This window comes from Papaver somniferum, chromosome 3 (genome assembly GCF_003573695.1).
Source record: "Papaver somniferum cultivar HN1 chromosome 3, ASM357369v1, whole genome shotgun sequence".
Lineage (NCBI taxonomy): Eukaryota > Viridiplantae > Streptophyta > Magnoliopsida > Ranunculales > Papaveraceae > Papaver > Papaver somniferum.
Window position 1 is genome coordinate 208292195 of NC_039360.1, and position 72089 is coordinate 208364283.

The 72089-nt window shown below is 35.8% G+C and overlaps 2 protein-coding genes and 2 long non-coding RNA genes across 13 annotated transcripts in view; 2 read left to right on the forward strand and 2 right to left on the reverse strand.

The window, feature by feature from the left end:
- The window catches only part of LOC113358530, a 2718-nt gene extending 2442 nt beyond the window's left edge, over window positions 1-276 (reverse strand). For 2 of the 3 annotated variants that reach the window (XR_003364650.1, XR_003364649.1), the window contains exon 1: window positions 140-276. This is a non-coding gene — a long non-coding RNA (uncharacterized LOC113358530). The remainder of the gene's footprint in view (window positions 1-139) is intronic. The other variant, XR_003364651.1, reaches the window with a different exon arrangement.
- A 12953-nt stretch (window positions 277-13229) lies between these two features.
- On the forward strand, window positions 13230-17987 carry LOC113358531. Of its 8 annotated transcripts, none has more exons than XR_003364655.1 (8): window positions 13230-13473; window positions 13614-13753; window positions 13975-14053; window positions 14704-14827; window positions 15191-15580; window positions 16103-16242; window positions 17112-17147; window positions 17520-17987. It is a non-coding gene; the product is annotated as an uncharacterized LOC113358531 (long non-coding RNA). The 8 variants fall into 8 exon arrangements; XR_003364654.1 differs by having other exon boundaries at window positions 13235-13473; window positions 15363-15580; XR_003364656.1 differs by having other exon boundaries at window positions 13235-13473; window positions 15387-15580.
- A 1657-nt stretch (window positions 17988-19644) lies between these two features.
- Window positions 19645-21918, forward strand: LOC113358534. The gene is made up of 4 exons (XM_026602125.1): window positions 19645-19991; window positions 20084-20184; window positions 20763-20860; window positions 21571-21918. The coding sequence occupies exons 1-4, from the start codon at window positions 19781-19783 to the stop codon at window positions 21722-21724; spliced, it is 564 nt and encodes a 187-aa protein (XP_026457910.1). The 5' UTR covers window positions 19645-19780; the 3' UTR covers window positions 21725-21918.
- Window positions 21919-22080: 162 nt separating this feature from the next.
- On the reverse strand, window positions 22081-26026 carry LOC113358533 (cyclin-dependent kinase inhibitor 4-like). Its single transcript, XM_026602124.1, has 3 exons — window positions 25395-26026; window positions 24023-24229; window positions 22081-22667 (listed from the first exon to the last, which is right to left on the reverse strand). Exons 1-3 carry the CDS (start codon window positions 25835-25837, stop codon window positions 22598-22600), a joined length of 720 nt encoding a protein of 239 aa, XP_026457909.1. The 5' UTR covers window positions 25838-26026; the 3' UTR covers window positions 22081-22597.
- Between the last annotated feature and the right edge of the window lie 46063 nt (window positions 26027-72089).

Genomic DNA, 72089 nt, shown 5'->3' on the forward strand with positions numbered 1-72089 from the left:
ACACAAAAGAAGTATATTAGCTACAAAACTGCAAAAGAGTTGTGAAAGTAGAACAGAAATTTATTACGGTTTACAATCTTAAAACCCATAATGGAAGCTTAATTGAATCAAGAAAAATAAGCATAAACAAAAATCCTACCTGCAACTTCCCGTGAAGACTGTTTCCGTGAGAAAAATAAGCTCAAAAAGAAAAGCGCTGCAGAGAGACGTAATAATGGTAATGGATATGAAGAATAAAGAGAAGAAGAGAATAGAATTAGGTCGCAATGTTTTTTCTTTTTTTCTTTGTTTCCGTGAAGAACTGTTTTTTAGTTTTCTTTTTTTTTCTTGTTTTTTAATAAAAAACCGGTATTCACCGTTACATTCGTATAATTTAAGGAAAAGTGGGATGGAGAATTTTGAACGGGGCGGTGCTCACCTAAGCGTGGATATTCTCACCGCGACGTGGGGATTTATATGATTTAGAGGTTTAAAGTGTTTTATTTAAATCGATTTAATTTATTTTAATTATTTGTAATCTTTTTGATAGTGTATTCTTAGTCTTAGGTATTTTTGATGCGCTATGCTTATAATTTACATTTAATGTTTTAAAAATGAAATTTTTTGAAGAACCCATGTTTGGTTTCTCTCTCTTTTAAAAACTCATTATTAAGTTAGTATATGTGTAGCCCAAAACACAAAATGTACCGTTGAAATTATTAGCTTTAGATTGAATTTAGGTTTTCATATTTTATGTGCGACTAAATTAACCTTTATAAATTATGATTTATTATGAAAATTTGTAAGGCAACTGGTTTCACTTATAATCCGTCAACCAAGTAGTCTTGTTGTTTTTTTTTTGGGCGTTTGTATATGAGGTAATATTTAATATGAGATTTTATAGGATCTAATGCGTTAAAAGAGGAAATTTAGGTTTATTTTCTTTAATCAATTAATTTGTTTCCATTTTTAGGCTAGTAACCGTGATTTCCTTAATTAGTTACTTTTTATTAATAAAAATATTTTTAACAAAATATGACTGTCAATTGCGTTTTTTGTAGCCACGTAGACTCCTTTATTTGTAGCTTAAAGACTAAAACGTTTCCACGTTTAACTCTCTCCCTCACTCTTTCAAACCTTATTCTCTATCTTTCTAATTAAGAACAAGACCTTCCATGGATAACTAAAACCAGACCTTATTCTCTATCTTTCTATTGTTTTTTATTTTAGTGTTTGCCTTAGAAAATAAATTAGTGAAAATTGCAGTTTTCAAGCAAAACTGAAATTTTCATGAATTTTGCATGAATCTATTTTGGTAAAAATCGCAAATTTCTTTTTTTTATCAAGTGAAAAATATAATTCTCATCATTTTCCCAGGTGAAAGACCAAACTTTCACTTTATTCTTATGTGAAAATCATAATTTTTTTTAATTAAGTGAAAAATATAATTGTCAATTTGTCATCTTACTTTTTCGTGTGAAATATCCAACTTTCACACCTAAATTAAATTGTAGGGTGATAATTAATTTTTTCCTAAATCGTGGGATGATAATTGATTTTATTTTTAACAGGATTTATTTTGGTTCGCTTAAAAAATACAGTTTTTTGGTTGTAATAAACCAAAGAGAGTTAAGTCACTTTTGGGAAGTTTGAGTAATTTTAGAGATTGATAGTTATTATCATAACGGTTTCAAATAAAAAAACCAGTTTTTGGTTTAACAAACAGCGCCTACTGTTTTCGATTTTGTAGGAGTCATTTTAGGAATTGAGATTTATCGGTATTAAAAATAATTATTGATTTAATTTGTTTAGTTGAGGAAAGGTTATTCTTGTAATCATGTTATGTTATAAACTAATTATGGGCTACACATATATGGAAACTTAATGATGGGTTTTCAATATATAAAAAAACAAAATTGGGCTAGAAATAATTTTCCTCGTTTTAAAATCTACCTTAACAAAGAATCAGAGTCAATAAACTTTTATCATATGAGTTATTATTGTTTAGAATTAATAGTTGAACCACATGAATATGAAAATTGGTAGAATCCTGAGTCCTGGTATCTCTCGATATTGTTACCATCTTTTCTTTATTGGTTAGATAAATTAGAATTTAGGTCTAAAATCAAATCTACACAAGTCTTGAAACGAACTTTATTTTACCACTTTTACAATGCATCATCTGATCCATCGAGTAACACTTACAAATTGAGACTACAGAGAGTTTACCACTGACGAAGCCGGTTATGAGGATGTTGTTCCTACGGACATTTTAGATGCTGAGGCTGGAGTTGCTCCAGAGACCAAAAGCGATGAAACTACATCGACGTAATCTTTGATCCTCCATCCAATGAGCACTTTCCATCATGAACTAGTTGGTGAATTTATCATCCTGAAGCGAGAGGCGTCACTAATGAAGGCGTACTCTTTGATTAGGAGTACAACTCGAATACTGTCGAAAGGTATAACTTCAATGTGAAGTAGTTTCGTCATAGAATTGATGTGTTGTAACCTATAGTATAAGCAATCTCCATTATGGATGTGATCAATAAGAGAAAGAAATTCATCAGTCCTTCGGGGGTTGTGATGTAGAGAGGTTCTGTTATTGATCCTTCTCAGGTCTGGGAGTTTACCTACATCTTACTTACGCCTCCCTCTTGGTGATAAATCTAGAGGTGTTGCTAAATGGAATAAGGTAGATGAAAAATTCATTGCAAGGCTTGCTGGTTGGAAAAAAAGTGCTTCTCAAAAGAGTTGGTAAGGTCACTCTGATTAACAGTGTTTTAGCTAGCTTACCTGTTTATTTCATGAGCTTGTTTGAAATTCCTAGTTCAGTTTGTAAAAAACTTGAGAAGATTATGAGGGACTTTTTATGGCATGAGAAGGACGGAAGGAAGAAAATGCATCATGTTAAGTGGACTGCTCTTACTAGGAAGAAGAATATGGAGGTTTGGGGATTAAAAATTTAAAGAAGATGAATCAAGCTCTTTTATGCAAATGATCTTGGAGATTTTCCACTGAGGAAGATGCTCTTTGGAGAAAAATTGTTGCTCAGAAATATGGGGTAGGGGAGGTAAGTTGGCAAGCTAAAACACCCAACTGTGCTTATGGTAGGTCTGCGTGGAAAACAATTATGAATTGCAATTTGTTTTTTGTCAAACATGTCAGATTTAAGGTTAATTCTGGTTCAACTGCAAGATTTTGGGATGACTGTTGGTTGTATGATATTCCTATTAAAGATTCTTATCCGAATTTTTTTCTGGTTTCAAGATCAAAAAAGTTGAAAATAGTTGAAGTTGGTGTGCCTAATGATTCTGGTGTTACTTGGAATTTAAATGCTCCTATAAGACTTTTTGGTGCAACTGTTGTTGAACACTCCATTCTTATTTCTAATTTCAGCACTTTTTCTTTCACTCCTGGTCTTGAAGATGAATTGGAATGGTCTTTATGTCCTAAAAAATGTATTCTGTCTAGTCTCTTTATGATTTTCTTATAGTGATTGACTCAAGTCAGGAAAGTAATTTTGCTAAAAGGTTTAGAGCAATTTTATGAAGAAGCTTAATTGGTTCATTTCAATGTTTAATCACATTCCAACTGTGTTACAATATTGGCACTTGAATCACTCCTCTTCAGCTATAACTTCAGTTTGGAACTTAATTCCTGCAACAATCCTTTGGTTCATATGGCACGAAAGGAATGCAAGAGTGTTTACCGATAAGATTTCTACTGAAATTGCAGTCACAAATAAGGAAATGTATTTCTTGTATTCTTGGTCTCTGGCTATCAAAGATTTTGAGCATCTTTCTTCTACAGGGGTGATGCATTCCTGGCATACTACTTTTTTTGAGAGATAGTTTCAGGCTTTAAGGAGTAAGTTTGGTGTTTTATTTGGTTGTTGTCCTTTGCTCTTTCTTTAGCATAAGCATGTTTGTGGGTTTTTGATTTTTCTTGTTTCTTGTTTCTCTTTTCCTTTTACTTTCTTTGTAATTGGTTTAATGTGGTATAAGTCTTTTATACCCTCTCTTTTTGATCATTAGATATTTTCTTTCCCGATCAAAAATAAAAATAAAAATGTCATCGACCAGGTTTCAATGACTCGCTATGTAAATTATGTTGATTGAAGTAGACTTGAATTGATATTTCTAACAAGGTGAAGTACCCAAGTGCAGCATAGAGGTGTTCATTCACTTGGCGAAAAATATACGTTGAAAGAGTTCGTGACATCCATAGATGAATGATGTTGCATCTGCTTCAGAAGCCTTGTCGTGGGTATGGTGAAGATCTAATAGGTCCTGAATTGATGTGTGTAGTCACCATGATATGTCATCTCTATGGAACAAAGGTGTTGCTGCTGATGAAGTGGCATTTGATCCATTCGCCTATGTAAGCTTATCTGCTGGCTCTTTGAAGATTCATGTCTGATATGAGTTTTCATCGTGATTCCTTCAGTGACTCTGTTAGATTAGTAGAAACAAAAGCCGCAAGATTGACTCCAAGTTGGAGTTGAATAAGAATGGTCTACAAAGCAAGAATATAGCACTTTAGATTTTTGGAAAATGTGGGGTTTTATCTGGTTTCAATTTTGTTGGATCTTGAATAGGCAGGTGATTAGCAATTGCCACTGAAAGGATTTTCTTTTTGTTTGATAGAGACTTCTCGAATTCATGACATTGAGGATTTGATTTTTTTTTTTGAAGCATAATTGAGAATTTGATGACTGAATGAGAATATGGTTGCTGAATGCAAATACAATTTATACGTTTGGAGGAATTGAAATTCCGTATTAGTGAAGAAAATCCTAGATTACTTCAAGTGTGAAATGCTTTAAGTGTGAAACGCTTTAAGCGTGAAATGCTTCGATCATCAAATGATTTTAGTGTCAAGTGGGATAGCTAGAGTCGTTGCAAGATATTGAAAAAGGCTGCCGATTATGATTGGGGTCAGTTGTATTAGCCGAATTGTATATTTGATTTGATATCGCATGCTTAGGTTGGCTAAACATCGAAGGTCTACGGGGCCTCCTTGAGGTAAATACCATAAAATATTCCTTTGACTTTAAATCAATTTATAGATATCTAGCAAGTGAGAACAAATATCGTTTACTTTCCTTTGTATGTGTTTCACTTCAGCTTTGATGGTATACATATTTCAACGTTGGTGTACCAAGACTTTATAACTATGTAAAGTAATATTTCCAACCATAGTAAGGTATGAAGACGATAACTGGCATCCAAAACAAAACAAGAGTGGGCGAGATAACATTCACTTTTGGAGATACTAGTGCATGATTGGGACAAACATAATGATATTTGGATGATTCCTGCAAAATCATAATATTGTTTTGTATAACATATAAAGCCCATATTTCAACTCCGACTAGCTTCTGTCTAGTTTTTGCCTGATTTTTTCGGCCGTTGCCTTCCTTTCCATCGTCTAAGGCTAGTTTTTTGTCGATTTTCTACCGGAAGGAGATGAATCTATTATGGTCTAACTAATTGATAGGAGAGATAAGCAGCTTATGTAGAACACACACACAAATATGATAAACCCTAGCAATAGAACCTCTATCTCATTCCTGAGAGAACAACCTCTTTTCTTATTTCTTTTCTTACCAACACAGGATTATAACCTACACTCTTATAGCAGCAATACAAAACCCTATTTGTGTAGACGCGATCCTCAAATCCTGACCTTCCAACACTAACTAATCATTAACTAAATAAAACGGCTAACTAAGCATTTATTAGATAATTAACTACTGGTTACTATGTAACCTAACCATGCAGATAAATACACCCAACATTAGACCCTGGGATAGCCCAATACATGACAATACCTTCCCCTAAAAAGATCCTTGATCTCATAAATAGAATTTAGGAAAGTTTTTTTTTTTTTTTGTTAGGTCAAAAAGGTTTATTGAAGCAAAGAAAAACGTAATTATAAGAATTACAAAATTGCCCTGATATTGGCTGCGTCTTCCCAGGTAGCATCTTCGGGGTTTGAGTTAACCCATTGTATCTAAAGTTGTGGGACTGACATATTGCTGAGCAGTGTAACTCTTTCACCCAATATGGCTGCTGGTTCAACCTTAAATTGTCTTTGTTGATCAACCAGGGGTAGAAGAGCAGATGTAATGATTGTTGCTCCTATCTTATTTTTGAGTTGTGATACATGGAAGACAGGGGGTATCTTTGAGTCTTCTGGAAGTTGTAGTCGATAAGCCATTGCACCAACCTTCTCAATTACTGTAAAGGGTCCATAATTCTTGGCTGATAGCTTGAGATTTCTTCTCAAGGATACAATAGTTTTCCTATATGCTTGCAGCTTCAGGTAGACCTCATTCCCTGCCTGAAATGATCGATTCTCCCTCTTCTTGTCTGCAACGAACTTCATTCCGTATTGAGCCTTGTGGAGAGCATTTGATCAATTTCTTTGATATAAGCCTCAACATCAGCCACAGAGGTAGTAACAGAGAGTAGATAAGCTAGATTTGGAGGTTGGTATCCATAGAGGGCCTTGAAGGGATTCATGTTCAAACTAGAGTGGTAATTAGAGTTATACCACCACTCAACCAAGGGAAGCCACTTACTCCAAGCTTTAGGTTTGTGCCCTGTCATGCACCTCAAGTAATTCTCCAAACAGGCATTCACCCTCTCAGTTTGCCCATCGATTTGTGGATGATAAGCTGTGCTGAGGTTCAAACTAGTACCAATGGATGTGAATAGGTCTTACCAGAAGTTATTAGTAAAAATCTTGTCTCTGTCTGAGATGATAGAGACTGGTAGCCCATGTAGCTTGAATACATTGTTGAGGAAGTGTTGAGCTACTGTCGAGGTAGTGAAGGGGTCGCTAAGGGATATAAAGTGTGCATACCTCGTAAGCCTGTCCACCACCACCATGACAACATCCTTCCCTCCATATTTTGGTAGCCCGTCCACAAAATCCATGGTTATATGTTGCCAAGCATGTTCAGGCATTGGCAATGGCTGAAGTAACCCAGCTGGATATGTATGGTCACCCTTATTCCCTTGAAAAATATTACAAGATGTTACATACTCTATGATATCACTTTTCATTCCAGACTAATAAAAATAAGCTTTAACCCTCGTGTAACTCCCTTGAATACCTGAATGTCCACCAGTGGCTGAGGCATGTAGAGAAGTAAGGATGTAATTTCTTACCCAATGACCAGCTCCTACATAAATCCTGTCCTTATGTCTAAGAATTCCATTTTTGTAGGTGAATAACAACATCAGTAGAGATCAACAGTTTAGATATGATTGAATTGGCAGTTTCATCATCCTCATAACTCTTAATAATTTTTGTGGCCCAAGTAGGTTGATAAGTGCTGATAGAACTGCAAGTGGAAGTAGGTAATATAGGTAAGGCATCGGCATCCTTATTCTCCATCCCTATTTTATATTTGATCTCATAATCATATCCCAACAGCTTCATGAGCCATCTTTGCTGTAACAATATAGACATTCTTTGTACCATAAAGTACTTTGTGCTCTGTTTGTCCGTGTGAATGATAAAATGGTTTCCATGAGGTAACTTCTCCATTTGGTGACTGCCATCACTATTGATAGCAATTCCTTCTCATAAGTGGAAAGTCCCATGATTTGGGACCTAATGGCTTGCTATAAAAAGCTATTGGCCTTCCCTCCTGCATCAAGACTGCTCCAACTCCTATTGCACAAGCACTTTTCTCTAAGATATAAATGTCTTTGAGAAATATGGCAAGGCCAGAACTGGAGTGTTGCACATGATCTGTTTGAGCTTTGTGAAAGTTGATGCAGCTTCTTCTGACCAAGTGTAGGCATTTTTCTTCAAAAGATCAGTCAGTGGCTTACATATGTCCCCATACCCCTTGATAAACTTCCTGTAGTACCCTATTATACCCAAGAAACCCCTCAATTCCTTGATGCAAGTATGAATAGGCCATGACACCATGCTTGATATATTTGAAGGGTCGACTTCAACTCCCTCAACCGATATGATATGCCCCAAATATTCCAGTTCCTCTTATACAACACAACATTTGGATTGTTTAGCATAGAATTTGTCTTGTCTAGTGAGACTCAAAACTATTCTCAGGTGTTTGATGTGCTCAGCATAGGAAGGGCTATATATCAGAATATTATCAAAAAATACGAACAAAAATTTTCTCAAGTAAGGCATGAACACTTCATTAATTAGAGCTTGGAAGGTTGCTGGTGTATTGGTTAGCCCAAAGGGAATGACCTTGAACTCATAGTGCCCTTCATGGGTTCTGAAGGTTGTTTTATGTATGCCAGCTACATGCATTAGAATCTGATGGTAGCCTGACCTAAGATCCAGATTAGGGAACACCACTGACCCATTAAGTTCATCTTACAGTTCATCTGTTACTGGTATTGGGAACTTGTCCTTGATGGTGATATCATTTAACTGCCTGTAGTCTACACAAAACCTCCAAGAATTGTCCTTCTTCTTCACAAGGAGGATGAGAGCTGCAAATGGACTGTGGCTAGCTTGAACGATTCCAAATTATAACATTTCCTTGACCAAAGATTCAATGGATGGTTTTTGAACATAAGAGAATCTATAAGGTCTTTGATTGGTAGGTATTGAATTTGGTTTAAGAGGAATTTTGTGGTCTAGTGTTCTGGTGGGTGGTAGGGATTTTGGCTCATCAACAAATTCTTGAAGTAGTAGCTGAACGGGTTTGGGTACCTTCTGTTTAGGTGGGGTGGTTGAAATTGAGAATAATTTCCTCATAATATCATGAGAACCTTTCTTGAAGAATTTTGTAACATCCTTAGTACTCATCAATCCTTAGAGAAGAGTTCTCCTTAGTCCCAGATAAAGTGATGTTCTTACCATTATGAACAATATTAATACAAAGTTTTTCAAAGTTGAAAAACACATTACCCAAGGTCATCATCCAATCTACACCCAACACCATGTCACAGCCTCCCAATGGTAACAACCTTAAGTTAGCATTAAACTTTCTTCCATGCATGGACCAATGAAGTTGTTTGCACACTCCAGAGCTGATTATCCTATCTCCATTTGCCACTGTGACCAAGAGTTGAGTTGTTTGCTCCACTGAATAACCCAGATGCTGAGCTAAATCTTTATTAATAAAACTGTGAGTACTCCCTATGTCAATCAAGATGGAAATAAACTTCTTTTTAACATAACTTGGTACTCTTATAGTATCACCACTAGTAGACCATGTGAGATCATGGAGAGAAATTTCCATATATCTGATTCAATTGGAGAACTCCTTGCCCTCTCAGTGTCCTCAGTTAATTCTTCTTGTACTTCCTCCTCTTCCATCTCATCTAAAGCAAGCATGAACAACTGTTGTTGTTTACACTTATGGGAAAAGGAGAACTTCTCATCATGATTGTAACACATACCCTTATCCTTTATCTCCTTTAGTTGTTCATAAGTTAACCTCTTAACATGGGGTAATTAGGCTTTGAATTAAAAAATCTGGGTTGGAAAGAAGGTTTACTGTTGGTTTTTATTTGAGTAAGTATGGTAGTGTTTCTTGCATTACTGGTGTAGGTAGAGGGAAAATAGGAAGTGGTGGGTTGGGATTTGTAAGTGGATTTAAATTTTTTTTGTTGCCCATAAAAAGTGTGTTCTTGTAACCTGGCTAACTAGAATGCTTCAGATAAGGTGGTGGGTTTGCACATCTGTATAGTATTCTTGAGTTCATCCTTTAGTCCACTAATGAAGCTCAATACGAAGTAGGCTTCAGTTAAATAAGGATTTTTACTCAACATGATATCCTTAAATGTTTCAAATTTTTCAAAATACTTTTCTACACTTGATATTTGAATAAGTTTATTACACATGCCCACATAGTTATCATTAGCTATATCTTCAAAGCGAGTACAAACTGTAAGAGTAAAATGATTTCAAGTGATAGAACCCTTACCTATCTGGTAGTAAAAGAACCATGAGTCTGTTTTACCCTCCATGTATAAAGATGTTGTACCAACATAGTCTTTTTCTTCAATATTTTTGTTGATAGAGAAGAATGATTCACACTTACGGATCCACCCTCTTGGGTTGTCTCCACCAAACTTAGGGAAATCCATCTTTGGCGGTCTATGAGAGAGATAGTTGTGGTTGGTCAGAGCATGCATACCTTCTCCATGTGGTGTTTCAGGGAATTCGTTATCTCTGGATTCATCTTCTGTCTCTTTATTCTTGATCCTTGACGCAACATCATTTAAAGCTACTTCAGTACTCCTTTGTGACTCAGCATTTTGAAGAAGCAATCTTTTTAATAATGATAGTAACCTATCAGTCTCATCAGAATCGTAATTCCTTTGAGCAGATCCACATTATGCTATCAATGATAAGTCTTTTGTCAACTTTTAGAATAGAGATTTCATCTCTTTATAGTGATTTAAAAAAAATAAATCTGGTTCCTTGACTGATGGTCCTGTCATGATGGATCTAACCTGCTCTGTACCAATTGTTATGGTCTAACTAATTCATAGGAGAGACGAAGATTATATAGAACACACCAACACAAATATGATAAACCCTAGCAATAGAACCTCTGTCTCATTCCTGAGAAAACAACCTCTTTTCTTATTTATTTTCTTACCAACACATGACTACAACTTACACTCTTATAACAGTAATACAAAAACCTAATCTGTGTGGACGCGATCCTAAAATCCTGACCGTCCTGTTAGAGCATTGCTCGGTCGAACTCGCAAGCGTTGCTATCTCAAGCTTGTTTGTCAAGTTTAGTTGTCAAAACTATAAGTCTTAATTTCTAGTCTACTTATAGCTAAGTCTCGAATTAGGATAGTAAGTGTAGTTGAGCTCTAGACTCCACGGTGTTCATCAAATGAAGACGAAGAACTACTCGAGGGAACTTGTGGAAATTCATCGACAAAAGGTATGTGGAGACTTGAACTTATCTATCACTCAGAAGTCTATTTACTCTATCTACTATTTGAGACAAAAGTGATATTGCTATATAGACTTCGATTATACACATTTTCTATTTCGAGCCGTAAATTACTTACGGTTGGTCTCGTTACTTAAGTTACGAACCGTAAGTTGTCCTGGATGTTTCATTTTCTTTTTACGTACGGTTTGTAATTGCATCACTATTACCAACCGTATTTGAGTTACGACTTGTAACTCAAATAACCTTACCAACCGTAGGTTAATTACGGTTGATCTCGATTCATTAGTTACCAACCGTAACTGGTATTACAATTGGGTTTTACCCAAATTGAACCAATTACGGTTGGTATTCGATACTTTTGGAACAGTAACTGAGAGTTACGGTTGGTAACGAGCTAAATTCCAACCGTAAGTTCTTCTGAAATTTTAAAAGTTTCGATTTTTTTACGTACTTTAGATAATTATGAGCGACAAAAAGATAATGGGAAATAATTTAGAGATTCACCCATCTCAAATTTGTCACTGGAATCACTCATTTTGGTTGAGTGAATCAAAATCTAGGATTTCACAAAAATGTCTTTTTTCTTCTCCTCACAAGTTTTTTTTTTCAACTCTAAAAATCTGATTTTACAGTTATTATAAGTGAAAATTAATTATCAACACTAATCTTGATTATCAACACTAATCTTGATTATCATTACTAATCTTGATTATTAATAATAAGGGTTAATTGGTCATTTCCATATTTTTTAAAATAAGGGGTGGCATGAATTACCATGTAATGACCCTTTTTGTCTTATTAGGTTGCCGCCCCTCTAATGGATCATGCCGCCCCTTTAACAGGATTGATTAGAATACAGATTTGGGGAAAAATAAAACAAACTGATGGAATAAATTAAGAAGTCTATTATTGGGGTGTCACATTCCATTAGAGGGGTTAAGACAAAAATGGGTCACCCACAAGTAATATTAAAAACCCCTTATCTCAAATAATTTTGTAATGACCAAACAACTCTTATGTAGTTAATTTTATTTTAATTAGATAATAATTAAATTAAGAAGATGAATTTTGTTAGATGGTAGAGAGGGTTTAACACGAAGTGATGATGAATCTCCACCAATTGAAGAAATAAATTAACAAAGTGAAGAACCAATGGTTGAAAATCAACATGTACACCTCTAAACTATCTCCCATGGGTTCAATTTCGCTCAAAACTAGCTTAAGTACGTAAAAAATTTCAGATTTTTAGACTTTCATGGAAAATTACGTATGGGTTGGGCTTCGTTTCCAACCGTAGTTTAATTTTACGCCTGGGTTTGGAATAACTCCAAACCGTAACTGGTTTCCAATAAGACAAATATTGAATTACGTGTGGGTTCCCCAACCCAACCGTAAATATGTTTTCCATGGGTATTTATTACCCGTTTTACGTCTAGGTTAGATTTTTGGATTTCCAACCGTAATCTAAAACGTCTGGGTTAAATTTTCTTCAAAAACCCTGACGTAGATAATTACGTCCAGAAAAATAAGCCACGAACCTAGACGTACACAATTACGTCTGGAAAATCAATTCACAAAACCTAGACGTAATCCAATATGAGCGAAACTCTCAAAAGATACAGGAACAATTACGTCTAGGTTAGCCTATAAGATAAACCTAGACGTAAATTCAATTCTACGGTGAACTAAGGGAACCCGAACGTAAACCAACATGCAAACTATTTATACGGTTGGAATTTATCCAACTTGGACGTAAGTTCTTCATAAACCAATATTACAGTTGGCGAACCTAGACGTAGCACTAACAGTGGAGGAGAGGAAGAGAAGAAAGATGAAGGAAGAGGAGAAGTTTTTTTTTTTTAAGATTAGATAGAAAAGATTAGGTTTTTATGTTTTTATTTTAGCTAAAGGGTATTCTAGACATTTTGTATTTAAGTGAAGGATTCCCATAACCACTTTTTTAGACACTAAAAATCCAAGTGAAACCCCTCTAAAAAAATGTGACGTCTCGATAATAGCCTTCTAAATTAAAGGGCCTTACCTATAACCAATAATATCATAATTGTAATCATAAACCATAAGAATCAGGACGAAGAAGGATTATCTTGTGTAGGGTATCATGAGAAAGACATGAGAAAAAACGGAGATCGGGAGAATAGAGATAGCAAAATCTTAAGTTTTGGCAGTCATCAGCTGGCCGGGACAAAAACTTATAGCGGGGTAGATGGGCGCGACAAAAAAATACCGAAATTTTTTCACAACCCACGATTTTTATCAACTCTTTTAAACTCCTAAGTCATATAAGCTTCCACGTCGTGGTAAGAATACCCATCCTTGGATGAGAATATTCATCCTTGGGTGAGCGTTTTCGTCCCTTGAAAATTCTTCATTCCACTTTTTCTCAAATCAGACGAATGTAACATTGAATACCAGTTTCGGTTGAAAAAAACGCCACAAAAAAAATAATCAGTAACCTGGATAAAAGACCTAACAGGATGTTCGTATGCATTTCTTCTGCGATTTTCTTCTACAGCAAACCTGCGTTCTTCCCCCATGAAATACCAGTTACGTTCTTCCTCCATGAAATACCAGTTACATAAAGAAATACCTAACGCCGTATTGGTATTCTTATAGGGATTCGTCGATTGAAGGAAAGCTTCGGTTGTTAATTAGGGTTTTGATGCTTTTTGTGTTTGTGTTGTAGGGATTCGTCGATTAAAGGAAAGATTGGGTTTTTGATACAGTGGGTTAACAGATTCAATTTAGGGTCTCAGATTCAATTTAGGGTCTAGGGTTTCGTCGATTGGAATAAAGCTTGGGTATTTCATACAATTTAGGGCAAAGGTATTGTTTTAGTTTCTTCTTTTATTCAGCGTCTGTGATTGATTGATGAAACAGATATAGTGGTAAATTTCTCTGATTCTTCAGCGTTTTTATTCAGCGTTTAGTACGGTTTTATTTTCCGGGAATGATTTTTGCTATAGGAAATCCCTTACTCCTTTGTTTTCCGTCTCTTTGTTTTCTCTGAATCAATAAAACCTAACACTTTTTTATTTATTTTGCAGGTACGATTTTTGTCCAAGATAAGTCATGGAGAAACCCTAATAGCCATTCAAGAAAAGATTTCAGTATTTCACAATTCAGGTGATTTTTGCATTCAACGTAAAAGATTTTATCCTTATTCTAATTACTGATATATGCCAATGGAAATACCCCAATCTAATTCCGCCACACTAATTCAGTATTTGGTTTCTTTAACATTTGGATTTTTCTTCAGATTGATTATTGTACAAACTCAATGTATACTGTGTTTCTTCTCTTTCAGTAATTTTTTTTGTCTGTTCACTACTTTTGATTCATTAGCTCTCTGTGATATTGATTCTAAGATGCAGTATTTTTGTATGGCTGTAAGTGAAAGGATTCTAATTTTTGATTTTGTTGGATTTTTTTGATTTATTAATTGTCAAAGTAGCATTGATTTTATTGATTTTTGTGTTATTGATTCTAAGATTCATTAGCTCTCTGTGTTATTGAGTTTGTTGGATTTCTTTTACAATCGGCTCTCTCACAAAGTAGAAAAATTAGATTTTGGAGGTCGGAGAAGGTAACCACTAACACAAACAACAGTCGAGTTCTGTTTTTGTGTTTTTGTGATAATAATTTTTCTCGCATCTAGAGTTTTTAGTTCTTTCTGTTTTTCATTATACAGTTTAGTATCCACTTTGTCTGTGCCTTGATATTTTTTTTCCTTTCAAGTTTCGAATTTTCATTTTAAAATTTTGGGTTATTGGCAGTTGGTAATTCATATTAATGAATCATGCTTCCAATGTTCACTACACCATCAGCACCATCGTAGCCAGCTCCACCATCAAAACAAGTTCACCACCAAGCTACACAACCATTATCAATTTACTTCAGGTACAATTGTCACATCTTTACCAATTTCATTTCAAATCCAACTGTTACAGTACCATTGTGTTAAATTTTTTTGGTTATCCCCAATTTCAATTGAAGATTTAGTCAAGTTTAAGTTTGTGGTATTAGATCACGATCAATTATAGATCACGATTGATTTTTTGATTACTTATACAACTGTTCACATTGATTTTTTGTTTAAATGCCTAACAGAATACTGGTAGTGGTATTAGATCACGATCAATTATAGTTGATTACTTAAAAATGGAATAAATGATTTTATAATTTTTACTGGTTGGATTTTTGGTACATTTCAGAAACACCCTACTTTAGAACAACTAAGACTAAGACTTTCCTTCGTTTCAGTCAAACTTTGGATGCCAAAATGAACATAACATCTCATTCTAAGTGAACGAGTAGTTGAAGTATTTCACAACGCTACCCTGCTTGCATCACTTATCCATCAATCCTGTAGATATGTCAAACATTTAGTAGAAGAATATGCCAAATGTGTTCTTTATACTGTGGCTTTTTGAAGGCTCACTTGGGAAGATGGGGATAGCTGCAGATATGATGGGAATGTGACTTAAGCTTACGATGGGACTTTAGGTATGGGAGATGGATAATTTGAGTTTTGAAGTAAACCAAAACGGTAGTGTGTTGGAGGCAGGACATTGATGATGATTACTCAGTTCAGAGACATGATATTAAGGGGTGGGGGGTAACTATATGTTTTGCAAGTTTTGCCGGATCGAGGTGGCTTTTACTTTTACTTCATTTTATTTTATTTTTAATTTCCTTAAACTCAATTTTAAGCTATATTATGCAATAAATATTTGGCAATAAAATGACTCAAGCGAATGAAACATGATTTCAGCTTATTTTTAGCTCTTCAAAGGTAAGTTATATTTGGCAGAATGACAGTAACTAAAATGATTAACTTTTGAATTAGTATGTCATTTGGTGCAACATAGTACTGTACACTTTGGAAGAGGAACTCAGTATTGGACCTGAGCAAAGAGAAAGATCATTCAGTTTTCTTTTGGTTCATTTTAGTTCATGAATTTGTTTCAGTTTGCCACATCTCTCTGTTTCTTGGGAGTGTTCCATGATAGTTTACACAAGGGATCACGAGGGTGTTGAGTTAAATAGTGTGATGGAAGAAACAAATGACTAAAATCTATTATTTTAAATTTGCTCAGTCGTCTCCTTCTTTGTGATTGTGTTGTTTGTAGACAGGTATTTTCTTTGATTGATTCCATTTATTTCTGTATTCAGGAGGAATCATAGGGATAGGAGAAGGTGGACGAGATCGAGTTGGTCTGTTACACACTCTAGCAACACTGCTTGAGTCCACGGGAAGTGTTCTCATTCATGCACTGCTAGGAGTGAAAATCTTACCTCTTGAAGACCAAAAGGTATATATGTATATATTCGCAATTTTTTGAGTTTAAAATAAATATTTGTGTGCATGGCTGCAATCCCACCTCCGTTTTCCAACAAACATAAAGATATTGGTTCCTCTAACAATTGTGCAACTTCCTTAGCCGGTCTAGGTTATGATTCATATAATGTTAACCTCTAATGTGCTAGAATTAGGATTTATATAAGAGAAAATGAAAACCAAAATTCTGTCGTTGTGTTTCCTCGAGACTTACATCTCCCATTGATGTTTTGAACCGGGACCATTAGCTCATGACTCACAATATATATGTGTCGGGAAACAACAAAACCCCAACAATATGTTTTGAACAATAATCCTACTTCATTCCAGCACTATATGACCTGAAGTTATGATTTCATTCTTCTTAATATTGTGGCGTATCAGTTAATTAACATTGTGCTTACATCTATTATTTTTCTTCTTTGTTACGTTGTTATTCTTGAAAGAATAAAAAAAAACTCTCTTAATTAGCAATTTGGTTTTATCTCCGATTTGGCTGGCAGGTTGTTAGTTTTAGTCATTTAGTTAAGCATGATAGGGTGTGTACATTAAATAATTGAGTCAACCAGACCACCGAAAGTCTACGTTAGCTGTTAACAAAATGATGGTTTGGTTTATTTGGGAGAGTTGTTGATGAATGATTCTATTTAGTTTTGTATCTAGCAATTTGGTTTTATTTCTGATTTGGCTGACATGTTTTTGGTTTTAGTCATTTAATTAAGCATGTGTACATTGGATAATTGAGCCAATCCCATCACTCGAAATTCAACTCTAGCTGTTAACAAAGTGATGGCTTGGTTTCTTATATTATTTCCACATTGCTTATCATTTTGTGTTTTTCAGTAAGCGGTCCTGTCGGGGGTTATCCAAAATCGAAAGGTAAAAAGGTTTAAAGATGGTAGTAACTCTTCTATCCAAGTGAGTAGGTACTTTCCTCTAGGTTACCCCCTTCAAGCCTTTATGATAGGATGTTAGCGAGACCACCTGAATGAGTATTTGTGTACCATATTTTCAAATATTGGCTTGCTTTGTGTAACAAAGTTTTTGACCCATAGGTCGGAATGACGCCAATATGATAATAGATTTTAATGTTTTACAGATAAACCCTTGGATGAAGTTCTTTTTGAGATTACTTGGAATGAAATGAAGAATTGTATAGTTTTTAGGGTTCTTTCATGGTAAACGTGGTGAACAAAAGTGAGATAGTAAGTGCCAATCCTTGAAGATACTACTAACTTCTTTCATTTTCAGATTACAGACTGATTCTTGCAGTGGCAACATTTTTTCCCCTTTCGATCGAAAACAGTAATGGTGAAAGCGAAGGTGACAAGGGTGATGACGATGAATAAATATACTTACTCAAGATACGGTGATCTGGATGAATAAAGGCGGAGATTGGACACCACATGGCGTTTCCTATAGGATGTTAACTATTTTATACTTACTCTGACAGTAGATTTTGGTTGTCTGTATATCCAATAATCCCAAGTACCCAAGAGAATGTTGAAACAAACGTCTTCTGATGATTACATGAACATAGTTCAAATGATGCCTTCTTTTATGTTGAAAAATATGGTCTATCCCTTGGATTAAAGGGATCAAACTAAATTGGTTACATTAACGGTGCTTTGTAGTTCATTTTTTCAAATCTTAGTGATCTGGATGACATCATTTTGAATATTTCTGGTGGCTTAGATTATTATTATCAATTTCCACTTATTTTATTCTGTCTCCTCTTAAACTTATTACCACGTTCTTCATGCTAAATATACTGTGTTCTTTTTCAAATATGTTGCATATATTATGATGATACTATGATGAATTTAAACTTAATCCCGTGCAAAGTATGTGGATGCATCGCAATAAGCCGACACGTACAACCAAAAATTCTCATCTCACCGAACCCGGCGCGTAATACAGGTTACATACCAGGTTTGTTAAAATTCTCATCGTAACAGTTTAGTTTTGTAAAATGGAATATTCTCATCCTAACAGTTTAGTTTTGCAAAAATCCTCAACGACCAGACGAAGCCGAAGCCGAGCCACACCAAATAAAAAATGCGTCGCGACGGGACAAGGCGAAACCGAATCGCACCAAATCAAAAATGCGTCGAGACAGGGCAAGGCAAAGCCGAGCCGCATCAAATCAAAAATCCTAAACGACGGGCGAGGCGAAGCCGAGCCACACCAAATCAAAAGTACATCATGACGGGACAGGACGAAGCCCCACAACACCAAATAACAAATACACGACGAGCCGAGGCGAAACCGAGCCACACCAAATAAAAAATGTACGACCGGGCAAGACAAAACCACATCACACCAAACAAAAAATATGGTCAAAAGAAAAAAATGATGATGGATAGTTTTTGGGTCCGCCCGGTGCGTAGCGCGACACAAAAGCTAGTTGGTCTATATTCTCTTAAGTGGGACCAGAAGCTCTCAGAAGAGAGTCTTTTGTTCAGCTTTTAACCATAGGAAAGGAAATTCACCTGAAATCGTATTATTATTATTATTATTATTATTATTAATAATAAATAAATTAATTAATTTGTCAGTCTCATTATGGATACTAAATAGGGAAATATGCTTGTTTGTCGGTCCATTGAACTTGGCCTTGGGGTAGTCTAATCCCTAGTTAGTAAGTTCGCGAATCATTCACGAATTTTTCCGTATCGCGAATTTTACGGTTTTATTCGCGTACGTTTGCAATTCCGAACCCAAGACGCTTATTATGTGGCATTCCCGGATTATTCGCGAATCGTTCACGAACTTTACGTATCCCGAATGAGACGTCCGCTTAATTCGCCAGAATTTTTTTAGCTTTTACGCTTTCAAAGGCCCTATATTTTGGGCTTTACTGCCTTCCAAGCATACACGGCCCAATATTAGACGTTGTTATAATTTTTGTGAAACAAAAATGACAGAAGAGATTTGAAGGTGAAGGTGAGAGAGATCTAAAACTCCCTAACCAAGCATCTAAACCACTGTACCACGTTGTATATATTATTAATATCATCATATTAAGTTTATTTTTTCTTTGAATAACTCACACATATGCATAAAAATTAGTCTATGACCTTATAAATACTAATTATTTATTATATAGATACCGATTTTTCAGAGCCGAAGTCACATTTATAAATCGAATTATACACGTAAGTATACCGTTCCGAATTACTGACGAATCACGTTCCGTTGACTGAATTTTGGACCGAATTTGAGTTTTACAAAACCGTATAATACTCGTATGTTTGCCGAATCCCGAATTGCTAACTAGGGTCTAATCCAGGGGTGATCGCATCCATAGGAGTTGCCCTCAGTTCTGAGTCCTAAGTAACACAACCTTCCCAAATCGCGCTTTATTAGTCTCTCCTGGCATTAGGACTGTATCCTAGGAAAATAGGAAAAAAAACTTATGCAGGGCAGCAGGAGGCCGCTCCTGTATCTTTCAACGATTGTTAGCTCCCTTCACTCGTCGGAGTGCTTGTTTTTTCCTCGTTGCTTTTCAAATGGATTTCTCATCGTGGATTCGAACAGCTCTTTTAAGGAAAAACAAATCAGACCAATCAAACCCTAGTTCTTCTCAAACTGAACCGAATCTCAAACAAAGAGAAGTTAAAGAAGCCGAAGAAGAAGAAGAACTTGGAGTAACTGATGAGTTAAAAGACTTTGTCAAGTCATTAAGTGCAGAAACCTTCAAGAATTTCCCACTTCAACAAGGTATAAAAATTTCATCTATCACTTCTACAAAATATACTATTTCTTTGTAGAATTCAATTATAAAAAAATATGATTTAATTGAGTTGATGCAGATGATAATCAGGTTAGAACTGTTAACGGGTCTGATAATATACAGAAAGATCTCAGTGAATGGCAAGAACGTCATGCTATGCTTGTTCTTACTAAAGTCAAGGTATTGTGATTTATGCTATGCCCTAAAATTGGCATTATGACAGTATTAGAATAGGTGGAAAGTTTAGAGATTGCCAGCATAGAAACTGACAGTATTAAATCTGATGATACTTGTATATTACTTGAAGCATTGCACGAATAAAATGATTGTTATGTTGTTATTTTACATGTTTTTAAACCTGGATTCGGTTAGGTATCCTAATGCACACTTACGGTAGAGATAAGGAGCTGAGGTAGAAAAGATTAGACATTTGGTGGACATGCATTCGGTGTTAACTATTGATTGCTTACACTCAGACTTTTGAATTATCTGATCAGCGAAAGTTTGCTTCTATGTTGGTAGCTTTTATTAGCCGTACTATTGAAAAGATGAAGTTACCTAATTAGCGTAACTGTTACCCTTACTCCGAGCCATATATGTTCACTAACATGCTAATGGAATCTAGTGCAGATACGATCTCTTTCAAAGGAGTGTTACTTTTGGTTCGATACTTAATATATAGTGGGTGGTCTAACATCACTGATCATGAGCTGTGGACTACTTGTGTTTTCTTGACAACGATTTGCTTATTTTTGCAGGAAATTTCACTGCTTAGATATGTTCTTTGCCCACGGTACTTAAAAGATAGACAATTTTGGCAAATATACTTTATGCTTGTGAAGAACTATGTATCTCCGTGAGTAACTTTCTTTTTTGCTTGAAGAAACCTTGTAATATTGTTTCTTTTCAAATTTTGGTAATATTATGACAACTGCATCTAGTAAAGCAACCTGATATTTGGATGTAACAGTAAAAATTAGAGTGTCAACTTGATGAACTCGTATTTGCTTCTCAGTTTCCATTTTAGAACATGACAGATGTTTATTGAATTTCTTTATCTTGCTATTTGTTCTAGATCTCCACAAGCAGTGTGTATGCTTTCTTTCAGTTTTGTAACTTCCATAGGCATTAGACATAGTTACCCTTCGCTGACCCAATGCAGGTGAGATCCATATGTGAAGTGAAAGGTGAAGACTTGTACACCATTCCCCATTGCTCCTTGTGACTGTCAGATCAGTGATGATCTTATGAGCATCTTTCTATGATCAGTCAGTTGGACAATGGCTTTAATGTCCATAACAATCTTTCTGATGTTTGCTCAATCCAGATGAGCATTTGAAATCCATGAAGTGATTACATGTTGACAACATTTTTTTTTTTTAGTAACCCATTTTGTCTCTAGTGGTAAAAAGGAGTTTGTCACTACTAAGCTAGAAGAAATGTTGGTTGTGCTTTTGAATCTTGAACTCTTTAATGCACATATTCTCAGATGTGTACATAGATTTTGAAAAAAGAAGTATCTTGGATCAGCTGCATTGCCAACTTAGTTATATTGATGTGTATCAGATTTGAGCTGCTTGCTATAAGAAAAGCAAAACTCAGAAGGATGGCAGTGGATGATGGAAACCTGGTCGAGAGTCCTGCATATGAAGTAGAGATGGCAGAGGCGAAACAATCTAGGAGGTCACTACCTTCGGAGAGCGATGTAGGCTCAGTATGATATACACAATGGTGATGGGAAGTTGAGACATGGGGAGGATACCGTTTCCAAGAATACAAATTTATTCATTCGTATTTCTACATACTCGTGTATTTTATGCTATTATCCTTCGTCTACCTCTAGCATTAAAATTCCTGACAGAAAGCAAAGAAGAACCAGTTGCCTTGAAAAATTTGTAATCTCTTTTCGTTTCAGGTCATAGGTTAGAGTTCTAGTAAGTATCCAGGCGTGCCTTAATTGGATTTTGTAAAGACACCAACTTTGAAACCCCATATTCCATCAAAACAATATCTCAGATTCTACTTAACAAAATGATTTTCGTAACTTTAAAAATAAAATATGTAGAAAATCAAAAATTAAAGAAAAATGAAGATTGGCTTTTATTGCAGCGAGCTTCAAAGCTAACGGTGACTGTATCTATAGACAGGGAAAAAATTAAAGAAAAAAATAAACTGGAAAGAAGAAAGAAAAACCAGAATCTAGTTTAGCCATTTCCTATACCCCCAACCCCACTTGCTCTGATTAGAATTCTAAGTTCCAACCTTTTTTTCTTTTCTCCCTTCCCTTGTCAAATAATCTGTCAGTCTCAAGGTACTAGGAGTTCATATCTGTTTCTTTTTTCAGAGCGATGTGTAAATTCATCAGCCCTGCAATGTTACAGACATTGGACTAGTACTAAACATCTCTTTTTTTAAGAGCTTTTTCTTCTCTTTTTACCCTTTACAACATAGATGTAAGGTGGTCCAAAATGGAGTACCACCAGCATTAACAGGACCCTTCCAACCTGCAACTCTCTTAACATCTTCAGCCTGAAAGCAATCAAAAAATAAATTTCGCTGAAGACTAGGCCCTGTTCGAGTCCACAGGTTCACCTCAAACATCCAATCTTTCCCATTCATAACGTCCCGGTAGTGGGGAATCATTAGTGGGATCAAAGTTGTACCTATAGACAACCCCAAATAAAAAGATACAATTGTTATGCACAATACCTTGTAAAAATTGGCCATGTTTAAACGGTGTAATATGGATTTGAAAGCTTCAAAGCAATATCAAGAATCAACCAGAATTCCAGCACACACTTCGATAGATAGAAATGACTAACCCAACCTCAGGTTGGAACTGCAAAACAATCTGGTCTCTCGACAGGGTTGGTCTAAGGGGTCAGGCCCTCAACAAGGCCAATGCTTTTTCTTGTGGAGATGATCAAATTCCTTGGATCAAACGGGTTTGGTTAATGGTATCCAGGCTGTGAGAGCCTCTACAGGTATGTACTCCCTCCGTCCCTTTTATATAGGCGGAGAAGTAAAAAAATGTAGTCCCTATATATAGACGGACATGTATTTCCAATGTGATTTCTTATATACCCTTATTAGAAAATATGATATTCACCAATTTAGTTAATGTCTTTGGTAATTCCCAAAACTAATTATATTTTTTAAATATTATAGTGGATAAAAACTTTTAATAAATTAATATTTTTCATATTTCCCAGACAAATGTATTGGAATTGGTGAGAGTAAATCAGGTACAATTAGGAAAATTTATGAAAACTAAAAGTTTTCTTATTCTAAGAGAATTTCACTTTTCCGCCTATATATAGGGGACGGAGGGAGTAATATATTACTATATTTGGCTATAACATATTATAAGGATTGGTCTACTTACTTTTTATCTGTGTTACAACGATACGCCTAAAAAAAATAAAAATCAGCCGTATCGATACGTATTAGATATCAACAACTGTCAAGATAAATCTCAATACCTTAATATTAGAAAATTTAGATATTTTACTAGATTCTCAGAGAAGTTTTAACTATAGTGACAAATATTAGTTCCAAATATGTCCACTAATCTTGCTCTAGACTTACTTCCTTCTTATCCATACTTTTTTTCTCCAGTGAGGTTAATCACACATATTATATTTTAATCATGCAAACACATGTATGTATTTTGTTAAGTTTCTATCTTATATATAATATATTTATGTTAAACTACTGATCAATATTGAGTATGTTGTATCGCCGTATTTTAGTTTTTCAAGTTGGTGTATCATAGTAGCGTATCTTGTATCCAATACCGTATCCGTTGCAACACAGCTTTTTATACATATCTAGCATCATATATTATAGTTAACTGAACATTAATGGAAACTATTCTGACCACTAATATAACTCGATATAGATCACTTAAGTCAGTAAGGACCTTGGACTAAGGTTGAGGTTTCTGAACCTAGTGACAGTGATCAAGAATGAGGATTTCCGAACAAAACGAGGATAAAAACAGGATTACATGACATACCTATCTATGAATGCTCTTTGTTGTTGCTGCTCTGCAACAGCAAAAAATTCTTCTACCTCATGAGTTGTCGGAATGTTTCCCCGCATTGGGTTCTGTATTATTCGATTTCTGGCTGTTGAGTTGTTGGTGGTCCTGGTAGTAGAACCAGGAGTGCTCAAAATCTCAGAGTTTCTAATCAGACTGCACGGTGTGGATTCTCTCGTACCCCTAATTAAGCATAAGAAGAATAAATACATGACAGAAACATAAGAGTCCAATCTCACAATCATGAAAGTGAGTAACCTCATTAATACTGTATTACATTAACGACAACCACACTAAAGTACCGGAAAAAGTAGATTCAATCAAATATAGCTCTTCAAATAGAAACGTAAATGGGTTATAACTATATAGCCAATAGAACCAAGCATTCCATTACAAAAAACAGAAAACAAGCACATAAAACTACCTCTGCTAAAAAGAGGAGCCTAAAACTAATTTCGAAAAAGAGAACTTGCAACAGAGATTATTATTTATTTATAATCAGCGCACAACCTTTTGCAGGAAAATCATTAACCTTTCAAGAGGCAAGATTAAATGTAGTACCCATGTTAGTTACGAAAAAAATTAACTTTTTTTTTTTGAAGCATGAAATTTATAAACTACTGACGGGCTATTACGTGAGGGTATATAATACCCCAAGATTCATCAATTACAGTAACATGATATTGGAACATAATAGCAATACTGAGAAAAGCATATATACTAACTACAGAAGAAAAAAATGTATATATATATATATATATGCATGCCCCAAGATGCAGAAATTGTTCAGGATTATATGTATTATTATCTAATACAGATAAAATTGATACATGCATGAATTACACAAATACAAAACTTATGATTAGAGGGTTTGAACAAAGGTGTTTCTGCAGCACCTAAGTAATCCAAGCTGTGAAAGAAAAGGTTCAGAAAATAGAAAACAAACTACTCACAGTAACAAAGAACACGAAAATATTTTTCTTTACTTCTTTTAGTTTGCATTTAAAAAAAAAACGCTTTCAGAAATGGGATCCTAAAAAAAGTGAATCCTCAAATAAAATAAAAATAAAAGGTGGAAATATTATCTAAAGCCTTATTCATTGAATTTCACAAATAAGGCCCCTTGGAATAGGAAGAAAAAAACCTAAATTATCAAAGACATAAGAAGGGGGAAACAAAAAACACCCTAAAAATCAAAATTTGAAAGCTTTTCAAAATTCCCAACTGAAAGAAATACAAACACAAAAACCAACAAATTAACAAACATCTAAAAAAAATTTAAAAAAAATTGCAGGAAAAAAAGAAGGATTTGATTAATGATTTTTATGAGAAATCAAAATAAACTGACCTATCTCTTTCTTCGATCTCCAGAAAGTTTTCTCCGAAGGAAGCCTCATCTTTACTCTCGTCATTGTTGCTGTTCTTACAACAAGTAAGAGTGTTGTCATCACAATTGACAGAAGCGAGAGCCAATCTAGGACTTGCCCTAAGTTTAGAATTAGGGCTTTTCTTACAACTATCTTTGACTTCATTTTTCTTTGCTGAAGAAACAACAAGTAATGGTGGTTTCTCAAGTTTCCTGCTCCTAAGTTGAAAATAAGATCCAGTAACAGCAGCAGCAGCGTTATTAGGAGATATATTTGAAGTCTCAGAGGTAGTAGTTTGTTTCTTCTGTAACCTTTGTAAAGCTAGGGTTTTTGCTCTAGTTAAAACACCAATAGTTGATTGAGCTACTTCCATTGATGCTTCTCCTCCTGTTGTTACCTTTGCTTTTCTCATGTACTTTCCCATTTCTTCTTCTGATGTAAAAAAGGGTTTTGTTTGTTTGGGGGTGGAAGAGGGGGAAAAAAAATGAAGAAAAAAGTGTTTTTCTCTCTTTTGTATGTATTTTTCTACTATGTATTTTTGTATACCCTGATTTCTGATGAGAGAGGAAATCCAAACAATATAGGGTTTTCTTTTCTATTTATATTGCTAATATCTACTATAAATAAATAAATTTGTGTCCTAATTTTACTAACTAAACACTCATTTGAAAATATATCCTAGTAGATTTGGTCCATCAGATGAATCATCAACTTTATCAGCGACTATTTCTTATTTCTTATGCTTCAAAAAAAAAAAAAAAATCTCTTATTTCTTGTCCGGAAACAATGGTTCCTGTTTTGTTTTTATTAATGAGATTTCCAGATTGGACAAGTGCTGAGCATACGGAGTGTTTATAACTTTGTGTCGGTGGGGAGAAATGTAGGAGATGGTTTATATATATATAGAATAAGAAAAAGTTGTCACTGTCTCGGGATAGATCGGCCGTCCAAAATAGATGGGACAAATCCAAACGTCCATACATAAAAGAACCAAACTGTGTGAGGCTGGGATCTACAAATCCGAATCCGAACGTCCATACATAAAGGACTATGTTGCGGCCCAACCAAACCAAACTGCGTGAGGTTGGGATCTATATTGTCTAATATAACTAGGTTTCTTAATCTAATTAACACACGGTTAGGAAAACTATGGAGTTAGGTGAAAACTAAGGGTTCAAGTATCCCTTTTACCTTGTTACTCCACGTGTCAAGTTGGTACAGAGTGTTGTAGGAACCAAATATAGTTCTGTTTTTGATATTCGAGTATTAAAATTTGATGTTCGAGAATTAAAAAGAGGCGAACTTTTTTAGTTGGCCGGTGACTATTGTATGGGGTGAAAGGCAATAGCTAGCTCAATTCATTTTTTAGTTGGCCGGTGCTAATTCTGAATTCTATGACAGTGGGGAAACTGGGAATTAGGCGGTACTCCTTAATTCGGAGGTGTGCAACATATATAATAGCTATTCGAAGCTGAATGTAAACTTCACATAGTGACCAATCCATAATACCACTAACTTCAAAACATCCATAAAATAATTGATTGTGTAATATTTAAATTGTTAGTTTACATGTAGCTATTGGCGGTGAATTTCATTGCAAGTTGTCGTCTCCAGACTGAGTAGCATCATACAGATGCAGCTACGATAAAACTATACACTGATCAAGTGATCAACTTTTTCCTATTGAAAAGGAAATGGGTCACTTAAAAGTTTCACATGCAGAATTGTTTGTTAGTGTTGCTGGATTTTACTCTTTAATAAGCTTTGGATATTATTCGGTCTTCCATAGCCATTCTTAATTCATTGAGCATGTCCTTTTGGGAGCTTGAAAATCAGAGAGTGGAGATTCCACAGATAAAAATTAGGCGATTGTGCTTATGCCGTTAAATTTGTAAACGAAAATTGAATCAGAATTCCAGTTTCCCTTATAAATTAAATAACCTCGTTGTGAGTATCTGAGCATCATATGTTTCTTAGACTTTGTAGCTTGAAAAAACATACATATATAATCCAAGAATTCTCAGTTTATGATGAACACATGACTCAGACTACTTTGGGTGGACCATCTGAACTGAAGAACAAATTCCTGTATTGCGAAGCTTATAGGAATCATACGTATAATCTTTGCAAGTTGATGCCCAGGTGCCCATCAGCCATGAGTAAACCCGCTTTAAGTCTTTGTAAGTTGATGCCCAAGTGCCCATGAATAAACCTCTAGAGACAAACTACCATTCGGACTAATGGGGGGCTGCGTTTTTTAAATTAGCCAATTCCATTGCTTATTAAGGAGTACGACCACCGTCTAGCTACTTTGGTTACATTCACAGATCAACTGATCCAAAAAAATTTAGGGAATGTACCCAGTAGATTCTCCTTTGCAGGATATTCTAAGGATTTGATAATCTTGATTCTTGAATGTGGTGGCCATTTTTAACTATATATACCACTATTTGTCATTTTGAATGAGTGCTTCTTTTACAGCAATTAATGTTTCCCACTTCCATTTTCAAGTTTCATCACCCATTAATGGTGGAGGAAAACGCTGCTTACTATCGGATTTTAAGCAACTACTAGCATATACATCTTCTATGAATGGTTACAACTTCGCTTTTTTATTTCAGGAGGTTGAGGTTCTAATCTCATCATGGTAATGAGTAGCAGAGTAAGTGCGCCGTGCGCGGAGTGTGAATAGTCATTATTAATCCATAATCGCGATCCTGACCTTCTATGAACATCTGCAAAGAATGAAGTATTTTTGGTGGTCATATTTATAGTGATGATGGCGATGGCGGATTCTTGCATGGCTATCAGGAAGTTGGAAGTGTTGGAAAAAATACAGTTTTATGTGAATAAAAATTACTAATAAAAAGGTTTTTCCAAAAATAAAAAACACCTTCCAAATTTTATCGGGTTAGGGTTTTATATATATGAAGAATTTTTTTTTATTGTATAGATATATAGAAAAACCTCTCTTATATCCCCTAAGATTTTTAGTACTTCTTCTTCGTTTTTTTCGATGTTTGATACGAGGGTTCTAAGTGCTAACGATTCGTGAGTTTTCCGCTGCCAAGTTCTAGAAGGACAAGTTTGAATGTGCTATTCAAGCTTGTTAAGATTGTTGTATCTTGGAGGCAGATGTACCCGTAGGGCTATAGCATCATCTTTTTCAGAGTGTAGCCGGGCATTCTTGTCTTAAGGACAGTATGTTGAACATGCGCCTCAATCTACCATTACCGTTTTTCTTGTTTCCATGGTGTTTAGCAGGATATTCAAGACATTAACAGTTGACTAAGGAGAACACACGAAAATCAGATAAGTGCCTCTTTTATTGATTAGTTATTTGATTTTTTCAGTTTTAATTGTTATTACCCAACAATCTTAAGACAAGAATTATATATATTAGAATAGCAATTAAGAAAGAATCGAATTGGGTTTGATCAGTAGCTCTCGTACTATACACATCGACTGGTTTTCTTTTTTAAGTCTACATGTGATCGTGATGAACCTAACTGGTTAATATGTGCTTTAATCAGGGGCCTATATGGGATATCTTGTATATCCTCTAATTTCGGCGGGTCAATCTGATAATACTCGTTATAAATCACGCCAGTAAAGCTGTTGGACCATGTGCTTATTGTAGATGTTGAAGCGTCCGCGACTAGGTGTTACAGAATCGTTTGGTGGTTCAAATATCGTTGTAGATGCAACCACAGAGGTGTATAAATCCGACCTCCGGATGCAAACCCTGGGTTTATGCTCACTCTATAACTCCAACGGAGAAAAGGATCAATGTCAAGCATTCCGCAAGATCTCTATCCTGAGATCCTCGCAAGGCTACCAGTGAAATCCACATATGTATACTGTTTGGTTGATTTGGTTGGTTCTTGTAATGGCATACTTTGCTTACGCTTATGGAATCAGGAAAGGGATTTCTTTTATCTTTGGAATCCTGCCACCAAAGGGTGCCAACGAAGTATATAACACTTTAGATGATGATCCGTTTACATCACCATTACTTGATGGTGATGGTATTAATCAAGTGCCGATTCAAAAGATAAAATCTTCGCCCGCTAGCAAACAGCTGGTGAATGCTGAAAGTTCTTTTGTGGGTTCATGTAATGGGTTGAATACAAACTGCTGGCAAGACCACCACCTGAATTTGATGATATGTCTCGTAAGCCGAATCTTGGTTACCTATCGACCAGACATGGGTCCGTTCGATTATAACTCGAAGTGTGATGAATACAACTTCGTATGAATTAAGAGCTATTCAAACTTCAACCAGTCTGAAGTTGTCGTTTATTCACTTAGATCGAATGCATGGAAACGAATTTGAAATATCCCTTATATTATGTGTAGTTTTAAATCACAAGAGTACGGGGTATTTTGTAATGGGGCTCTTCATTCGTTTGCGTTGTCCAAATTAGGTCGGTCATCTTCTACCTCCAAAGTAGTAGTTACACCCGAAGTATTAGTTGCATTGGATATAACAGATGAGATTACCAGAGAAATCCTACAACCAGACGATTCTGAAGTCGTTAACTATACATTGGTGTGTTGGATGGGTGTCTATGCGTGCTTTTAGGTAATCCTGTCATCGGTTTTGAAATTTGGGTAATCAAAGATTACCTCAAGAGAGAATCTTGGAGTAAGCGTTATACCATATCCCATAAGATTACGGACAACTCTAGATATTTGAAGCCTATGTGGTCCTCGTATACATAAGAAACTGCAGTTTCCTGTCGAGGAATTCGCTAAGTGGAAGTTTGCACTTTCGTCATCGGGTCGAGCATATCATTCGGGAGGAGAACATGATGGCTGCACAAGAGATTCTTGAGCTGTTTTCTGAACTTGTTGCAGTGCGTCTTCCAATTATTGAATCACAGATGGCTTAGATAGAAGTCGAGCAGAGTATCGAGAAGGTTTAACGGTGACTGATCGAAAGAATGAAGTTGTTGGCTGCTGCTCGAGCCATTTATTGCAGTAGACGATAACTGCTAGCGATTCTAATGGCGGTGATGTTTAGGAGTTGAACGAGCAAAAAAGAAAAATGACAGTGAGGAGATAAAGCTGACTTGGTCTATGCCATTATCGATATAGAGATGCAATACTCCTGGTGTTAATGGAGATGTGACGGAGAAGATCAAGGTGCTGATGCCATTACCAATGGAGTTGGCAGTGATGATGCTAGTTTGATCAGTGATGCTACTCACGATTCCTGGGAATGGATTGATTGCTGTTGAAGGCAGTGTACATCGAGTTTGAAACTTGGCAGTGTCATGAAGATGCTGAGAGTGGGAGAAGGTCTGCTACTGATTAAAAGATGGTGGTGGATTTGAGCTCGAGAAGGACATTGAATAAGTTGATGTTTTTTTTTTCCAACCATGGAAGCAGCCATTCTGGATTAGTTGGTGGTGCTAGGAGGAGTTACCCTAGAGTCATGAAGCGATCAGTAATTTCACCTGATGATCGAAGTTACAAAATCTGGCAGAACTTTCTCCTTCTGCTAGTCGTATACACCGCACTGATGGCTCCTTTCCAATATGGTTTTCTTTTCAAACCAGTTCGAGGACTGGAGATCGCGTATATTTTCATCGATGGAATCTTCTTGATAGATATCTCCATCACCTTCTTCATTGGCTACGCGACAGAAAATCTTACGTATTCGTTGACAACCATTGGGAAATTGCTTGGAGCATCATGATTCGTCTCTGGCGTCTTCGTAGAGTGTGTTCTTTGCTTTCCGCAATGGAGAAAAACATCAAGTTCAACTACTTTTGGGTGAGGTGTGTCAGGATTTTCTGTCTGACTATATTCTACGTTCACTGTGCTGCATGTGTTTATTATACTATCGCTGCACGTAGTATCCATCCAGAACGAACGTAGCTTGGTGACTTGCTTGATGAGAGTCTAGGAGTTCGATATGTTACATCGATTTATTGGTCTGTTACAACTTTCACATTTGTTTTACGTGCAAAGACGAAGCGATGTATGCGGGAACTGGAATCACTAGATTGTGCGAATCAAAGTGTGTTCTCCATCAATAAAATCATGCGAAGGTACAACGGTACTCGTCGGTATGAGAAAGTTAATTTGCCAATTATTTTGAATAAGCATGCAAAGGTATAATGGAGCTCGCTTCAGGGGAAGAGCATCACATATTCATGCTTAATTCTTGTACTTGATGTCGGTTTGCACTTGCTCAAACCAAGAGCTAAGTTTTAAATAATTCTTAAGAGAAGTATTTAAATGTGGGAGATAAGAAATGTGATCTTGCAATCCATCAAGGATGAGAGGTATATGATGAATGCATTAACCAACCTTGAAGAATATAAGAAAGACACGTGATTATGGACCACTTCAGATTTGACAGGAAACTAATATGCGGTTGACATGGTCTAAAGGATCAGTAGGTAACCATATATTTTTTTATTTTTTTATTTTCTGTCTAACGTGTTTAGTACGTGTTGCAAAATAGATGTGCATATCCGCGTTTAATCTGGGAAAACACAGGGATGCTCTGATTAGAAGACCAGAGATTGGAATGCATGAGGTACATAATTAATTTCAATTATGTGATATATGCTTTACAACCACCTATGAAATATGTGATATGTTTATGATTTGACTGAAAGACCAAGATGGCTGATATGATCTAAATGAGCGAAAGGATCCAGAAGAAATTCTGAAGGAAATGGTTTTTGTCAAACTCGATGCGTTTAATGTGTGTTGTAAATGTGCAGTATATCAGATGTATACAAATACCCATGTATCTCAAGAGAATTACTGGATGATCTGATTAGATATTTGCGATACTTGAGGTACATCTTAAATTGTGTATGTAATACATATTGTACTGACCTTAAGAGATGTTGTTGTTTCAGGCTATGGATAAATCTTAGCCTATGTGTGTATCCTCTTAAGGAGTGTCTGTCTAAGGAAGTCCTTAAAACAGACAAGATGAACTTGTATATTGAAGAAATCAAAGTTCGTGTGCTTTAATTCAAGCATAAGAGGAAGACGAATGATTACTAAGATGCTTCTTAGAAGATATTCCTCTGTGACCGAAGCCTGTGGCCATCATTGCAGAAACTCAATTGACTATGTGAGTCTAAAGTAAATGAGCAATGACAAAGTCTAGACATACTCGAAGAAGGCTAATTCGGTAAGACAACTATACTCTTTAATGAAGTAATTTTAGTTGATTCGTGAAGTCAAAAAGAGGTCTCAGTAGACATGTAAAGTCAAAAGAGAACCTCATAGACTTAGGGAAGTCAACAGAAAAATTAGTGGTCCTTTGACGAAAGGATTTTCTAAAGAGATAATTCGTAATTATACATCGAGGGGGAATGGGACTTAAGCTCATATAAAATAAACTTGCCATGAAGGATACTCAACCTTGCTGACTGGAGATCCCAAGATCAAGGTTTCGAATGAGACAACTAATTTATGGTAGGTAAAGGTAAACACTATCAGAGGATTATATTCTCTCTGTCCCTTCCCTATGGTGTAGATGTGATAGTGTGACTGCATGTGAAGGGTGACTTTAATAAGTCTTAATGAGTTCCATAGTTTCAATTTAATATTGAAGTGGGGTGTAGCAGTGAACACTCTTAATGGAACTCACCTATCTGAATGAGGAAGTGGATCGCTTTCTATGAGAATATGAGCTGATTCTCTAGAGCATTCTGAGAAACAAGACGTCCAGGGCCAAAATGGACACAACGGCGGAGCTTGGCAGCAACCGTGGAGATATCATGTGTGGTTGTTATCGCGAGTTACACCAAATGTTAGACAGTTCAAGACCTAATGGACACTGGCTAATAAGTAGTTCAGGTAACCTCTCACTAAGCAAAGGTTCAAGACCTTATGGACACCTATTCCTATTCATGATATTTCTTGTTTTCCGTGTTTTATCGTATTTTTATTCATGTGGGGGATTGTTGGAAAAAATACAGTTTTATGTGAATAAAAATTACTAATAAAAAGGTTTTTCCAAAAATAAAAAACACCTTCCAAATTTTATCGGGTTAGGGTTTTATATATATGAAGAATTTTTTTTTATTGTATAGATATATAGAAAAACCTCTCTTATATCCCCTAAGATTTTTAGTACTTCTTCTTCGTTCTTTTCGATGTTTGATACGAGGGTTCTAAGTGCTAACGATTCGTGAGTTTTCCGCTGCCAAGTTCTAGAAGGACAAGTTTGAATGTGCTATTCAAGCTTGTTAAGATTGTTGTATCTTGGAGGCAGATGTACCCGTAGGGCTATAGCATCATCTTTTTCAGAGTGTAGCCGGGCATTCTTGTCTTAAGGACAGTATGTTGAACATGCACCTCAATCTACCATTACCGTTTTTCTTGTTTTTATGGTGTTTAGCAGGATATTCAAGACATTAACAGTTGATTAAGGAGAACACACGAAAATCAGATAAATGCCTCTTTTATTGATTAGTTATTTGATTTTTTCAGTTTTAATTGTTATTACCTAACAGGAAGAAGCGGCTGATCTAAGCATAAACGGACAAAGTAGAGAAAAATGCTCGAGGTTGAGCTGTGGCGGGTGAATTAAATGATTACCAAAAAAATAAACAAGAAGTAGTACAACGCCAAATTGTCTTTGGAAGCAATTTCTCTCATGGTCAGACTTGGGCGTGACATTTTTTTATTTTTTTTTGGTTTCTTTGGCAAGTATTGGAAAACAGTTTTCGAATGAAAATGGGAGACTTATTGCCTATGCTGATCCAACTAACCTAGAAACTCAACCCCTGAATGGATGTAGAGTGTAGTATTACTCAGTGAATAAGGCTGACTTTCCCTTAGAGAAACAGTTCTATCCTTGACGGACATATTATAAGTAGACTAACGATATTATGACCTGATTAACTAGACACACGGCCGGGGCTGAGTAAAACATTGTGGGAGGATATGGATCGACCGACTAAAAAACAAAAACTTATATGACGTTGAGCCCCGGTCGTAGGCCTGGGTGATACCTAGTATATATATATATATATATATATATATATAACGGGGAAATTAGGCTCAGGCCCAACCCATGGATAACCCATAATATGAGGCCCTTAATTAAAAAAAGTTTAAATCTAGGCCCCGAGTTTTTAAAAGACCTTGATACCCTTATGCATATTGTCAAGCCCATAATTAAATAAAATTTAAATCTAGGCCCAAAATTATTAAATCTATGCCCGAAATTATTAAAATACAGTGCGAAGGTGTAAACAGAAGTTACACATGCATATGGCATGTGTAACCAGAAGTTACACATCCTTATGATATGTGTAATGCAAAGTTACACTTGTATATATATGCAAATAAATAGACATCAAAAAAAAACACAAAAAAAAAGTTATTACTTTAATATTCATTTACAATAATTTCTTAGCATGTGTAACTAGAAGTTACACACGCATCTGTTTAGTGTAATTGAGAGTTACATATGTGTCTATCTAGTGTAACTGAGAGTTACACATGCATCTGACTTGTGTATTCAGCGTCAACTCCAGTTCCAGCGAGACCATTACCACGTTTAAGCAATTAGCTTTTATGAAGTTATCTAAAACCTGAAATATAGCAACAAGCAATCAGTATTTATATGATTAAAATGAACAGTACATAAAACAATGTATATTTCAGTTTCACAAGCATCTGACTAGTGTAGCTAGCGGTTACACATGCATCTGAATTGTGTAACTGAGAGTTACACATGCATATAACATGTGTAACTAGGAGATACACATTCACCTGGCTAGTGTAGCTAGCAGTTACACATGCATATGACTAGTGTAACTAGGAGTTACACATACATATTGATATGTGTACCCAAAATTAGTATGTGTAAGTAAAAGTTACATATGCATATCCCATCAAATTAGCATGTGTAACTATAAGTTACATATGCATATCCCATCAAATTAGCATGTGTAACTATAAGTTACACATCTAATTTGCATGTGTAACTAGTAGATACACATTTATGTGGCTTGTGTACCTAGAAGTTACATATTTAATTAGCATGTGTAACTACTAGTTACACATCCATAGTCTGCCAATGCTAGTTAAACGTGCAAATTGTCATGCATATGGCTTGTGTGATGTGCAGTTAAACAGATGTATGAGTTAAGTGAAACCATTCCAGACCTATATCCATATACTACCTTTCAAGAAAAAGAAGTAGCTAGTCGTAAGTAATCAAGAAGCTAGAACACTTCTCAGGTACGTATAAATACAACTTCCGTATAAATACAACAATGTATATTCAGTTTCACAAACATCTGACTAGTGTAGCTAGCAGTTACACATGCATATAACATGTGTCATTAGGAGTTACACATTCATATTAGTATGTGTACCCAAAATCAGTATGTGTAAGTAAAAGTTACACATCTAATTAGCATGTGTAGCTCGAAATCCCACATCTAATTAGCATGTGTAACTAGAAATTACACATCTATTTAGCTTGGGTAACTAGAAGTTACACATCCACTTAGTTTGTGTACCTAGAAGGTAAGCAACAATTATCCTATCTATGTAGCTTGTGTAACTAGAAGTTACACATCCACTTAGTTTCTTATGATATCCCTTTTCATAAGAACCTTCAATATATAGAACATAAACTTTATATCCCAGGATGTGTAACTGCTAGTTACACATCCTGCTAGTTACTGTTAGATCATCTCCAAACTGAATGATGGCCCTTTACTGAGAACAAGCTGGCCATAAAGAAACTTCCAACCAATGTTATCTAGTAATTCCAATATGATTGATATACCTTTTCATAAGAACCTGCAAATATAGAACATAAACTTTATATCCTAGGATGTGTAACTAACAGTTACACATCATGCTAGTTATAGGTTTCAGATAACTAGCATTTAGACATCCATATGCCAACATATATGGATACCTAGAAATGTGAAAATCACAATCAAATTTTATGAGTCATGTTTACCTGAAGCTCACTCGACAACACCATCCTCATCTGCTTAACCACTTTTGTGGTATCAATATCAACTCCACCACTCCCTCCAATCCATACATACACGTAAACAATGTATAGAGTCATTAAGAACCTTATTTTTCTGAAACTTCATTTGGTCAATACTGTCCTAGCAATTGAAAACAGAAACACTAAAGATATACTTTGATTCATGTCTTAGCGATTGAAACTCAGAAACTTACAATCATGGACAAGCATTATAAGATTATATTGAATTAAATTATCTTTTGCGAAGGTACAAAAATGTAGATTAACTTTAAGGTAATGAGAATCACAAAACATGTAGCTTATATGTTTCAGCAAGATTGTTACTGAAATTTGAAACATCCTAAAAACATGTGTAACTAGAAGATACACATGCTTATAGCAGCACAATTTCATCAAAAATATTTTGGAAATTTTAGAAAGCATGTGTAACTAGTAGATACCAAACCAAGACAAACCAATATTGGAAGTTTCCATGTCCCATGTTCCATGCAACTCACAACAGCCATGAAAACCTGAAAAATACAAACATACAATAAAAATATCAAAAATCATACGAACGCAATTCACTCAGGGGCGTTGCCCCCTCGTGAAAAATATATCTGATGAAGCAAGCTAAACATAAAATGAGCCATCAACGTATTCAATAGGAGAAATATATCATATGCGGAAAGCAATAGATACAATGTGTCTTACAGATACAAATGCTACAATTTTTTACAAATACACATGCAACAGGATATGTATGTGTAACTTCAAGTTACACATGCTAAATATACAACAGGATATATATGTGTAACTTGAAGTTACACATATTGTAACAAAAAACAGCATGTCTACATCATCAATTTGAAGTTGTTCTTCTGAAACAACATTGTTTCTTCATCCTCTTCTCAGTATCAAACAAAAAATTCACAACAATTCACAAGAAACAAAAAACAATAGAAAATACAAATTTCATGCTAAAAATACAACATGATACATATGTTCCACATATTGTATAACAAAAAACAGCATGTCTACATCATCAATTTGAAGTTGTTCTTCTACAACAACATTGTTTCTTCATCCTCTTCTCAGCATCAAACAAAAAACTCACAAGAAATTCACAAAAAATAAAAACAACAGAAAGATATATATACAAATTCCATGCTAAATATACAACATGATATATATATGTGTAACCTCATGTTACACATGCTGTATAAAAAAAACAGCATGTCTACATCATCAATTTGAAGTTGTTCTTCTGAAACAACATTGTTTCTTCATCCTCTTCTCAGTATCAAACAAAAAATTCACAACAATTCACAAGAAACAAAAAACAATAGAAAATACAAATTTCATGCTAAAAATACAACATGATACATATGTTCCACATATTGTATAACAAAAAACAGCATGTCTACATCATCAATTTGAAGTTGTTCTTCTACAACAACATTGTTTCTTCATCCTCTTCTCAGCATCAAACAAAAAACTCACAAGAAATTCACAAAAAATAAAAACAACAGAAAGATATATATACAAATTCCATGCTAAATATACAACATGATATATATATGTGTAACCTCATGTTACACATGCTGTATAAAAAAAAACAGCATGTCTACATCATCAATTTGAAGTTGTTCTTCTGAAACAACATTGTTTCTTCATCCTCTTCTCAGTAACTCACAAGAAATTCACAAAAAACAAAAAAAAAAAACAGAAAAATACAAATTCAATGCTAAAAATACAACAGTATATATATGTGTAACGTCAAGTTACACATACTGTAACAAAAACCAACATATCTACGTCAATTTGAAGTTGTTCTTCTGAAACAAAATTGTTTCTTCATCCTCCTCTCAGTATCAACAAAATATAAACAACAAATTTACAACAAATTCTCGGATCGGACATGCTAGAACAACAAATAATCGAAAAAAAATTGAAATCAAACCTTATTTTTCAAATAGTTTCTGATTCAAGTGTTGATGACGATTTTCTTGATATCTTCTAATCGATTTAGAGCAAGCTCTCACGGAAAGTTGTTGTGTTCTTCTGCTATCTGAATAGATTGAATAAAAACAAAAATCAAAATCTAATCAAACTAATAAAACAAATCAAAGAATGACGAAAACCTAACATGCAGTAGCTTTCTAACCAGTTAATGCCTAGATTCAAAATGAAAAATCAGTCCACTCCGTTGATTGAGCCTACTTCGTTGATTAGTTGTTAAATCTATTGAATCAAATCGATTCAGATCCACAAAATCAATGGAATCAGAAGAAGAAGAAACACAAACAAAATCGTTGGAGCTCTGAAATTGAAAAGATAAAAACCAAATGACCTTATCTTCAGATGTAGTTAATCATTTTTGGTTGTAATCACATCAAACAAATCTTCTTATCCAAAACTTCTTCACCGTTGTTGCACAAGAAGATCTAATAGGAGAAGATGAAAATTAATCTGAGAAAAACCCTAGAATTTGTTTTCTCCGCAACCGAGAATGAGAGAGATGAGAGAGAAACAAAATTGAGAAATGAAAAATATCTTCTATATTCCTCTTGTATATATATTAAAGGGTAATGTTGCCATTACTAAAATTCGGAATAATTAATTACGGGCCAGATCTGAAGAACTATTGATATTTTGGGCCTAGTAGTATCATTTTATGAAAATATGGAGTTGATAATATATGATCCATTTGGTGGGGCTTCAAAATATTGAACCCATATAGTAGGGTGGTTCTAGTATTTTTCACTAACCTATTATAGGGGCTCTAAACATTGGATTTTGAGGGTTCACAAGATGACAAAATCGGGTTATGAAATAGTAATCAACAAAACCCCTTATCCAATTATTTTTTGTAGTGGCTAAATGACCCTCTATGAATTATAAAATTAAATTTATTACCTTCTCCTTCTCTTTTCATTCATAAATCATGATGAAGATGATGATTTCATCATGATGAAGATGATGATCATATACAAAATACTAAATCTATTATCTTCTCCTTCTCTTTTCATTCATAAATCATGATGAAGATGAGGATCATAAAAATACCCTATTATTCTTCTTTCTCTCTTTTTATTCTCCGCCGCGATGAAGAAGACGATCACAAAAAGAAAAAACTAAGAAAACCCATACTTATTTTTGCTTTTGACAACCCCCAACTTTGAACTATAAGCTAACATACGGTTGGGAAACTTCATACTTCCCAAACGTACGTACAAGTTACGGTATGGAAGTATGATTTTTGAACCCAGTATATACGATTTGGAGTTCTTAACTCCAAACCGTAGATGACATACGGTTGGGTTTCCCAACCGTGGACAGTGCGTACGGTTTGGTTTCCCAACCGTAGGCAGTGCTAACGGTTGGGAAACCCAGCCGTATACAGTTCTGAAACTATTTTTTTCAAAAACCTAATTCGATCGATTCTGCCTATCCATGCATTAAAACTAATGAAATAAGATGGGTTTTTTGATTTTTACCTTATTAAAGTCATTGCGGGTGGATTAAGTGGTGTTAACCGATAATGAATTATTTTAAGAATTGATGATTAATTGAAGAAATAGGCGATGGAGGTGATGGGGAAGAAGAAAATGGAAGAGTTAAAAGGAGATGAATGAAAACAAATTAGTTTTAGGTTTCAATATTTAATAGGTTAAGGGTATTTTAGTATGTTTCTTATGAATTAGGTCCCCTTATCTTCATTGTAGGATATTTGAATCCTTAGGAGCCCTCAAAACTCTTTTCTTGGAGCTCCTATAATAGGTTTCATATATATATATACTCAGTAGAACCCTATAAATTGATCCGCGATAAATTAATAAATTTTGTCGGTCGTGCTAAATTAATAATTCGCTATATAAAATAATAAATTTTTTTAGCTTTCAATAGGTCCTTTCAAATATATAAATTAATAAATCTCCAATTTATATAAATTTAGTTTTATATTTATGCTAATTTGGTAAAGAATGATTCAATTGTGACTTGGTTTTTCTTAAAATTGATGTCACATTGAATTTTATCTTGGATTTTTCTTAGCATTAGAAGAGTTTTTGGTGTTGTCGTTCCTGATGCAATAAAAACCTGTTCAATATCTTTGGAGCTTTGATAGTTTCTTTACGAGAAGGTGGCTCTATAATAACACTTTCATCTTCGACTTCCACATCATCACTTTCGTTTTTTCCTATGACACTCTCAATTATTTCTTCGTCGGTCAACAAATCTGAAATAATATCCTTTTGAGGGCTGTTTAAAAGAAATCCAACATCCATTCCACTGTGATAATTCACTACATTGATTAAATTTTGCAATTCTCTAGTTCCTTTATTATCAAACGCTTCACTTAGATTCTTTGATACGATGTCATCCATTGAATGAATCTTACAATGACGAAATTTTTTTGCAATGGAATAAGGTGTACTGGTTCATTTTGTTGATTATTTTTTTTAGAATTAAACAATATTTTGATAAAGTAGAAAATACCAATAGGTCCTATAAATAATATATTAGGATGGGTTTGGTCCAATTGACCCAGTCAACTGTCTGTTTGGTCCTTTTTTAAAATATATATTATAGTTTGGTCCTAGAAATTATGGTTTGGTCTTAGGATGGACAATACCCACGCGGGATGACGTCATGGATGATGTAATTGTCAAATGGTAGTGGCAGAAATACCCTGTTAATGGGGACCATATATATACTCATTATTAGGAGAGAAGAGAATAGTTTCAAATTTATTTTCTCTCACCTTTTTTTTTCTTTCTAGATCTACTTTTTCTTCTTCTTCTTTTTTCTTTCTTCTTTTCTCTTCTGCTACTGTTTAAGATTGTGTGAAGATGATGATGAAACGATGAAGATTTGTATGTTTTTTTCTTTGTGTTTGTTGTTGAAGATGGTGGAGATGATGAAGACGATTTTGTAATGAATTTTTCTTGATTGTTTTTTGTCTCTGCTGCTGCTGATAATGATGAAGAAGATGAAGATGATGATGATGAAGACGACGATAATTTTTCGTTTTTTCGTCATTTTTTCCTGCTGCTGCTGTTGAAGATGATGAAAAAGATGAAGATCTGCTGCTGTCAAATAAGATGAAGTTTGAAACGAAGATGATGAAGAAGATGACGAAGAATTTATTTCTGCTGTTGTTGAAGATGACGAAGATGATGATGATGCAATTTATTCCATAAATGAAGTCTGTTTTTTTTTTAGTTTTTATATGGAGTTCATTTCTGGAATGAACTCTGTTTTTTAGGTTTTTATATGAAGTTCATTTCCGGAATGAACTCTGTTTTTTTTTTTAGGTTTTTATATGGAGTTCATTTCTGGAATGAACTTTGGTTTATATAAGTTTTTATCAGGAGTTCATTTCTAGAATGAAGTCTGGTTTATACAATTTTCATCAGGCAGAATGAACTGCTACAAGAAAATAAGTAAAAATTAACAAGGAAGGGTATTTTTATCAGTTTTATATTTTTAAATAATTATGGACCAAACAGTAAAGGCGTTTCCCTGAAGGACTAAACAGACATGGGGCCACCTAAAAAAGGACAAACAATATTTTTCCCTTTGATAAACTAATGTTGATGGGGGAAATCGATTCGCTGGTTTTTCAGGGAATGGAGAGACGACCGTGTGGATGGAGGCTCCTCAACCGAGAATACTGCCTAACCTCAAACAGATGCACTGCACGAGAGTGCTTTGAGTTCGAGAGATCAATCTGTAGGACTCCGACCTAAACCAAGACAATGGTCGTTCCAGAGTCAATTCGGTCACAAAGAGGGAAGAGGGTTGATCTGTAGGAGGGAAGCTGAGAAGTGTGTGAGATCAATGATCAAGGATCGTGAATGTATTGTCGGTTTCTGCAAATGATGAACTGCTAGGTTCGAATAAGTTCTGGTTGATTGATTGAATTCTTGAGTGATTGCTCGGATCAGAATTCTTCTGTTTAGACGAATGTTGTCTGTCTTGTTCAATCATGGATTCAGAGACTTATTTATATTGCTAGAATAGTAGACACATTGTCTTTTGACTTCTAGAAATCAAAAAGTAACTTCTGAGTATGCATCCAAACGCGCTATAACTCCTCCCGTAAAGTTCCAACTTTTTTTTTTAATTATGCCCTCTCTTGTTTTTTTCTCTCCTAAGAGCTCTGGCGATTTTTGCTTGAGTTTTTAGGGTTTTTTTTAATTCTATTCACGTTTTCTCCCTTGTTTAATCATCTTTGGATGATTGGAAATGGGAGAACAACATGATTCAACTTCTAATATCACGGATTCTAGGACCACATCAGTTGGTGCAGCAAAACCTAGTTCGTTTGTGGATATTCTCAAAGGAAAAAACAAACTTTGAACCCTACTTCTATTGATATTTCCTCTCTTCCAAATCCAACTCTCAAAGAGGGTGAGCCAGCTTTGGAAATACCTTTGGATTTTTTTCAAGAAGGATGTAAACCATTAAAATATAGTTTCATAGCTCGTTTAGACTTCACAGGCGTGAAGTTTTCTGAAGTTAAACACGCATTAGTTGAACAATGGAAACTTGGACCGGATGTTAGGTTTCTTCCCATACGTAAAGGATTTTTCATAGTTATGTTATCAACAGCTGAAGAAAAAGAAAGGATTCGTAATGGTCCTAAAGCCATCATCAAAAATCAAGTTCTTCAACTGCAGGATTGGTATCATAGTTTTAACCCTAATAAGCAGCGTACTTCTCATGCTGCTGTATGGGTTATGTTTCCTAAATTACCAATGGATTTATGGACTGAAAAATCCATATTATCAATCGGTAAGAGTTTTGGCACTCCAATTGTTGTTGATGAAAAAACCCTAAGGTTGGAGTATGGCTATTTTGCATCAGTTCTTGTTGATATTGATTTCTCAAAGCACATCCCTGAAAGAATTTTTTTAAAAGCTAATTGAAGGGAATTCTGGCAATATATGGATATTCATAAACGTCCTCAATTTTGTACAAAGTGCAGCATTATTGGTCATTTTAGGAGGATTGTAGAAAAAATCAAGCAACAAAACAAAAAATAATCAACTTCAGGTGGTAGCAGCTAAGCAAATTCCAATAATGAGCGCCAGGCATGGAGTGGAAAGTTGCGGCAAATAAAAATACGGGTAAGCAAGCTCCATTTATTTCGGTCATAGATGAAAGTGATGTTGTTGGGTGTTCTCATGCAGATGCTGTTGAAAAACACGCACCTGTTGGGAATACAAATTTGGATAAGCAAAGCAAAGATAATACTATGGATGTTATGGGAAAAAATGACAATGCTGGTGCGTTGATGAATGATGAAAACAAATCTGATGCTCCAAGTGTTGAGGATAAAAAGTTAGAGGAAGAGTTGAATAACTCTTTTACTGAATAAAGGGAAGCACAACTCAAACTGATTAGATGCAAGAATGCAATTGCAGCTAAAGCAGATCTTGCTACACGTAAAAAATCTGCTCATGCAGACCATGCAGTTGTTCCAACAGTAGTAAAGCAAACGTCCGTGAAGAATTTGGAGATACAACCATTGTCCGTGTCAATGGAGAAGTCCGTGCAAAGCAACAGCATGTCCGTGAGCAATAAAAACTCTATCTTGGAGGACAAGTCCGCTTCTGATTTGGTTTCCAAGACCGTGACTAAGGTTGTGGAAGGTAATGACAAGTCTGTAACTAATGTTACTTCTAAGGAGGATTGGAAAAAAGTTAAGGGTAAGAACTCTCCAACCAAATTCACTTTTACTCCCTTGACTGATGTTGTGTTCAGTTCTTCTGAAATTGTTTGCACAAACAAATATGCCTCTCTAAACTCAGAATTGGGTTTGAGAGATGATAATGATAATGAAGCTCAACAATGTGTTTCTGAAGAGGAGGAAGATACTGTTTTGGACGCAAATGTTTTGGAAGATGAAGTTAAAAACTCAAAAGAATGGGGTATAATTGTGGATGACAATAAAAACAACAATAGCAAGGTGACTTCAATTGATGCAGCAAAGAAGGCAGCTATTCTTGACAGATTAGAGACAATAAGACAACAAAGGGAGGAAAATATTCTCACTCAAGAAGAACTTGAAGAGGTAGGCAAAATTAATAATGATGAGGTTAGGGATAACTTTATTAGAAATCCAGCCTATAGAAAGGAGTATTTTAAGGAAACAAAGGAGCTGTTGGAGAGAGCGTCAAAGAAAAAACCCCAAACTCCAATTAAGCTTGTTCTTGGAGGTAATTGTGCTTCAGATGAAGCTGAATATGATGATACTTATGATGATGAGTATAATGAGTTTTTGGTGACTCTGATGTTTTGGCAGAATTACTAGCTGGTCTCCAACCTAAGAAAAAGAATATCAGGGTAGGAAAGGCGCGAAAACGTTATTAAGCTCTGTTTTTTCTTCTTTTGGTTAGTTATTTGTGTTTAGGAGCTCTTCATGAGATTTTAGTATTTTTTGAGGTTATTTTTTCTCCTCTTTGGTTTATGGGGGTAGGGAGGCCTTGAGCCTCCCATTTTGTAATTCTTGTAATTGCATTTTTTTTGCTTTAATAAACCATTTTGACCTAGCAAAAAAAAAAACCTCTCTCGTTTGTTATACCTGAATTTTACCTCTGTTTCAACTTTCTTACTAGATAGTAACTCGTGTTAACGCACATGGTAATACCTTTTCATTTGCCTATGCATTTTCTATTTGTTATTTTGATAGTTCAAAGAATGAAAAAAATGCATATTTGCACAGCATGCCGGTTCTTTAGGCTACCTCAACCATAGGAACTAGGGTTGCACAAAACCCGGATCAGAACCGTGTCTCTGTTTGGAACCAGAATTCCCGGATCGGGACCGTACCGGAACTGGTGTATAAGGTACATGGAATGGGAATGGAAATCAGAATCGATATAGGAGTGGGTAAGGAAGCGGTTCTAAATCAATTCCCATCAGTACCAATACCCAGAAACCCGGTTAATCTTATCCCTTGATTTTATAGATTCCTTTTAATCCTGACCCTCTATTTCTTTTCATATAAGTTGAACTACCCTAAGCCCTAAACAAATTAGCCGCTCACCTTTCTCTTTTTCTTCTACAGAGATACAACTTACGATCGCCCCCATCTCTTTTCTTCTTCTTCTTACAGATTTACAGCAAAACCGCCACCTTCATCACAAGCAACCAAACCCTTCTTATACTTCTTATTCATCATAATCATAAGATTCACGTATGAATCAACACGATTAGTTTGATCGCTGTCGTAGGCGTCAAAAATAATTACACTTTCTTACTACTCAAAATATATTATGAAGCAAGGGCAAGAAAGGATCGTTCCCACAGAGAGGTCTTAGGTTGCCAATATGTTTCGTTTTCTTATGTAAAGCCAGGGGATTTTTCTGATTTTTATAAATTAAAATAAAATAAAAGCAAAACAATAAAAAGTGAACATGCAAATCAAGTAGGATGAGAATATTGGTTAAGGATTTCATTTTCAGTCACAAACATGTTCTCGTCTTAATAACTAGAATTGATGTTTAATCTCTCATTATCAAAGGACCTAGGATATCTTGATCACAAGAATATCCCGCAAATCTCCTCTTATCATTAACAAACACATTAAAAGATGCGAATATGAATTCTATCTTAGAGAACAACCTAACGTGTAAAAGCACTAATCAAGTTTAATTCCCTAGATGCATTAAGTTATATGAAATCATGCCAATCAAAGCAATCGAACGTGTAAAAGCACTAATCCGATTTAACAAAGGTTATGGTTCACATATGATTACAAGGATGCATCACTACAAGCTATAACCATATTTATGCTACTTGTAATCAGGAATTTATCACTTTTGCGTATAATAAATCCTAATCTAGCAATAGAGATGAAAGGAAACTCAACCGATTCGTGACTCGATCAAACAAGCATTCAAATATGTAACAATATAAATAGTGAATCATAATCGATAATATGGAGACAAAACTAATTTATTGAATAAAAAACATGCTTGTGAAATCAAATTAATCTATAACCAATGATAAAATTAACTACTCATGTTAATGGGGTTCATAACAAGAAGGAAAAGAAAACCTATCATGTTTCTAAAACCCTAGAACAAAAGTAGAAGAAGAAGATCCTTCCCCAGAAGATATTAGAATCCTTCTTTTTATAGCTTTTCAGTAATGCTCGGTTCCAAAATAAGGATCTCACAGACCATTAGACAACCCCATAAATTAAGTCCAAGTCCTTCTCTGGGTTGAATCGATAACTGACTCGCCGAGTCAACTCACCTGACTCGAGCTCAGTTGCAGCCGCAACCAACTCCTTGTAACTTCATAACCTGCAATATTGGTGCATTCATAGCAGCAGCTTCACTTCCATTCTCTACTCCTGCAACTCAAGAACATCTCCAACCAGTGCTATGTCTTCAATTCTCAGCATCAAAACCATTCTGAATCACCACCAACACTGACTCCATTACAATTCATTGCAGCTCAGATATCACCCTCTTCTCAACCATACTACCATTTGCTTGCAACTTCACATCATTCATAACTCGAACTGCCATCTTGTAGCTTCAAATGCATAACTGATCAGCAATAGTATCACCACCAGGGCCATTTCCTCCAACACAGTTCACCAACACAAAACTCCAGCTGCAAAAGCAAAACACACTGCCTATTTTCTTGGCCACAGTCCCATGGAAATCCGCAAACAACAGCATCTTGAGCCTCCATTCTCTTAAGCACCGGTTGATGCTCATCTACTTGCAGCTGCAACTACAAAGCCGTCGTCTCCTTGTCTCTGTTGTCTGCAATAAATCATCACCGTTCTCAACTCAAATTCCATGTCTTCTTACATTGCAACACATCCTCATTCTACTCTTTCTCAATCTCAGGGAAATCTCTCGGCTAAACCAATGTCACATTTTTCTCCACAGCATCAGTCACTTCAGGAAATTCAGCTCAACAATACCACCTTAGCTTCATCTCAGGTTCAAGACTGAGCTCACAACCTTAAATCCACTGTAATGCAGCTCAGCTGCAACAACAACACCTAGCCTTCGTATCTCCATTTCCTGGGGTTTTGAACTCTTCGCATCCAACAACAACCATCAGCTCAACCTCATACCTTATCAGCACAACCAAGCCAACGGCACCAGCTTGCAAATTCCTAGCTTTGCACCACAACTGCACAACCTCTCTATCACAGCCATACTCAAGTTCCCTGCTTTCCAATTCACAATACCAACAACAACATCACCATCTGAAATGCACCTACATCTCCGCCAGAAAACCAGTGCAACCACCACTATCTATGTGGCTTCAGCTGCAACCATTCAGACATCTCAGAGCCAACTCCATCCTCAGCAACTACAACTGCCACTGCAATTACAGAAACTACCAGAACCATCATTCAACTCAGTTGTTCCTTGTTTGCATCATCACTAGAACCTCAATCCAACAACACTACTACCACCTGCTCCCTGCAACCATCACATGCCATATCTCTAATCAATTCAGCTCATCTACTTCCTGCATCCAGCAGAACAAACCCCTTGAATCAGCATCAGTACCACCATCTCAATTCCATTCTCAAACTACCAGAACCCATCACTTGACGGAAAATCTGAAAACCCCTCTTCTGAATTTCATTAAATCAATACCAGATATCAAACCCATAAGTTATCACCAGAAACCTTCAAAAACATCCTATCAGATTCATACCCCTTTATTCTTCTTCTTTGAATCGAGATATCAACCAGTATAAAGAGCAATCACCACTTCATAGTTCCACCTTGTTGCCAATTTGAATTCCAGAGAAAACCCATCTTCGATTCTTCAACGGACACCCATTACCAACTCCATTGCTCCCAAATCAAATGCATCAGATTTCTTCAATTAACTCCCTTCTCAGATCCACGAGATTCAAACTAATTCATTCTCAATCTTCTTATGATAATCTCTGACTCCATTAATTAACCAGTAACAACATTAGAGCATCAATTTTTCCCTCTTTTCTCTTGGATTCGAGTTTAGAGGCAGCCGCCATGGATTCTCTCGGTTTCAGATAGAAGAAATTACTGAGAGATGATTACTCTCAATTTTAGGGTCTTGTAGGAGTGGCAGCTAGACTTAGGCGCCCAAAATGGATAAGGGCCACCAAGCACAGGTGCCCCAGTTTCTGAACTTGTATTGGTGACGTAGATTGTCCCATATCCTTGACTGGCTCCGAATATCACTCACCATTGAAATAGCTAAATTTTCCTTTTCGCTTTAAATGAGTGATTTCTTCTTCTTTCGCCTCGAATGACTCCAAAGCACCTAAATAACTCAAAAACACACATAAGATACATATTTTACAAGAAAACTCGCCAAGAAAGCATAACTATAGATATAAATGAAGGTGTTTACGACAACTATCAAATTCCCCCACACTTAGACTTTGCTAGTCCTCGAGCAAATAAACAAAAAAAACTTATTCTAAAACATACATACAACTCCGTGTCGTCGAGGCTACGGTTATTCTTAGCATAAATAACAAGCCTTTGAACCCCTAGGTGTCCCTAGTGGACGAGTTATAGTCTCGTGAGGGTTTACTAGAGATATACCCACAAAACCTACTTTACCAACTTACTAGTTCTCCGAAATGATAGCATCCAACGCGCTAAGAATACATAGATATTCTGCACACTAGTAATAAGAAGTTAGACACATAAATGAACACAATCTCATCCTTCAAAGTTGAGAGAGAAATAACCATCCCTTATCGAAAGAAATTCGGTTTCGGAGTAATCGAAAGTCTCGACTATGCCTCACAAGAAAGGGTTTTATGAAGTTGCTCTCAATAATTAATAACTTTTTATGGGTCACACATGTGTCCAGGTACGAATGAAGAGAGAACCCTGAGACACATTTGAATAGTGGGAAGGTAAAAACCCTCCGAATTGTTTTGAAAACCCACATCTTTTATTCATTTTGAAAACCCTTTTTTCTGACGATCTCTAAGAAAGGAAATCAACCACTAAACGAAGGTGGGAATATGCTTACTTACCTCGTTATCCGTTCAACGTGCATCTAGCACCACTCTCACAGCATCCATAGAAACGTCTTCGGTCTTCAATCCTTGTCTTCATCTTCGTCCCCAGCAACGACGTCAAAATTTGATCGTTGTCGTATGCATCAAAAATAAATTACACTTTCTCACAACTCAAAATAAATAATATAGCAACAGTAAGAAAGGATCGTTCCCACAAAGAGGATCTAGGTTGTCAAGTTGTTTCGGTTTCCTATATAAACAAGGGGGATTTCTGATTTTTATGTAAAGGAAAATAAACTAAAAGCAAATAATGAAATAAACAAGCAATTCAATTCAATAAGATGAAGATATTGGTCAAGGATATCGTTTTCATCCACACACATGCTTTTCAACAATAACTAGAATTGATATTTAATTTCAATTTATTAAAAGTCCTAGGATACCTTGATCGCAAGAATATCCCGCTAATTTCCTCTTGTCATCAACAAACACATTAAAAGATGAGAATGTGAATTCTATCTAGAAATCAACCTAAAGTGTAAAAGCACAATTAAGTTTAACTCCCTAAGAGCACTAAGTTCTATGAAATAAGACTAATCAATGCAAACGAACGTGTAAAAGCACTAATCCGTTTTAACAAAGGTTATGATCCACTTGTGACTACTAGGATGTATCACTACAAGCAATACTCACAATTATGCTACTTGCAATCAGGAATTATCACTTTTGCGTATAATAATCCTAATCTAGCAATAGAGATGAAAACTAATTCAACCGATTCGCGACTCGACTAAACATGCATTCAAATCATATAACAATATTAATATTGAATCATAAACAACAAAATATGGAGACAAAACAAACTCATTACATAAATATCATGGTTGGAACTCCAACTTATTCCTTAACCAAAAGAGAGTTATCTAATCATATCCATGGAGTTCATAAACAAGAAGAAGCAATAAAACTATCATGTTCAAACCCTAGGCAAAAATAGAAGAGAAGATAAGATCTCCTAAGAGAGATTAGAACCCTCTTTTATATACTTGATGTATTTCTCTGCCTCTTCCAAAACTGGGTCACCCAAGCTCACGCTCAAAATCAGTCCCTGAAACAACCCATAAGTCAAGCCCAACAGGTCCAAGTCCATCTAGTCAGCTGACTGGATCAATGAGTTAACTCGGTTCAACGGTCAGTCCCATGGAACTGACAGCACAATATCCAAATAGAATTCAACATCAGCCAACTCTCCCTACAATGCATCATACATTCCATCTAACTGACTGCAAAACCCATGTCCTGTAGCTTTGCATACAAATCACCAATTAGCACTCACTGCAAATTACAGTTCAGTTGCACCCACAAATCCTCCATTTCTTACTGCAAATTACAGTTCAGTTGCACCCACAAATCCTCTATCATAGTTCATAAACAATTTTATGTGAAGGATTTCGCTCAAATCTAATTAGTATGAATCAGTATGATGTATCATTTATGTTGCTTTTCTTCTCCAATTTTGATTTTATTCATGTAAATTTACTAAATTGAAACCCGAGATTTCTGATTCTACTATGTTATATCTTTATTGGGTTCCTATTAGATTTTGATTCAATCTTATTTTTGGTATATAAATTTGATTTTTCATTAAGAAGTATGAATTGTTGAAGATATTAAGAGGGATTTTGAGATGAACAACAAAATAGAGGAAAATTGTTTTGTTATGTTAATCGAGAGATGAACTAAGATTGTGTTGTTCTGTTCATGGGTTGGTAATGAATTTGAGATGGGATTGTTGGCAGCAAACAACCCTGAATGTTTCTTTTCCTTATATCTGTAATAGGTAAAAACCCGGAACCGGCTTGTACCGGACCGGTATCACCGGGACTGGTACAGTCCGGGAACAGGTATAGGTACATGTCTTCAAAAATAAGAACTGGCCACTACCAGATACGGCCCATGTGCAGCCCTAATAGGAACTGGCAATATCTATTGTATTTGTTTTATTTTTGGAATTTGAAAGCTTTATAACGCGTGAGACCCATATAGGGTTAAACAAAGAGTTTTTAGGCATGTAGTTCACCTATGACATCCTCATAAGAGGGGATATTGGTTATCCTTTGCAAGTGGTTAGCCTTTGCAAGTTCTACTAAGCTTGGCAAAAGGTTGTTGATTACACTTTAAAAAGCGTAATTAAGAAAACATGGTTTAGATTTATCAGGAACATTATCTTCGGAGTCTGAGTCCACGCCGAGCAACTTTACTTTCTTCCTGCAGTATTTTATCACATGTTTGTCTTCAATATGTACTATGCAAATCGTTTCCCCTTTCTGACTTGCCAAAGATAAAAGCTTTTATCAGTCATATTATCACTCCATCCTGAGGGGTCCTTGCACGGCAGATGAACCCTATTTCAGCTGTAGTGCAGACTGCCTCATGAATAAAAGTAACACCAAATCTTAATTTCCTATTCATGTTGTTGTGGGTCAAACAACATATCACCTCTAACATTTTTGGTTACTTCCTACATTGTTTGGAAGTAATATTCTTATAGATTTTCTTTTAAAGAGAAAAAAGTTAAAACTTTTGAGTGAAAGTTATCTTTATTTTGCTGACTATTTCAGTTTTTCAAAACCGGCAACAATTTTCCCTCTCTTTGGTAGCATCCAAACAACATGTGCATCAATAATTTTAAGGAGGGAACTCATAGATTTCTAAGAGCATTGCAAGACCAATTTCTAAACGGCAACCAATAACTTTTTCATGATGGATGAGGACAGAGGCCACCTCTACAACTCATATGAGATGTTGTGACTGTTAGAGCATAGCTCGGTTGAACCCACCAAGCGTTGGTATGTCAAGGTTGATTGTCATATTTTAGTGATCAAAACTCATTTAAAAGAGTCGTTTGATTATTTACTAGAGTCAATTTCGTATAGGTTATCTAGAAAGTTACTAGGATATGAGACTTACAAGTATTACATGAAGACTTGAAGAATGTGAAGAAGTAAAGAGCTACAACGAAGACATCATCCTTCCACTTGAGGTTAGTAATATTTGACTTGAACTGTTTCATTCCTAACATATCTTTCAAATCGCGCATATTGAAAACATAACTGCGAAGCTGTGAATGATTATACTCTAGTTAGACATAGTATTAAGGAATTACAATACGAAGTATAATGTCTATCTTTTGAACTTCATATATAAGACATCGACATAATCGTATGAATGCTATTGTGATTATGTGTATGGGTGAATATTTTGTCCTAGGAAACAATGTTTTACATTCGTTTAAAGGAAGTACAATTCATAAACTTGTTTTATGAATCGAAAGGGAAATCACTAGGCTTATTAGTATTCTTATTCATTGCAAAGAAATGGATTACCAATATGTGTGTTTAGTATAACCGCTCATAACTTGTTTTTGTATCTTGGTAAAACTATTCACAAGGCCTGACTTTTGTATTGGTACGACTTTTATTAGTGAAACCGATCCTAACTAATCATCTGAGATGGTATGATCGATATTTTTAATTGGTGTGACCATTCCTAGTCATTGGGTAACCGATCCTAGAACTTGGTTGGGACTAATCACAAGATGTGTAATCGATCCTTGTAGTAGGTTAACAAGTTTTAGTAATTGGTGTGACCGATCCTATAACTTGTGCAACCGATCACAAGTATGTACCATAAATAAGTGGTAACCGATCCTGGTACTTAGTGAACAATATTTGGAAACTAATGTGACCGATCCTAGTAGCCACTTGGAGGTAGAACCGAAACTGTTTTTGGTAGAACCGTTAAACCCATGAATGGTGATTGAATTTTTTGATCAATCACGTAGTTCTTGAAGATCAGATGAACCAATTCTAAACTCGTTTGGAAGTGTGGCAAATCGGTTCCAAGATTGTAAATATGAAAAAGGATTTACAAAGTATAGGTGTCGACATACTTTGAACATGTGCAGTAACTCTTATCTTTTATTGTTCAAAGATATTCCTTAATATCTAAAGGAGAATCCCGGATCGAAATAAATTGAGAATCTTTTAATTAAGGTTTTTAGTTTTATATGCTTTTAATTTCCAGCAATTAAAATGCATATCTTTGGAAAATAAAAATTAGTAATGTGCACTTACTAATTGGAGATTTTCTACTGAGATTTCGGTCAATATTTGGACAAAGCATTTCCTCGAATTATGTTAACCGAAATTGGAAATATATTGCATATCTTGAGAATAGTTTCAGTTTTGGAAATTCGTTGGTGTCCAAACTTCCTTGGTCTATAAATATTGAAGTTTGCATTTCAAGCAAATCATAGCCAGCAAAACTACCTAGTTGTGTTGTTACTGGTGGAGCCGTCTATTCGTAGAGGAAAGTATCCTAATTAGGCGAAATCTCTTACGACCGCTCGTTTTAAAGACTTCTTTGGGATTGGGAAGCTCTACGAGTACCGTTGGTGGGAATCTATATAATTGCAGTTTATTATTAGTTTTCGATTGATTTGATTGACTAATGGTTGTTGATCTTTGATTGTACCTAGTTTGTTATGCTTGGGAATCTTCTATTCTGATTAGTTGAGTAGCATCAATACATTTCTTTGTGATTAATAGTATTGATTGCATAGTCTAAACAATTACCTAGGTAGTTGTTAAATAGATAGATCTAAGAACCTGACAAAGGAGTTTATTGGGATAAACGGAAGAGTCTTTTGTCAAACTCATATCATGTTGTTTGAAAAGAGTTGTTACCGAACAAATTTGGTGTTCCTTTACTGTTTGGAATACGAACCAAAGGGATTGTTCCAAGTGCTTGACTTATTACAAGTTGGAGGCGCAGGAATACTGAGGGAACTAGGTGAACTATAGTTTAGTTGCTTGGTCTCAACTATACGAAGTTGATTTAGATTTTGTATAGCGGCTTAATTCTGAGAGTATTCAATTCTGGACAAGGTCCTGGGGTTTTTCTGCATTTGCGGTTTCCTCGTTAACAAAATCTTGCTGTGACATTTAATTTTTATTTCCGCAATTATAATTGTTTTTATTATAATTAGAAGTAAAATATACAAACGTTAATTCCTAATTACTTGATAGCAATCCTATTGTGTTTGGTTAAGTCCGAAACTATTATCAAGTAATCATACTTCGTTATTGTATTGTCTTGATCTTGTATCCGTAGTCAACCACACAAGTTATCTTGTTGTCGTATTGTCTCGATCTCGTATCCATAGACGATCAAAGGAAGTGTGAACTGATTAGTTGTATTATCTCGACTCAGTCCATAGACAATCACTTTTGGAGAAAGGACTTATAAGTGGAAAAGTTTTAGATTCAGGTGTATTTGGGTACCCTCGTCTTTTCAATTGGTTTCAGAGCAGGCAAACACGAAAAGATCTAACAATCTGTGTTTGGTGCGATCCAACCTATAAGACATGAGTCAAAGTAGAGTTAAGCGAGAGCGAAAACTAAAGAAAGACTCAGTTAACGTATCGCAAGAGGTCATTGAACCACCCTCAGAATCTGTTTGTGAGCAATTGCTTACTTACAAAAAGATATTTGAGAAAAATCGGGATGATTTTAAAGCATTAACTATTGAATGTGAAAGGATGTGTCAAAATCACAAATTTTTTAGGGAAGATGCTTCTCAACAAATACAGGGTCTTGAGGAAAAAGCAAGAGCTAGTCTGTCTCAAACTGAATTGTTAAAAAGGGAGTGTGATGCTGCTCTTAAACAAATTCACTTGTGGAAGAGAAACTTGTTGAATCTGATGGAAGGATTAACTCTCAACAAAAGAGTTTTGAAGAGAAGGAAAATGAATATCTCTCACGAGAAAAATGCCTTAAGGCTGATTTTACTGGTGCTCTTGTGGAGGGTCTGTTCATGCTTCTGTAACAGCCCATGAACTTCAGGGTGCAGAATTAGGTTTCAAATTGGCAAAGCTTAAAAGATGCAAGCGTCTTCATGTGAGTACAAATTCAAAGGTTGTCTATAATTTACTTTCTGCTCAGAAGCCTTCCCCTGCCTGGAATGTTCTTCATATTTGGAGACATATTTCTCATTTAAGATTGATTTTTGAGGCAGTAAGATATTCTTATGTTTTTCGTGAGACAAAAAAGGCAGCTGATCATCTTGCGAATGTGCATCCCAGTGACAGTTTTGTTGCAGTAGATCCCAGCAGCTTTGACAGTACTTTGAGAAATATTGTTCAGGAAGATAGTAATCGTAAAGTCTATTTTAGACAGTAGTTTTGTTGTTTTTTTGTTTTTCTGGGTAATTGTTTGTAAGGTTCTGGGTTCTCCATAAACCATGTGGATTGTGTCAAAACCAAAAAAAAAAAATTTGTCAACCACTGAACGCAGAAAGAAAGGAAGACATTTTCATATTTCCCAACATTGGAAAGGCTTATTGGGTTCCTAAGCTTATCATGGCGTACGGTCATTTCACAAGCCAAAAATTTGTTGGTGTGGATACCAACTTCATGTGCTCACCTATTCCATTCTCGGACACCATTTGGTAGATGTAACTGTGCATACATTTTGCGGCAACTAAATCCATCTTCGAACCATGAAAGTAAATGTTAAAAAAAAAAAAAAACACGAAAAACTTTCCAAAGTCAGTACTAAAGGAAAAGCAATTCAATGTTACCGTCAAATTCAAACCAATGTGCAAATACTAAAACCAAAAAAATCAACATAGAAAACTAACCTTGTTTACATTTTCCATACTCAGTCCATCAAGCAAATGCAGGGGAATCTGCGGCAAATCAAAGAAGGGGTTCTGGGCACTTGGGGTATTGCTGTATACCTCAACAGAAAACAAAGAATATTTTTTTGGCGGATATTAAGTGTTAAAAGCATATGTATTAAATTTTAACTCCACCCTCGATCACTATCATCTCTCACATAACCATCAAAAACAACAATTGTTCTTTGCATTTTCCATAAGCGTCAGCAACAACAACACTAGAAGCATGGGAAAATGAACATGATACATATCCAACAGTAAAAACCCATGCCCATACAACAAAGATTAAAAGTATAGGAAAGGAAAGGAAAATATTGTTGCCGTAGAATTGTAGCATTTTAGTTTTATGAAATATCCATTGCATCTTCCATTTCGTCCTCCACAAACAAATATTGTTGGTGATGAATTCTGGGACCTCTTCATTTGCACCCGAGGTTGGAAAATGAATTTGCTGCATTATACTCTCCAATGTGTTTCCGAAACGAAGTTGATCGGGCGTCATTTCCGTCATATATTTTTCTCAAAGTTGTAGGTGGTTCACGATAGTAATGGTAAACGAACTTTTCCTTGAAGACAGCATGTCCCAAATTTTGGGGTTCTTAGAGACGAACTCGTTAGTTTTTCTGTCATCCGGCGCAATGCCCCGCAATGCCTACATTTGACATCCATTTGTCCCAGAAAATGGCGTCGTTCCTTTGGTATCAAGAGTAGGGACCGGGTTTAATTATGAACCTTGAGAAAAATCCATGATATTTAAGAACCTGCAGCAAACAAAGAGATTTTAAAAGTCTATACTTTGAAAGAAAAAGCAATTCAACATCATCATCATCAAATTGTAAGGCAGAACTTCGAATTTAAGCACATTCTTTGACTATCAGAATTCAGATATTACCACAAGTGAATTTAAAAGGTTAAACAACCAAAATAAATTAATACTCTTCTGGGAATTTTGGGAAGAGAAGAAGATAGAGATGGAGAGTTTGAAACAGTTTGTGACAAAATCTTGGAAAAATGGTGAATATATACCTCGCGTTTTTAGGGGCCACTCAAAAGGATTTAGGGGCCAACAATAAAACAAAAAAGGTCACCCAAAGGGAAAATGTAGCCAGCCTTTATCTCGCGTAATTCGTAATGGCGAAATTACCCTTATATATTCGGAGGATATGATAACATTGTTATCCTCCGATTGTAATCGGAAGCCAAAATATTGCCCAGACTTCCGATTGTAGTCGGTGCAGTATTAGAATGATTTCTGTTTCATTTTTTCCATTTCTTTTTCATTTTTGAGTTGTTAGAGTTATAGAGAAGAATGTGAAGGAAAAAAGGGAAAACCCATTTTATCACTACAAAAATGGATGGATATGAAGAAGAAGGTGAGAATCATGGCGAAGAACAAAATGTTGAGGGTTCACGACCGTTTAGAGAAGACGATTTGGAGTATATGTTGAATGATCCAAAATTTTGTGGAGAGGAAAACCTAGACGACCCTTTCATGGAAGAAAATGGAGAATCGCCTGATATTGAAGCTAACGATGCATGTAAAACACAGGTATTGTGTTAAGAAACTCAAATACTCGATTTTCATGCGTTTGTGTGCTTTTGTAAACAAGAAAAACCGATTATTGCATGCATTGAATGCCATGAACTACCCAGATTCGGTAGATAATTTCTCGAATAAACTTACGAATATAACACACTGAGTACCAAATATGTATATTCGGTAGTTCCAAGATAGTAGTTTAATGCCGAATATGAGAAAAACCCCAAACTGGTTTTCCAAAAAAATCTACATTCGGTAGTTATGTAGAGTTATTTACCCCCGAATGGCCCCAAAAACGAATTCCTCAAAAAATTTCAAAACTCAGTATTCTTATCCTTTACAATCGGTAATAGTTTAACATTATTTGACTGCCGAATATAACAATGGCCTCAAAATAAAATTTCCGAAAACTTGAAAATCGGATGTTTATCGATTAAAGTTATCTCCCGGTTATTTATATTCGGCTGTTTTACTATATATTTTAGCTTCCGATTATATCATTTTTTGCACTCAGTAAACTGTGTACATTCATTTGCATAAATCGGGTGTTTTGGGTAACCGATTGGATTCCGAATATAGTATATTCGGCAGTTTGACTTATTTAATAACCTCCGATTATTGTATAATAATTTGTTGCTTTCATATGCAGGCCATTGAAGAGTTTGTTGATGATTTCTATTTGAGGCCCGACACTTCCCTATGCTATGCAAACGATTTGGTATACTCATTACTACTTTTTTTTTCTTCAAAATTTATATGTTAAATGGTTATGCTTATTAGATTTGTTTTGTTTTATGCACGTTTAGACATTTGGAAGTAAGAAGGAGGCAAAGGAATGGCTTATGAACAAGGCAAAAGATAACATGTGCGTGGTAGTTCAAAATAATCATGTTAGTGACACTCGATTTGAAATGATTTGCGAGCGAGGTGGGACGCGAAAGAGTCACGAGGGAAAGAATAGTAAGTACGTACGGAAGACGAATAGGAAATACCGAATCAATACCAAGAATATAGGATGCCCATTTAAGATTGTCTTCTATAAGCCCGATGGTATTAAAGGTAAAGAGTATAAAATGTATAAAGTTGATAACGGTTGTCACAACCATGATGATCCGTTGGATTTAATTGGACATGTAATGGTTTCCAAGTTAAAACCACATCAAATGCAGACGGTGAGGTCTATGCGGATCCAAAAAGCGAGTACGATCTTAAGTAAAATAAAGGCGGACGACCCCGACAGCTTGTCTTCTTTGTCTACAATTAAGTCGGCCCTAGCTATGATCAAAAGGACTGAATGGGATGGTAGAACGGTCATGCAACAATCGGAGTGGTTAGCGGAGTTATACGGCTACACCTTGAGAAGGGAAGAAAAAGATGGTATAGTGGTTCGTATTTTCTTGGCACATCCCGAAATGATCCAATTGGCTCAATGCTTTCATCAAATTTTGTTGATAGATGCTACTTATAAGACAAACAAGTATAACATGCCGTTGTTGAACATTGCTTGCCATACTTCGGACAAAAACACGTTTACGATTGCATGGGGTTTAATGGATCATGAGAACAATGTGAGTTTCATTTGGATGTTGGATACGTTGAGGTCCATTTATAACGGTGATAATTTTCCAAGGGTTATTGTAACGGATAACGATCAAGCCTTAATGCATGCAATAGCGGTATTGTTTCCGGAAGCCCAAAACTTGCAATGTACGTGGCACATTCAATGCAATCTCAAAACCAATTGCCATCATCATTTCCAAGCTAAAAGACCAAGGAAGGGTACCAAGAGGTCAAAGGAATAGGATGAGCGCATTAGTAAATTAACCGTGGAAGAACGTAAGGAAGAGGATAGGCTATTTGAAAAAAAAAGTGGAAGGAGGATGGAATTATTTGGAAAATGTTCATGAAAGCATGGGACAAAATCGTTTGGTCGATGACCGAGGAAATTTACGAATGTAACTTGAAGAAATTTGAGGATGAATACGACACGGACTACCCAAAACCGGTTGAGTATTGTAAAAAACAATGGTTAACGATTAAGGAGAGGTTTGTGTTTGCATGGACATATGAATATCGTAACTTCAAGAACGAGGCGACAAGCATTGCGGAGGGGTCTCATGGTCGACTAAATAAAATACTAATTGGTAGTCAAAATGGAGTTGTGTCGATCCAAGAAGCAATCCATGAATTCACCAATCGTGATCTCGTAAAGATTAGGAAATGTATGCAATTTAGTGTACACCAATTCCCGATGGAACATATTAAGGAAAAATTGATTCTAAGGGGAGTTGTTCATAAAGTTTAAAGATGGGCAATAAATCGCATGATGAAACAATTGAAGTTATATAAAACTTATGATGACGAGAATACGGTTTGTGTTTGCAAGGATATGATAGGTATTGGACTCCCGTGTCGTCATAAGTTGGGTAGGTATGTTGAAGTGATTGACATCGATGATATTCACCCATTTTGGAAGCAATTAAATTTCACTCCGAACACCCCGGTAGTTGATGGTCCGTCTTTCTTGGAGTCGGAATTGTGTGCACGAATAGCCGAGCGTTACGCTACATCAAACGGCACCAAAAAGCAAATATTGATGCATAATTTGGAGGAAGCCCTTCACCCTTGTTTAAGGGAGGTTGATGAACCTATTAAGCAAAAGAACACCGGTAGGCCGAACACCGAAGTGTCGAGGACCATCCAAAGAAAAGAGTTGAAGGAGTATTTGTCTAATAAAAGAATATTGTCTAGGCACGAGCGTTCGGAAGCCGAATTTGAAGATGAGCCGGAACCTAAGAAAAGAGGTCGTCCAAGAAATGATCAAAGTGGACCAACCACCCGACAAGTAAGGCCAAAGATCTCTACAGAGCCTTCTCAAGTAAGTCAACCCAATGTTGTCGAAGAAGTTGTTGAGCAAATGAACGCCTCGCAACAAACCCAACCAATGGAAATTCTTACTATAAAAGAGGACAAAGGTACTCTTCGTTGCCCTAGAGATCTTAATGGAAGACCAAATCGATCCACATATACAATATACAAAGAGTATTTGGAACAACTCCCTCCACTTATCATTCCATTTGTTTTGTCGACCGACGAGGTTGATGGGGATGGAAATTGTGGGTTTCACGTTGCTACGGAACAAATGGGTTACTTTAGAGAGGCGGATATCGAAGATGTCACCCAATGCCAATATTTAAGAAATAAGATGGACGGTACAACTAGTGAAGGACAAGGGTTTTTATATGGAGATGATGAGGCGAGGGAGGAGATAGATACGACAAAGAACAAGAGTTCAAAGACTTAGTTGCGCGTGTGAAGTGCCGAAAGGGATTGAAGACAATCGGATCCAAGTATTGGATGACAATGCCTAAATTTGGATATCTCCTAGCGGACGTTTTGAATTGCGTGGTACATTTCTTTGTTCCTCCTATGTATGGACTTAGCATGACGTTTGCACCCACAAGAACGGCTTGCGACGAGTCGGTTAAAGATAGAAGAATCGTAATGGCATTTGTGAATGAAATGCATTTTATCGGTTTAAGAGTAAAGAAAGATTGTCCGTTACCTCCGTTGAGTAAGTGGCACGATTACTTCCCGATGAACCATTGCAAGGATTGGGTGAAACAATATGAGTCCAACATGGTTGATTGGGATCGCGTTATGGACCACAACTTTCCCGCTGAGTTACTCGAATTGATCCCCTCGGATGATGACGATGTTTGATCTTTTTTTTTCGAACATGTAATTTGTACAAGTTTTTTGGAAACTTTTTTGTGAAGATATATGATTTAATCGGTCGCAAATAATACAATGTTGTCTCCCGAATGTAGAAATCGGGCTCTTTGATACACGTTTTGATTACGAATATTAATCAGTAATCGAAACAACAGTATTATAACACTTCAATCCGATTAATCATATTCGGGAATTCCATATTTTATCAAACCGCCGATTAATATTAAAAATTTGAATTTGCAGCACTCAAACATCACATGTTATTCTTCCTCAAGTTGTTTTAATCTTTCTCTATGATGGAATTGATCTTCACCTCGCTTCTTAGCCTTGATTTCCTCTTCCTCCTCCTTCGTTTCCACTAACGATGGTTTAATTTTTTTGGGTTGTTTGTTCCTTTTTTGTATTTCTTCTTCCATTGCTGCAATTGATGTAGTTGTTCACTTGCATCTTCGAAGTATGTTGTCGATTGATGATGGACTTGCCATTGAAAAGGTTTTTCATTCTGATTTTTTACTCAATAATAACTGAGAGGGGTTACTCTCCTTATATAGATTAGAGTTCCAACGGCTCTAATTTTTGAAAATATGGCCGTTGAGGTTTCGTACCAATGATGCACTACAATCGGTTGCTAACGATACACGTATTCCCTCCGAATAAAACATTCGGAGGATAATTTCTTTTGTAAAGTTTCGAATGTACGATGGCCCAAAAATCAGAATTTGGGAAAAACTGATAGTTTTCAAATTTTGAACTTGAAATAATCGGAAGTTAACTCAGTTACCAAAACTTCCGAATATGGGGTGTCTAACCTTCTATATTGGCCCTTGGAACCACCTAGAGCCATGGCATGGTTTGTTTTGAACTTGTAATATTCTGAGGATAATTTCTTTTGTAAAGTTCCGAATGTACGATGGCCCAAAAATCAGAATTTGGGAAAAACTGATAGTTTTAAAATTTTGAACTTGAAATAATCGGAAGTTAACTCAGTTACTAAAACTTCCTAATATGGGGCGTCTAACCTTCTATATTGGCCCTTGGAACCACCTAGAGCGATGGCATGGTTTGTTTTGAACTTGTAATATTCGGAGGATAATTTTTTTTGTAAAGTTCCGAATGTACGATGGCCCAAAAATCAGAATTTGGAAAAACTGATACTTTTCAAATTTTGAACTTGAAATAATCGGAAGTTAAAGTTACCAAAACTTCCGAATATGGGTGTCTAACCTTCATATTGGCCCTTGGAACCACCTAGAGCCATGGCATGGTTTGTTTTGAACTTGTAATATTCGGAGGATAATTTTTTTGTAAAGTTCCGAATGTACGATGGCCCAAAAATCAGAATTTGGAAAAACTGATACTTTTCAAATTTTGCTTGAAATAATCGGAAGTTAACTTAGTTACCAAAACTTCCGAATATGGGCGTCTAACCTTCTATATTGGCCCTTGGAACCACCTAGAGCCATGGCATGGTTTGTTTTGAACTTGTAATATTCGGAGGATAATTTTTTTGTAAAGTTCCGAATGTACGATGGCCCAAAAATCAGAATTTGGAAAAACTGATACTTTTCAAATTTTGAACTTGAAATAATCGGAAGTTAACTTAGTTACCAAAACTTCCGAATATGGGTGTCTAACCTTCTATTGGCCCTTGGAACCACCTGAGCCATGGCATGGTTTGTTTTGAACTTGTAATATTCGGAGGATAATTTTTTTGTAAAGTTCCGAATGTACGATGGCCCAAAAATCAGAATTTGGAAAAACTGATACTTTTCAAATTTTGTCTTGAAATAATCGGAAGTTAAATTAGTTACCAAAACTTCCGAATATGGGTGTCTAACCTTCTAATTGGCCCTTGGAACCACCTGAGCCATGGCATGGTTTGTTTTGAACTTGTATATTCGGAGGATAATTTTTTTGTAAAGTTCCGAATGTACGATGGCCCAAAAATCAGAATTTGGAAAAACTGATACTTTTCAAATTTTGAACTTGAAATAATCGGAAGTTAAATTAGTTACCAAAACTTCCGAATATGGGTGTCTAACCTTCATATTGGCCCTTGGAACCACCTGAGCCATGGCGTGGTTTGTTTTGAACTTGTATATTCGGAGGATAATTTTTTTGTAAAGTTCCGAATGTACGATGGCCCAAAAATCAGAATTTGGAAAAACTGATACTTTTCAAATTTTGAACTTGAAATAATCGGAAGTTAAATTAGTTACCAAAACTTCCGAATATGGGTGTCTAACCTTCTAATTGGCCCTTGGAACCACCTGAGCCATGGCATGGTTTGTTTTGAACTTGTAATATTCGGAGGATAATTTTTTTGTAAAGTTCCGAATGTACGATGGCCCAAAAATCAGAATTTGGAAAAACTGATACTTTTCAAATTTTGAACTTGAAATAATCGGAAGTTAAATTAGTTACCAAAACTTCCGAATATGGGTGTCTAACCTTCATATTGGCCCTTGGAACCACCTGAGCCATGGCATGGTTTGTTTTGAACTTGTATATTCGGAGGATAATTTTTTTGTAAAGTTCCGAATGTACGATGGCCCAAAAATCAGAATTTGGAAAAACTGATACTTTTCAAATTTTGAACTTGAAATAATCGGAAGTTAAATTAGTTACCAAAACTTCCGAATATGGGTGTCTAACCTTCATATTGGCCCTTGGAACCACCTGAGCCATGGCGGTTTGTTTTGAACTTGTATATTCGGAGGATAATTTTTTGTAAAGTTCCGAATGTACGATGGCCCAAAAATCAGAATTTGGAAAAACTGATACTTTTCAAATTTTGCTTGAAATAATCGGAAGTTAAATTAGTTACCAAAACTTCCGAATATGGGTGTCTAACCTTCATATTGGCCCTTGGAACCACCTGGAGCCATGGCATGGTTTGTTTTGAACTTGTATATTCGGAGGATAATTTTTTTGTAAAGTTCCGAATGTACGATGGCCCAAAAATCAGAATTTGGAAAAACTGATACTTTTCAAATTTTGTCTTGAAATAATCGGAAGTTAACTTAGTTACCAAAACTTCCGAATATGGGTGTCTAACCTTCATATTGGCCCTTGGAACCACCTGAGCCATGGCATGGTTTGTTTTGAACTTGTGATTCGGAGGATAATTTTTTTAAAGTTCCGAATGTACGATGGCCCAAAAATCAGAATTTGGAAAAACTGATACTTTTCAAATTTTGTCTTGAAATAATCGGAAGTTAAATTAGTTACCAAAACTTCCGAATATGGGTGTCTAACCTTCATATTGGCCCTTGGAACCACCTGGAGCCATGGCGTGGTTTGTTTTGAACTTGTATATTCGGAGGATAGGTTTTTTTGTAAAGTTCCGAATGTACGATGGCCCAAAAATCAGAATTTGGAAAAACTGATACTTTTCAAATTTTGTCTTGAAATAATCGGAAGTTAAATTAGTTACCAAAACTTCCGAATATGGGTGTCTAACCTTCAATATTGGCCCTTGGAACCACCTGAGCCATGGCGTGGTTTGTTTTGAACTTGTATATTCGGAGGATAATTTTTTTGTAAAGTTCCGAATGTACGATGGCCCAAAAATCAGAATTTGGAAAAACTATACTTTTCAAATTTTGAACTTGAAATAATCGGAAGTTAAATTAGTTACCAAAATTCCGAATTACCACACAAATCATTGTCATTTGAACTTGTCTAACTTAGTTACCCAAACTTCCGAATGTACAAACAAAATCATTGTCATTTATCTGCTCTTCTTTACTTTACGACCGTGACTACCTCCCAGTCCTGCACGACCACGGGTTTGAGCACCTTCAGTTGGAGCACTTCAGTTGGAGCAGCTTCAGCGCTCGATGAAGCTCGAGTTCTTTTACCCGTCTTTGATACTGCCACCTTGGGATGATGCCTCTTCGTGACTTTCTCCCCAAACTGGGCAGCATAATCTTCGTTATCCATATTATCAACTAGATCTCTAGCCTCTTTGATCTTCTCAGCTGGCATGGGATCTCCGCTCTTCAGGCATGCAGTTAACATTTTGGAAACACGCTTGAACCTATTCACCTGTTTTTTATACGTAATGACATAACATCAAACGGTAATTACCTAAGATTTATAGGAATAATATAAAATGAACAAAAATATAAGAACACGCACCAGTCTATCATAACCAGCTGGTTTGTCTTTGATGATACAATTATAACTTGAACCCGCCGCAGTAGTGTTGGATTTGATTTCACGGATAACCAAAGGATGTGATACCTTGTTATACCAACTCATATAGTCTGGAGAATTTTCATCACCTCGGGTGGTTCGTCTACCAGTGTCGATAATGAAGTCATTCCTCTTATCCCAGTTATCAAGAACAGTAGGTGGGCCTGTGTGAACAATCGTGAGATTATCACCACTAGAAGAGCACAACTCCAACTCCAATTTGTAGTAATCCCCCATTTTCTCCACAGGTTGCTGTTGTATATACCCGTGTTGTCGCATCACCCTAGAGGGGTTATACATCACATATCCTGTGGGGTGCCACAATGGTCCAAAATAAAGGGACAAGTCCGACCGAAATTTATATGCCCACTGGCTCGATCTTCCTTGTATGGATCAAAGCATACGTCCGAGGCCTTCAATTGGTCCAAAATCTCCCTCATGCGAATCAACTGCTGCTCTTTTGTCCTAGAACGGTTGTCTTCAAATATATACTTTGTTCCTCTAGGAGTACCTTTGCACCACCCCGGGTTCTCTCCGGCCAACTTCAGGATAGGGAAGTGGTCATAGATCCATGCCTATATACATAAGAAACCAAGTTTTAGTAAATAGATTGTGTATATTCGGTAGTAATTTCCAAACATTATTTCCGATTATATATAATCGGAAATAAAACTGAGTACCTATCCACCGAATACCAAACATTCGGAAATAGAGATGGATCATTTCCTACCGAATATGCGTCATTTGGAGTTCAGTAACCTATAGTTTTTCTGGCCTGTATATTCGGTTCTAATATCAAAAGAATATTTCCGATTGTATATAATCGGAAAACAAAAGTAAGTACCTAGCCACCGAATAACCAACATTCGGAAAAGAGATGGATCAATTCCTACCGAATATGCGTCATTTGGAGTTCAGTAACCTATAGCTTTTCTGGCCTGTATATTCGGTTCTAATATCAAAAGAATATTTCCGATTGTATATAATCGGAAAACAAATAAGTACCTAACCACCGAATAACCAACATTCGGAAAAGAGATGGATCAATTTCCTACCGAATATGCGTCATTTGGAGTTATGGATATGCATCATATGTATTGTCTACCGAATAACTATAGAGTGAGTTATAGAGTTAAAGAAAAAACCTGCAATAGAGCCACGTTCCCGGCAACTTGGCAGGTTCCTAGCCTCGAAGCCTTTCTCAACTCTTCCATCAAGAATGCTAGGCATGCCGTGCCCCAAGAATAGTCACCGACTTCATGGAGAGGATCCAAAAGTTGTATAAGGTTGGCGTCGATCCGGTTGCCAGAAGTATTGGGGAATATGACACATCCCAATACACAAAGGAGATATGCGGTGGCAGCGTGGTTCACTTGCTCATCAGTTAACGTTCCATTCTTTTCCTTCTCCAAGGTGCCTCGAATATTCATCAAAGCTGTAATGTTGATCTGTCTTGTTCTGTAACTTGCATGCCTCCTAAACTCTGTTGTTGTTGTCTCTTCATCCCAACCTAAGCACTTTTAGTTAGAGCATAAGTTGTGCCCAACTTAACTGCTTTGTGTAGTTAAACTTCACAGCTGTGCCTTGGTCGGGAAGGTTAAGAATCTGCACAACATCATCCGGAGTATCGTCATCTCCCCAAACGGCATATGGAAAGTATCGGTCTCAGGATACATTCTCTCCACGAACGCCGATATGGCCACACGATCATGTTCCAACAATGAATTCTCGGGGGCATTAGCTAACCCCGAGTTGGCAACAATTGACTTGAACCTTTCACATTCACCGGATAAAGGCCACACAAGCATTTTTGTTGGTGCGGCGGTAGGTTTGAGTAGACGGACCGCATCTTGATGATCCTATTAAAGTACATAAAAAAATCCTTAATACAAATATTACGATATAACACATAGACAATACATTAATAAAAAATAGCAATTTATTACCTCGGTTTCGTATATTTCTCTGGCCCATGAGTCTTTGTATCCAAATAGCAATTTTCCTCCATCCGCCTGTAGCCCAAGGATTGTGCCTACTGGAATACCCTTCTTCTTCAAGTGCTGAGGGACAAGATGTGATGATTTCTTAGCAATATCCTTCTTTACACCATCTTTTCCTTTTTTGGATTTTTGGGTACCACTTGGTTGTCCTTCTTCTTATACTCATGGCACTGGATCAACTGGTTCAATTTCATGGTGGGGTGTAACTTGTGGAGCAGTTGGTTCTGCACTTTGTTGAGCGGCTTGTTCAACACTTGGTTGCACCCCTTGTTCACTGCCTTGTTGTTATACACTTTGTTCAGCACTTGGTTGCACTCCTTGTTCACTGCTTTGTTCTTGTAAGCTTTGTTGAGCACTTGAATTATCTTTGGCGCTCCTTTCCCTCCTAGCACTAGCTGTCACTTTCTTCCTCCTTTCTTGACTTTGTCTAAACAACAAAGAAAGGAACAATATTTACAAACTATACAATCGGAAGACAAAGTATGGAAATATAACCCGAATGTACACATTCGGACGTAAAAAGATACATACTGTTCCCGAATACAAAACAATCGAAAGCTAACTAAACATATTTACAACCGAATATGCATCAATTGGAGTTCAGAATCTCTAAATTTTTCATCCTACACAATCGGAAGCAAAAGTACAAAACTATAACCCGAATAAACAAATTCGGAAGTAAGAAGACACATATTATTCCCGAATGAAAAACAATCGGAATATAACTAAACATGTTTACAACCGAATATTCATCAACTGGAGTTCAGAAACTCTAAAATTTTATCCTACACAATCGGAGGTATAAAACATTATATTGTCTTCCGAATAAATACTGGCCCCAAAATGGGATTTTTCCTATATCAGAAATTTTGAGATTTTTTCAATATATATATATTCGGTAGTGAGTGTACTTCCGAATACTGTGTGTCTACTTAAATATATTCGGGAGCCAAAAAATTCATTAAACTACCGATTATTACCAGTTTGTATCCAGGAAGATATGGCCAACAATATTCGGCCGATAACCATCAAATATTTCTCCCGAATACTGTCGATGTTCTTGAGAAATGAAGAACACGACTACATTCGGAAGTAAATAAGCATGAATATCGCCCGAATCTGGATAAATAACCGAAAACCCTAGAATTTTTTTTTTCTCGATTCGTCGAGTTAAAGCGAAATAAACCCTAAAAATGATAGATTCTTACCTAATTGGGGCCATTTGAAGTTGACGAAGTGTTTGACTATCAGAATCGCCACCACCGACTACATTGCCGGGTACTTCTTCTTCGCGTTCTTCGCGTTCTTCTTCATTTGCAGCAAGAATTTCTTTATTTCTTTCTAAAATCCCAATCTTTGGATCGATACCCCGAGTAACATTTTTGGTTCTAGGTCTGTGGGTTTCATTTCCCTTATCCATTGTTTTATAAACGAATCGACGATGTTTTGATTTTACGATTCGCAAAGCGATGTTTCGGTTGAACGAGGGAAAGTTTTTTTTCTTCCACAATCGGAAGATATGAAACTGGAAGAAGAAGAGTTGAAATGAGTAGAATTTTTTTGATTTGGGTTTTATACGGTTTTACCAGAAGGGCATTTATGTAACTTCAATATCATATAGGGTACCCCTTAACTAGAGTCTTTGGATGGGTATAAATTGATGGCCCCTAAATCCTTTTGAGTGGCCCTAAAAACGCGAGGAATATATAGTGGGTCGGTTATGGATAAGTAAGTTATAAAAACCACTCCTATTTCTTTGCAACCGGTTAAGGATCAGTACACTACGTGTCAATGTGGATTGCAGCGTTTTTTTGGACCATGCAGAAAGACAAAGAACGGTGGATATAATAGGATTAAGGATCCTCTTTAACTAGAAGCTGATTTCTTTCGAAATTAAATGGACAGTTTGGTATAATAGGAGACAATGTTATCCTTGGGATGCATACGCGGCTTCCTCTTAGGTCTCCCGGTACGATCTCAGCTTCAACAATTGTTTGGCTTAAATGAGTTACATTTTGCAAATGAATATCAGTTCGGAATGGGTTTGGCAAATGAAAAGTTTCCATTTTGCAAGTTAAAAAATATAAAAACCAACTGTTACAATAAATAGTTTCCATGGTCTCGAAATACCCATCCTTGTTTCCAAAATGATACCAAAAACTAAAAGTTTCCGAAACTTCCACTTTGATCAAGTAGATTCATGACTTTGTCTTGCTAATCCTTATCTGATCTTAGTTGGCCCATCGATCCCTTTCTTAACATTTAGTTTTTCTTTCCGAAAACATGAATTAAATGGCCTATCGATCCCTTTCTTAACATTTAGTTTTTCTTTCCCAAACATAAATGACCCAAAATCATTTGAATTGATCAAAGATAGGGATTTTCAAGCATTTTAGAACAATAAGATCATGAACATACTCTGTAACACCGTAAGCTCAAAAAATTAGATCATGACCGAAGAAATTTTCAAGTACGTAATATATTAATTAGATATCACGGGTACAGAGAAACTAAGCTACAAATTTTCAGTTTCACAAACTTACTTAGTGCTAGGACATAAAAATATTTTAAAGAAGAGGTTTCCATTTATTACATCGACCATATTAAGTACCTGTGCTTATATTTCACTGCCAGAAATTTCTATGCGTTTATGGCCACTGTAAATGTAACGGTGAATATATCTCACTGCCACAAATTCAGTGCGCTTATTGACTGACAAACTGTTGAACGCCATCTCTTTGCGCACATGTCTTCGATAATGTAGTTATGCATATATTTTACAGCAACTAAATTCATATTTGAGTCCCGAGTCAAAAAAAAAAAAAAAAACATGGTTAAGACTCAAAAAAAATAACAAAAAAAAAAACAGAAAATGGGTCATTTGTCCAAATATTTTTAAATCACGGTTCAACAATAGTAAGGATGAAACTGGATTCATCCTTGCTTAAATTTAAAAAATAGCAAGGATGAAACTGGATACATCCTGTGTAAATTAAAAATAAGAAAAAATATTCAAAAATGGGCACGATGAAACTGGTTACATCCTGTCTATTTTTACATTTTTGTTTAAAAACAGTATCAAAATCTAACTGTTCATTTCACCCAGGAATTGTTGATTTTGATTTTTTTTAACCAATTTTGTGAAAAATGGTTAAGAAATCGGAAAAAACAAGTAAAAACCGTAAAATGTTGTTTCAAAGCATTAATCCAGTAGATCCGAAAAGTCGAGTTTGTGATTTACAATAAGAAGATCAAATATCTTCAACCTTAAGCGTCAGTCGCTGAAGCTAAACGTCAAAAAAAAACCTTTCGATAAATTACGATTTTGTTAAACATTTCCATGCCGAAATATTAATAATCAACCAAAGAAAACCATTACAACCTTACTGTAAGCACAATAAAATTCATACCAAATAAGCTAAAGCAAGGGATTGAACCAAAGAAAAGTACAGACAGTATAATAAATATTTATCCGTGCACAAAATCATCAAAGAAACAAACCTTGATTAGGTCTTTACTATTCCCATTCTTCTTAACATCTGATGTGAACAAAAGAATATTTCAAAGGATTTTTCGGCCTCAATGGATCATGCGAGTTTGCAAATAATCTCTCTTAACGAGATAGCGTGAAAGTATATATTCTTTTGGTGAAACCGACTAGTTGCGGTTCCTACTAACATGGGATAACTGATCCTGACACGATTGTTTTTGAGTTGGTTTTGAAGCAAATTCAAACTTAAAATGGAAACTAAATCTACGTGAGATTTCATATTGACCACTCTTTGCCTGTTGCCGTAACTAATCCCCACCCTCCTTTCTCTGTTGCAAAAAGCGGTATGTGACCTAGAAAGACAAACGACCGTGGATACGTTAATATCACCGAAAATGAACGGTGTAAATCTTCTCCTGTTAGATTAAAGCATCACGACCACTTATTGTCTTTTCCAAACTCCATCCCGACTCCATCCCGACCGCTTTTTGTCTCCTCCAAAAAGGCAACTGTGTCATAGTTAATTTATTTCTATTTTATCTCCTATTGAGACAAAAATCGTATAGCTATAGACTTTACTTTATACACATTTGATATTTCGAGCTGAGTTTAACTCGCTTACATATTTCTCGAAATATGTGTTAGCAAGCTTTCGCTTTAACCAAGTTCATCTTTTATTCTTGACGAAAGTCAACAGATGATCATGTGAAAATCACCTGGTAACATCTTACATGATTTGTGTGAGATAGTCATTTGATGTAGACTCGGAATGTTTCGTATTGATCTATTGATCACTTGAAAATTGTTTTGAAGCTAATAGTTTGTGTGAGATAGCTATTCCCGTCTTCTAAGAATGTTTCAATGATTAAAATGGAGTTTAAAACAATTAACCATTGATTGGATATAGCACAGTATGCGTACTTGTATGCTAACTGTTGCAAGTTACTCCAAGTCCGGGAACCATA

Bases quoted from the DNA above. Each gene is read 5' to 3' on its own strand.
- LOC113358534 (XM_026602125.1), top strand. From the start codon at position 19,781: ATGGATTTCTCATCGTGGATTCGAACAGCTCTTTTAAGGAAAAACAAA. The intron at 19,992-20,083 runs GTATAAAAATTT...GAGTTGATGCAG, and splicing joins GAATTTCCCACTTCAACAAG to ATGATAATCAGGTTAGAACT. The intron at 20,185-20,762 runs GTATTGTGATTT...TTATTTTTGCAG, and splicing joins TTGTTCTTACTAAAGTCAAG to GAAATTTCACTGCTTAGATA.
- LOC113358533 (XM_026602124.1), bottom strand. From the start codon at position 25,837: ATGGGAAAGTACATGAGAAAAGCAAAGGTAACAACAGGAGGAGAAGCA. The intron at 24,230-25,394 runs GTCAGTTTATTT...ATGCTTAATTAG, and splicing joins GAGATCGAAGAAAGAGATAG to GGGTACGAGAGAATCCACAC. The intron at 22,668-24,022 runs GTATGTCATGTA...GGTTGTCTATAG, and splicing joins CAAAGAGCATTCATAGATAG to GTACAACTTTGATCCCACTA.